This window comes from Diadema antillarum, unplaced genomic scaffold, assembly GCF_040938485.1.
Source record: "Diadema antillarum isolate AM-2024a unplaced genomic scaffold, OU_Dant_1.0 seq00001609_RagTag, whole genome shotgun sequence".
NCBI classification, from domain to species: domain Eukaryota; kingdom Metazoa; phylum Echinodermata; class Echinoidea; order Diadematoida; family Diadematidae; genus Diadema; species Diadema antillarum.
This window is the reverse complement of record NW_027272322.1, coordinates 292241-364329: the sequence shown is the minus strand read 5'-3', so window position 1 is coordinate 364329 and position 72089 is coordinate 292241. Positions and strand designations below refer to the sequence as shown.

General features: G+C 40.1%; 1 protein-coding gene across 1 annotated transcript; it reads left to right on the top strand.

Annotated features, from left to right (window-relative positions):
* Positions 1-17743: 17743 nt before the first annotated feature.
* LOC139711098 (plasma membrane calcium-transporting ATPase 4-like) lies at positions 17744-61140 on the top strand. The gene is made up of 14 exons (XM_071623013.1): positions 17744-17909; positions 29006-29200; positions 29624-29826; positions 30908-31150; positions 34985-35226; positions 36566-36803; positions 37556-37732; positions 38263-38457; positions 38892-39083; positions 40556-40769; positions 41403-41614; positions 43169-43450; positions 51906-52099; positions 56549-61140. The coding sequence occupies exons 1-13, from the start codon at positions 17786-17788 to the stop codon at positions 52095-52097; spliced, it is 2709 nt and encodes a 902-aa protein (XP_071479114.1). The 5' UTR covers positions 17744-17785; the 3' UTR covers positions 52098-52099; positions 56549-61140.
* The last annotated feature ends 10949 nt before the right edge of the window (positions 61141-72089 follow it).

The following is a 72089-nucleotide window of genomic DNA, read 5'->3' as shown; positions in this document are numbered from 1 at the left end:
TTACGAATTACTTTACTCGCGCCGATTGTGGTTTTTTTTTTAATGAAATATTCTTCGAGGCTCTGCCCACACAATTTCGTTAACTGTGGGTATAATCTACGAAATATCGATCATAAAGTGTAATATAAGTACGATACGATCATGTCAGAACATGAGAAAGATAGCTAGCCTACCTTGTCAAAAGCGACACGTCGTTTCCATCGTAACAGCTGCCCACGAAACACAAAAGCGGCTTGAGCTGTTCTAACCGGTCGTCTGCAAGCCGATCGCACTCGTCACATTCAAGTCGCATCATCCGGAAACCCGGGCAATGTGTCGTCAACTCGTGAGCGTACGTCATTTGCCGAATGGATCGTGGAGAATTGTTCCCATCGTAACTTTTTCCACGGACACGAAGAAAATATACAAGCACCTTATTCCTCCGTATTTTCCAAAAGCAGTCAAACGCGATTGTTTCTTTTCACAGTTTTAAAGATCCATTGACAACAAACATATATAAGACATTTCTTGCCATGTTTCTCTCGTATTTCTGCAGTTTTCCACTCGCAAATATTTAATCCTCATTACCATTTCGCGGACACGAAATGTTACGATAGTAACATGATCTCATAAGAGGTAATTTTCCAAGAAAAACCTCTTCATTGGGGAATTGTCTATTAGTGCCGACTATGAGAGTTAATAATGTGAATAAATACACAACTCATTTTTCTTTACTGTAAATTGTATTTATTTAATATTCAAACAACACAAACAATGTTTTGATGTCACAAAAGAAACACAAAAATTACAAAAAAATAACATTTTTAATCATCAAAAAACGGGATTTTCATAAAGTCTCAACTATGCCCTTTTGATAATATATTCTATCACTCCTCATTAATCAGACAATGTGGATATTAGATTAAAATAACTTTTGTTGGGACCTCTGAAAACAGATACATAACATGATGAACAGTACTGCCCATTGTGTACCCAACTTCATGGAATGACCCATATCTAACCCATCCAGTAACGTAATGCCTCTGACTGCATTCTATGGCCCATCGTCTGTTCAGGCACTCTCTCCCAGCGTCCACTCGCTGTTCTTTGTAACATGTGGTCGAGGCATCTGTTGTGGACTCATTGAGCATGGCGTCTCATAGTCATTAAGCCTCTCCCCCCCCCCCCCCCCCCTTAGCAGACACTTGCCTGAACTACTTTGTCTCTTTGCTTTTGAACACAATATTTCTAGCAGGTGTACTTGATCATTAAGAAGGTTTTTCTTTTTCTTTTTCTCTCTCTCCCTTTTTTTTTTGGGGGGGGGGGGGGTAAAGAAGCCAAATGGTATCAAGAATGGCGCCCCATCCTCCCCCAACTCAAGCATGCCTTGTATGTCATGTTGAAAATGTCAGGTGGTCACTCTAGTCTGGGGCATCATCATCTTTCCCTCGAAGCGCATCCCACTACAATGTTTCCCCCCGTTGCAGCGTCTACTGATCACATGGTCGAGACAGATACTTCCTGCGATGGATCACACAATGGTTGGATGCTGTGCATCACCCTCCATGGTTTGAGGCATTTCTGAAATTATACCTTCTTCTTTTTTTTTATTCCCTACTCATTTGTAATTTCTCTCCTTTAGATAGTGATGCATTTGACATTTGAAGTTCATGTCCTATTACCATTTCTCTTTTCTCTCCCCTCTCTTCCTCTCTGTTGTTGTTTTTTTCTGCTTCAAATTGGAGTTTTTGATGCTCCTCATTTTTTTTCCCATTGTCTTGATCGCTGATGTCATTTTTAAATCCATCAGCTTTGCAAACAAAAAATTTCATACTTCATAAACTTTATCTCTTCTATTTCTTTAATATCTCGTCATATTTGCTGCCATGAGTATCACTTTGCATCATGCAACTTAATATATGTGCTCCTTTTCTAAGACCCCATCCCCCTCTCTCACAGATTGCCACCTTCCCATTTTACTCCCCCATCGTTTTTACATTGTGTACCTGTCTTCCATAATTCCAAACGCCTCGACGTTGACACCCTCTGATGCTGGGGTGTGTACTCGTATCACTGTCAGTATCTATTCTCCTGGGCCATCCATCATTAATTGTCGTGGAACCAGGATGCGATCCCGTCAGGAGCGATGCCCAGTGCATCCATTAGGCATCCAGTTGGGATCTCGGCGCCACACCTGGTGCCCGACCCTCTGGCGGGCGCAAAAATCGAATCATGTATCTTTCCACCATCTGCATGTCTTGCCTGTCCAAGCCATTGTGAATTGTGTGTCGTGTGCATACGTGTACATACACACACACACACACACACACACACACACACACACACACACACACACACACACACTCACACATACACATACACACTCACACTCACACAAAACAAACAAACACATAATGCAAACTCACGTACAAAATGAAGCCCATCTCTGGATCATGTGTATTTTTCATTCTGCCAAACTGAGAAGAAGCAGCCTAGTAAAGGAGTATTAGGGGAATAAGAACCTTAAAAGAGCACAAAATGGAGTGGAAAGAGGAAGAAAGGGGTACAATACCAGAGGACAGGCACCAAAAGAGAGATAAAGAGCTCTGGATAACAAGGGAAAACATGATATCAAAATGAAGCAGTAAAAGTTGCAGGGTAGTGTGGAGGCTAAACAGCAAAAAGAGAAACAAAAAATGGGTAGGCTTCAGAGAGAGAGAGAGAGAAATTTGGAGTCATAGTTGAATGGCCACACAAAATATGCATTGGTAATGAGTGAACAAGAAACAGTGAAGAGATTGCAATATCAACAGATACAATGTAGAAATGAAGTGATATGATGAAATATATGCGTTGATGCACTAAAGGGAACGATTTGTACATTGATAAGAGTAAGAGATGAGAGATAATGTGTAGATTGACACTGTAGATGAAAATGATGATATAGATGGCCAGAGAGAGGGAGAGAGAGAGATATGGGGGCCAAGGAGGAATATAGGCAGGGAGAGGAAGGAAGCAAGGCAGTTATCTTTTCTCTTTGTGTCGCTGAGGAATATATTCATGTGCATGTCTCGGGCCGATTGTACCCGGCAAGCCACTGCGTCATGCATATTCAATGTGGTCTGGTTTGGCGCGGGGCGGCGCGTTTAGATTGGGGTGAAATTGACGAGTGGGATATTGTCGTGCATATTTAGGCTGGACAGGCCCAGTTTGGTTTTCAAACCCGAGGAGCACTCCCCCTCAGTGTAGATACAACTGTCAGATTGTATAGCCTTTTCAGTGTGTGTGTGTGGGGGGGGGGGGGGGGGGAGGGGGGGAGGGGGAGAGGGAGAGTGTGTGTATGTGAATAGAGTACAGGGCTATATGAGGGGCAGTCGTACATACCCACTGACATGGTGGGGGAATGGGTATGTGTGGTTTCTTTTGTACTGTACATAACACTTTCCCATTCTGTTTTGCTGTATAATTGTTTTTTAAATGTTTTCAATTTGATATTAATTGGACGAGTGAGATGCTATTTGTTTCTATTGTCAAGTTACAATTTCTGCTTCTGTATAAAAAAAAAAAGAATGTGTGTATACAGGAAGGATATAATTCTCTTACTATTTGTATCCAAATTATTATTTTTTTTTTATACAGCAGCATAAGCTTATAATATTATACTTAAATTAGTTGTATGGAAACAAATAAATATGACAAAAATGTTGGTGATTGTTTTTACACTTTTCTATGGAACATTTTATCTTTCTCAACATCCCATGCCTACCAAATATCCAAATGACTCTCTGATATGTGCTTCTGCCAGCAAGTAAAAGTTTTACAAGTAGTACAGCAGCTGAAGATGACTGTTGACTCCATACGGTGTATGTGTAAATTCCCTTTGTGCCACATTATTCCGAGACTGCACTGCATAAAATGGAAAACATTGTTTTTCAGAGCCATGTAACTATTCATAGAAGCATTTATGCTAGACATGCAGTGAGCAATAAGCTTTACTGTGATGTAAGTTTTATAACAAAGCTATATTTATTTTTAATTTCATAGCCAAGTGGCGTACGTTATTTCTTGTCTGGGTCTAGGAGGCATTTTTTTTTTTTTTTTTTGCAGACACAACAGTGACAGAAAATTGGAATTTACTATTTTAAAAAAAATCAATGGAACACTATTATACAATCAATAGGCAATGCCAGCTGCATGTGTAAGGTATGGAATCACGAGTGAAGCTTACACTGTAATGTGTCATTTTGCAATTTATCAATTGGTCTGGACAGATTGCGCATTTGAGCAAAATATGCAAACGTGGCAAGCCATCGACTGAGTCTGGTGTGCGAACATGGCACGTAAAAAGTAAAGTAGATTGAAAAGTAGTTCACCTTATTAGTTTTGTTCTGTCAGTTTTGTGGAATAGAGAGAGAGAGGCTTCTGGCGAGGCTTTGCTTGCCACAGTTAATTGTCACATATTGCCTTCGCTATTCTTTGGGGGAACTTGCCAAAACATGCAATATGTCGCACCGGTATCCGGGAACTACATCATAGTCAAACATTATGAAGGTCAGCATTATTGACATTTAAACCGAGTGGTGCGTGGTTAGCATGGTATCTCTATTTATGGGTGACATATGGTGTCTTGTCATGTTCTGGAACAAATGGTTGAATAACATGAATGTCTTTGTTAGTTATTGCTTCAGTGATAGACCTTGACCAAAATCCATTGCTGTTTTGTTTTGTTTTGTTCTTTTTTATTTTTTATTTCTACCCAATCTGTGGAAGGATTAAAAGTTTTCCCAGTGGCTTATGCCAATAATCTGCAGCATCTGACAAATGTGATCTACTTATATGACAAGGAATAAAGAAATATAGAGCATTTCATTGAAGCTGTGGCTGTTGCCCAATATTCTCAAGGCATCTTCAGATCCCGTTACTTAGGCTAGGGAACCATTGCCATTCCAATAGATAGTAGCCACAATTCAGGAAGTCGACAAACTGAAATCCATTTTCAAAAATCGTCCTGTAGCCACCATGAAGCTCCAAGGAATGTTTTCCCCCCTTTCCCCTCCCTCTACTGACCATAAATATTATGGAAGTTGAAATGTCAACCGCTGACTTTGATGCGTCAAAACTGCCTGACAAGGGTAAAAGGCATATGACACGCCCCATTTCTCACGGCGTAAGATAAGTGTCCTTAAAAGTTATATCAAAAGTTTTCTTACAGTTTGCTGTCCTGTGAATAGATAATCACAATCTTGTAAAATTGCCATTGGTATCTCTACATTAGTTTTCTTTCACTGCTCATCTCATGTTTTCTAGTCATTATCCATGTTGAATCACTCTTTTCTGCTTAGTTTCTAACAACGCTTTATGCTCACTTGTTTCTATTCATTCACATTCCATTTGTGCATTGTATGTTTTAATTCAAAATTCTTGAGTGTTATTTTCTTTTCGTTTCGCTGTTCCAGCTGCGTAACAAACTTGTAGACTTTGTTCATTCATTTTTCTTCTATTATTTTTTGACAGCTTCCCGTTTTTGTTCTATCCGATTTGACAAGCATGTCTTGTCTCGTTACAGTTTCCTAATCCTAAAGCACTATGACCAGCAAGGGTTTGATTGCAGAATCTGCTTGCAACTAGTATTACCGGGCTTTCAAGATAACAATTAATTGAGTGGCTGTCTCTTTTCATTGAAACATTTTTTTTTCTTATCTACATATGATTTTAAGCCTGGTTGCCACATGTGTTGACTGCTCGTTGATGAATGTTCCAAATATTTACTATCACATGTCATTTGTGAAAATCCCTGTGTATCTATATATCTCATACATGTAAGTAATGTTGCTTCTCCCAACTTTTTATGCAGTCGTCATCTTTTCTTGGCCTTTCTCCGTCGTTTTTGAAATGCGATATTGACTGGCAAAATGTTGGCGTCGGATCTATATACGCGCACCCCGAGAATATATATGCATGAAAAAAACTCCTGGAGATGTACCAGCATCAGATTTCAGTTGTCCTGTATAATCTGTTTGGCTAGGGTATACTCGCTTACTACGAATAACATCCCAATGGGTAAAAGAGGGCTTGGTATTTCGGTTTAGCTGGAACTCTTTTCACCTTTGCTTCTTCACTTGACAAAAACCTTGTGGGTTGCTCAACATGTGTAATAAGGAGGGCTTGTGTTCTTGTGGCTGAGCGGCGTTGGGTTGTAAGCCATTATGCATGCATTGCGCTGAATTTGAATGTCGCGCAGTCTTACTGTATTACAGCATGCACGTTGAACCTTCTGGGGTTTCTTTTTTCGGGGGGGGGGGGGAAGGGGGGAGGAGGGAGATATGGGCCCACACGAGGTAATTCAAGCTTTCCTAACATGAATACCATTCATCCATGAAAGGTCATGGCTTGAAATAGGAACAGCAGGAATCTGCCTTTATGTTTATGGAGAACTCGCAAAAATAAGTGCTGGAGATGAATGGCCATGCTTGTAGCGTTTTAACACACTACATGAAGAACCTAAAAATCTGTTGTTATACATCATTTTATGTGACCTCTTCCTGAAGTAAATTACTCTGTGTATTTCTTCATTTTCTTGGAATTAAAGTTTGCATTCCCCTTTCCTTCTGAATTGTGAGTCAGATTTAGAGTTTGGATTGCGAATTGAGTTCTATCTTTTGGGCAGTTCCATTGAGATGGTTTGATGTGAGAAGCTAAGTTTGTAATCAATCTTCATTTTTAAAGTTCCCCTGCCCGCACACACACACCATGAACTGGCTTTATAATCATGAAGGCAGTTCATAGTGTGTGTGTGTGTGGGGGGGGGGGGGGAGATGAGGGGGGCATGAATAATTTGTAAGAGAGTATTTGTACTTTTTGATTCCCGTCTTACATTTTGCAGTTAGCAGATCAAATGTATTAAGGCTGTCATGGTTCTTGTCAGAAGCACATTAGGAAATAGTTTGTGCATGCCAAAAGCATTCATAAGCAAACATTCCAACCCTCAATCTTTCAACACAATGTCCTCATTCACCGGCTCGCTGTGCAGTTTTCCCTCAATGGAATTCCATCTCGTTCGTCCGACACTCCAGAAGTCGCCTGACACGTGGCCGCGGTCCAAGGGGGGTCCGCTGCCACTGCCAGTCGATTTCTGTATAAATACACGCCGAGATTTGTCTTGGCATGCCTCGGACCGAGATAACTCCCCCGATGTATCACGTTACCACGGCGATGATGCATGAGTATAGCACAGGCCATTAGCTCTTCCCAAACAGCAAGCCCATCCTCCAACCAGATTGCGGATTGCACTCCCGCCTTTTGCTATTTGTTTTCACATGACAAATGACCACTGCGGAAGCCGGAGTCCATCTTGCGGGGAGAAAATGTTTGGCCGCTTTGATCTTTGGAGGAGGAAGAGATTACATGACATCACTTTGACATTTCATTAGCTAATTAACCAACTCTTGGGTCTTAAGATAAAGGACTGGACAGAGAGGAATACAGCATACAGAATTAAACGATTTGCATTCATTGCCTTCGTGATTCATATTTGTGTGTGTGGCTGTGTAATGATTATCTGTGTGTTTGTTCATGTTTGTCATGTTTTGTAACGAAATTGTGATGTGCGCATCATAAGGAAGGCACTTTTATCTTTGTGTTTGCGAGAAGGTAGAAACTCATAGCTTCCATTTGTGTGTATGTGTGTGTGTGTGTGTGTGTATGTGTGTGTTGGGAGATGGGTTTGGGCGATTAACTCGTACAGGGAAGTCTGTCACCTTTGTAGACTTTCTGAAATGGAACGAAAGCCATCAATAACCCAGCCATTTAATCAGGGAGGACATTGCATTCCTGGTTGAGAAGTTTGTTAGTTTGTAGGAGGTGCGAGATGTTTGGAAAGGTGTGTGACGCATCTTGTCTCGCTCACTCCCACCAAGAGATTGCATGATCTCCTGAAGATATCAACATACTTTTGACGTGTGTGACGGATGTTTCACCTCAACGACCAGACGTCAACCTTTTTCTTCCCCCACTCCTTCCTCCGCCTTCCATCCATCTTCCATTTCCCCACCCCCTCCTCATCACACACCCCACCCACTCACTGATGCCTTCTCACCTAACCCTGTCACCACTGTCATCTCTCCCCACTCCATCCTGCTCCTCCTCCTCCTTCTCCTCCTCCTTGTCATCGCACCCCATGCAATTTTCTCCTTCATCAGAGATGTTTCTTCTTTGCTCCGTCCGAGGGCTCTCCAGATTAAGAGAGAGGGGTTTTGAATAACTTAGCATCACTCTCGCCTCCCAATCTGGCCACTGTGGATTTGTTTCCTCTGAAAACAGAGCCATTGCTCATCCCTTATCTCTTCATCATTTTATTCTTTCTCCACTCTTCCCTGTTCATTGCTTTTTGTCATTTTGATACTAATTTCCATGTCAACTTACAAAAAACAACTAGGCAAATTTATATCCCACATTGCCAACCATATTATTATTTTTGTTTTTGTTGAGACATCCAATTTGTCATTGTATTGCTTTTAATAGAATGTCTTAGAATTGTTTGAAACGCCTTTTAAACAAACCAGTGACCTCCTTGTAATCCTGGAAATAGACTGACTCACGCAGAAAAATTACAGACTCACTAAATGATATCTGGCCTTACAAGAATAAGACACACGGGTAAAAGAAGTAGATTGATAGATAGATAAATGGATAGATAGATAGGTGTATAACTAAGTAGACAGATAGATAGATAGATAGACAAACAGAAAGATAGATAGATAGATAGATAGATAGATAGATAGACAGACAGAAATATAGATAGATAGATAGATAGATAGATAGATAGATAGATAGATATGAAGGTAGATAGGAAGGTTTATAGGAAGGTTTATAGATAGATAGATAGACAGATGGGGGAGAGAAGGGTGATGGGAGGCATTGATGGTAACAAGTGGGAAGAGATAGAGAGGTACATAAACATGATAAGACATGAGTATGGGAATATACAAAGAGAGAGAGAGAGAGAGATTGATAGTGATGGGGGGAGTGGTAAGAGAGACACATAAAAGAGAGAGACAAAAATAGAGGGATAGACAGAAAGTGAAAGTCTGGGAGAAATAAGAGAGAGATGGGGAGAGAGGGTGAGTGTAGGTATATAGGAAGAAGGATAGAGGGAGAGAGAGTGGCATCGATTAACAGGGGGTGATCATGTTCACGCACGAGTATGAATGATGTTGATCTGACCCGAGGGATTTCAATCAGTGCCATGTTCATTGATATAGAGACCAATGTTTGCTGGCCGTGAAACGATATCCTTTCGGTGGCATTCAAAGGGAATGGAAGAGTTCCTCCATTAGAAACCACTGTTAGTCATCTTTTTTTTTCTTCTTTTATATTAAAACGAAATAGAATAGGGTATCATGGGAAAAGAGCTGCGGATAGTGTGCCAGGGAATCTGAAATATAAATATTGTTGGAAGACTTTGTGTGCCGACATTAAACAATACCAAATTAGTTCTCAAATGATATGTGGCCCGCCACCAGCTGGGGCTGCTGAAGTTGCAAACAAAAATAAATGAAACATGAAATATCCATTCTCTGCATTTGACATCCTTAAAATTCTGTAGACTATATCCCTCCAATGAGATATGTATGGTCACACTTTATTTTTCTTAAACTTACCTCAGAAAAAACAAGAAAGCTAGCCACAGGACAAACTTGGGTTTTTAACAAAAACTGGCTAATTAAAAATTGAAAAAATTGGCTAATGTAGGTTTTATATGATGAAGCGAGTGAGAGATTTGGCATTTAGCGCAATAAAGTCAATGCAAAACACTATCGAGTCATACGCTTAGCTTTCTTGAAGATGAAAGTGTTTGAAATTTGGAAACAGTCATGGGCTTTTAGATCCTGACAGAGAGTAGTACAGATGTAAAGCTTGCAATTTCTAATCAAACATGTCAGCCAAATCAACTAGTGTGCAGTTTTCCAGGATTTACTGTGTGAGACAAAAAGGGGGTATATAGCAGTGAGAGGTTAGGTGCATTGAGTGATATATCTTTCTACATATTCAAGACAGCTCCTCAGTCTGATACCAGTCAAAGGAGATGGGAAAAGTTGGATGCCCTCCCTGGTAACCGTGGAGATGCCATTGAGGATGATGTAACCAGGAAGTGTTTGTTTGCGGGAATTTCCATCATGATCCTTCTGCATTGACACTGCCTGATAAATGCTGGCGAGTTTGCACGCTTCCAATTTGGATGGTGAAATAGAATGGCAGCGGTCAAGGATGCAATATTGTCTTGACCGTCAAGATATTGCCGTTTGTTTCCACCGTTACATATCATTCCCATTCTTTATCTCTGAATGATATTATCAGTATTTCTCCAACCACTTGTACTACACAACTCCTCTCCAGCTTAATATGTCACACATAACACTTCTGATCCTTGACTTAATCACCTTGTGGGAGGGCAGTGCTTTCTCACTCTTCAGGTGTAAGAGTGTTGATCAAAAGCTCACAGTATTATATAGTCGATTCCCTTGCCAAGTATGAGGCTCCTAAGGTTGAAAGAATAGTTGTTGTAGCGTAGACTGGATGAAAAGGTATTACTTGCTATGTCTTCTTTTGGGGTTAGTTGTATGTTTTGAATATGACTCCATTTCCTCTTAAAAATACAAAGTCTGCCTGCTCTAAACAAGATAATTTGGCTTAGAATGAGAACAGCGAATTTGTACCTGGTGCCAGTGTAATGAGATATTTCATGTGCTGTAAACCGAGGAATGTTCGCGTGCATTTTAATTTCGCGAATTTTGCGAGAGCCACGATCCGCGAAATTAAAATGCATGCATAGTCCTTGTCATCACTTTTGTATATATGCATTGAATAACAGTGGCATTCGGCCAAAATTTTGTGCCGCAGAAAAGGCCATTGGCTCCCATTCGCGGAAATTTCATGCCGCGGTTATATCATATTTTTACATTATTAATAAATGCTGCAGAATGGGAAAGAATCGTCACTTGTTCAGCATTCGCGGCATCATTCGGGCGGACCGGGCGGTGCTGTGTGCCAATCAACCCTCGCGCTTCTCAAATCAGTGGACTCACTTCCAACGAACTCAATCAGTCGGACACAAAGTCGGGAGTTAATCATCTCGCCAAATTTACTCCCTCTCGCAGTGCTATCCTACCGTAGTAGGGTGGAATAAAAGCTGCAGTTACAGACCGGTACCACCATTCCCCACCCCCCCCCCCCCCCACCACCCAACCAAATGACCTGAGCGTCCCCCTTTATGCTGCCCTTTCTCTTTAGATCTCTCTTTTGTTGTTGTTGTTGATGTTGTCAAAAAGTGCGGCGACACCATTCCGGTGATTTTGGACACGACAATTTATCATCACGGTGGAGGAGATTCATTCATCATCGCACGACCTTTGTTCCAAAGCCATGCTGCCGACATTGTCTTTATGCAATTTTTTTTTTTTTTTTTTGAGGGGGGAGGGGAGTTGGGGGTGGGGGCCTTTTTTGTATAAAGTCAAAAGTAGTTTTATGTCATGCCCTCTCGGTCACAATATTCTTTTGAGATGATTACTGATCAGGAGAAGAAAGATACTAGGGTGATGATGGTGTTGTTTCATTTTTGTGTGTGTGTGTGTGTGTGTGTGTCATTTTTTTTTCCTTTTTGTATAGGTGGTCAAGATTATACCCATGATGCTCATATCATAATTGTTACTTTGAATAATGCTATAAAAAACTGTTGAATCAGCGTATGCTCTTATTTCTAATCTCAAGAATATCCTTGGAGGAGGTGGACCTTATATGCGAGTAGAGTGGTCTAAAGCAGCACACTCCATTTGACAATCCTACAGACACCAAAACCTTAGTTCACCAGTTGTATCTCTAATCCCTGGTTGTTTGTAGATTGTAGATATTATAGCCATTGGTCACACATCTTTTTTTTTCCACGTAGAAGACACTACTGCCATCATCACTTTGATGAAAGCACAGTACAGGAAATGTGACACACATGTCAGCGTCCATTTTACTTGAGAGTATGCTTTGTGAAGGACACTCTCTTCAAAAGAAGTGCCTAGACGTTGTGTCACACCACAATCTGATATGGCTTCAATTGCTTGTTTTTGAATGAGATGTGCTGGTCGGCTAGTCAGAGTCTGCCTTTATACTATGAAAGTGGAAATGTTCATGTGAGTAATTTTTTTCCACTTGGCTGGGTGAGATGAATTTTGTGTGTTTTTAATTCCACAGAATCAAAATACAAAATAGTATTACAGTGTACATACAATAACAGGCAAAAAAAATGTGCGCTTTTATTTTTGCACTATTTACACATGTACATGTCATGCAAATGTGATAAAATTTCCACACTGCAAAAATGTCCACTTTTACAGTCTTGAGCATATTGTGTATTTATACTTGTACAATTTGTATGTGCGTGGGTGTATGTGTGCATGTGTTTGTGTGTGTATGTGTTTGTGTGTGTGTGTGTGTATGTGTGTGTATGTGTCTTATTTGTCTGAGTGTGTGCCAAGTGTCCCTTAAGTGGCCGACAAAGCTATAACGATAATTTGCCCCGATCGAGGTGTCTTGCAAAGGTCAGAGGTCAGGAAGACTGGAGTGTCTTTTCCTTGGCGACGCCCACTACCCGACTCCTTTAAAAAAAAATATGACTCCGCCTACTCGCCGGGAAATGCCAACATGAGGAGTGGGAGTCAGTAGCAGAAATTGCTCGAGATAATTCACAATTTGTACATGGTTGAGAATCGAAGCAATCAGAGACATTAACCTGATTTTTGTCTTTTTCCCCCCCTTCCCACTCGATATTCTCCTCATCCCTCAAAGAATCTGAATAAGTGCATCAATTCCGCCTTCACTAATTTTTTGCCCTCCTCAACGTTGATCAAATAAAAACTTGTTTGCAACGTTCATATTTTGAGTTTAATAGGGGAGTCAGTCCACTCCAGATTAGCCCCAAATTGATTAGATTAGACCAATTTTGCTGGGAAGGCATCACGGAGAGGCAGGTTTAATGTGCAGTGATAAAGGTGTAATGCTTTAGTGAGGACCGCATCACAAATTTCAACTCATTTACTGGGGTCAAAATTTTCCATTGATGTCATGGACCAAGTTCTTATTGGCTAGATTTCATTTGTTTATTTCAATGTCTCATAGAGGTATGTGAGACAAATGCTAATTTCTTGCTTTCATCTTCTGATGTGTGCATTTCCAAATTGCACAAAGAATCTCATCGCTGACCAAAAAGGAAATTGCTTCTTGATTAATTCTTCTCTTTCTTTGTGGGTGAGACCGCCTCCTTCGATTTCGACGATAATTGCAGATATCGGCCGGTTTTTGTGTGTTTTGACCGCTTCACAGGGATTTCACCCTGCTCTTTATGAGAGAAGTGAAGTGGGTTCCTTTACGTGCATGGGGTAAAGCATTCTCCTACACATGGGGCCAATGACTTTGAGTCTCCTCGGAAAGACTTGGCAACAAAGATGAAGTTTTGATGCTTTCTTGATTCCATTAAAATGCTGCTGGTAAAACATGGAGGTGATATTGATGACAAGCATTGCCTGTTGATTACATTGATATGAAGATATCAAGTAGTGGAATTGCTACAAATTCTGAAATTAATTTCATTGTTCTTCATTTTATCTTTTAGTTCAACCAGGCAATATTCTCATTTTACAATCTTTAGAAAGCCTCACACATGGTCTGTCCTTGTCTCTGTGTAATTCCACCCCCCTTGACTCTCCCACAGTGACTTAAATTCATCTGAAGATGCCATCTTTTTGATACATTTCAGGTACAGGCCCTGTCTACATTGTACCTAGTGGAGTTTTCTTCTGAAAAAACGGCAAGCTTTATCAAAGTTTTTTTTTGAATCCTCTGATATTATGATGCACTGTGTGTCTCCCATAGCAGACAGAGGTCTGATGTCTCACACAAGTTTTCAAAGAATGTCAGTGTCACATTTACATGTACAAGAGGGCTGATTCAAAGTGAGGCTATTTCTGTTTGAAAATTCCACTGTGATCGCTTACAAATGGACTTCTGCTTTTGATTTTTTCTCAATGGCAATTTATACAGTTTATTTGTTTTTCAAGAAAGCGGTACACAGTGTAGATATGAAGATATTAATGGTCGATCAGTATACAATTGGCAAATTGGCAATCTCCTTTTAACAAGACCACACCCTATAAGAGACAGATGACCTTTAACCCATGGCTGCCCATCTCTGCCTTCAGGAAGTAGGGGGAGCACCATGTTTGTATGGTCCTCCATTGGGATGCTGTCCCTATCTTTGCACTCCCACCTCCAAGGCAGCATCACTTCAAAAATTACCCTTATACCTTCCGACCATTCTTCCGCCCCCCTCTTTCACCAGCGGGGGTGCCTCCCATCCGCATCTCATCTGTGTTATCTCAGGTGCGGAGGGACGGAGGGTCGACCCGGGCCAGCGCTCTTGGGGAGATTTGATGATGATAAGACCCTAGCTGCCATACCCAGTGCGCTCCGTTCACACAAAGGCTCCTCCATTGCCCTCAACACATCTTTAAGACATCCAAGAATTGCTCGCTTGGATGCATTCGTCCTCTCCTCTTGTCCCTGTTTTTAGCAGCATGTGTCTATTTTTTTTTTATAGTCCCAGTCTCAATACTTTCTGCCTAAATTGCCCTTTTGCTAGGAGTTTTCCTAATTAGTATGCAGTATTTGTATCTGTTGCTGCAATTTTCTTTAATATGCCTCCCAGCGGTATGCATGCCAAGTTTAATGAGAGGGGTGTCTATTCTCACTCGTACTGTGGAGAAAAGAAGAAGAAAGTAATGAAAATACAACAAAGTATGGTGCTGACCAATATCTTACTGTGTTATGCTGTTTACTTCTTCCTATCAATACACCCTTCTATATATTTGCACATCCATTTATCCATCTACTTATCATTCCATACAGCAGTCCAATTTATTGCACATGCATAGATCTACATTCATCTGCATAGCTGTCATATCAGTCTATTTACCTTGTTAAGACCTTCTTTCTTTCTCTCTCTCTCTCTCTCTCTCTCTCTCTCTCTCTCTCCTCTTGTGTCTCTTGTTCTTAGCCTAACATTCCATTTTGTAAAATGCTTTTTTGCTTCTTAACTCATTAAAGACTAGTCCCGAGTATCAGCTACTCAGGCAAGTGCCTACAGGGAAATGCTTGTTATAACAAAATCAGCTTGTCTTAAACTGGAATAGGGATTTTATTTCTAATATTCTTTTTTTTCTGCTTCCTTTGCCTTTACCACTGTAATAACATATTTCATTTAGTTTTCTATCTGTATATTCAGTCATTTACTCCTTCAGATAGGCGTTTCACTCATTGGATTACAATACATATCTACGTGTATATGTATCAATGCATCATTATTTTGTTTCTGTTGTAGATTATGCGATTGGACTCTTTGTTTTCCTTGTTATGATTTCCTTCTCTTTATAAGCTGCACTGCTGTAGCCTGGGTCAACACTACACGATATGCGCATTCCAAATGTGCCCTTGTATCTTCTCCGAGTTATGTACAGCTGTATGCAAACATATTGATTATGTCCCCCATGCCCCTGTCACTATCAATGTGAGATTTTTTTTTTCTCTCTCTCTCTACCTTCTCTCTCTCTCTCTTTCTCTTTCATACTCTTTCCTCACACACAAAAAAAATTGTATCACCAGATATATCTTGTGTCTTTTTCTATTATTGCAAATGATAGCCATGTTGCAAAAGAGATGGGAGTAGCAAGGATGGTGCCGTTCATTACTACTTGTAAACCCTGCAAAAATATTACTCTTACTACGAAATTAGTCTTGGCACTTTGTTTTTGTTTTGTTTTTTTTTCTCCTTCTGCCAAATCCAGGGTAAACTATCTTCGGGTAATGCGTTTGTAATTTACAGAATGCTGTCTCCCCATCTGGCGCTTGTAGCATTTATTGGCGTCCCTGTTGAACCAGTCATTTATGATATCCTTCCCCCGCGATGGCATTAATTATGGGGAAGGTGATCTCGTCTGGCAGACGCAAAAAGACGCGACTCGTGTTTTTGTTTCTGCAGAGGAGATCGCCGCCCCCTTCCCCCCTCGTCAAGAGAACCAATAAACATCGCGTGATGATTTATAAATATCCCGATGGCTCGTGAATTCAGACCGACTGCCGATTATTCGAGCTCTTCGCAACAATGTGTTTCCTCCGTGGAGTTTACCCTGTCACCGTGTGCTCACATCAAATTGCAAAATCCATCTCATCCAAACTGAATAATGCTATTTTATTTTTTTCCCTGCTAACACTTGAAAGCATTTCCCCTTAAATCTCATCCATTAGTTAATCCATGAAAGCCTACACACCTATTGTATACAGGGCATCTTGTGAGCCTTTATTAATCACCACATTGCTGTATTACACAATTGTCTTTACAAGGTTACAACAATCTTGGTAATCATGGTAGACGTCTTACTGAATTTTGACAGTCTAGACTTTGTTCCGTTTCCCATTTTGATCAATCTGTGGCTGATCTGTTTCCAGGATTTTGTTACTGTCACTAAAAACAATGGTTTCTTGTGGCTACGTCCCCTCTAAAGTAAAAATGCTTTCTCTGAAGGGTGCATGTGCCTTCCAGATCCGATGAGCAAACTCGTCAATCTTCATGGAAGTGAGTAGGTCAGCCCACGTTGGATGCCAAACGAATCAGACGCCGTGCCTCTGAATCGACCCATTCGTTTTCATCCAGATCGATAATTGATAGATCCAGAATGCATCGACATCTGTGTGTATTATGTTTATGTGTGTGCCAGCCAAGTGTACCCGAGGTTGCATATCCTCAAAGGAAGAGCTCTGTACTGCATGCTGCAATGGGAAAATGCACAGGGGAGGAATAGCATATTATGAGTGTGCTACTCAGAAGTTGCAAAATGTGTCTTGATATTCTTACTGAAAGTACAATTTTTGTCCTTAATCGTCAATGATTGTTAAACAACCACATCATGTAGAATTGTGTCAGTGACAGCATTATGGCGTCATTAAGAATGCTCGTTACGATTGTTAAAATGTTGCGTTTCTGAGCTTCAGTCCAACCCAGTGCATATATTCTTAGACAAGATGTTTATCCCTAATGCGTCCATCTTGGCCAGATATAGAATGGGTTCCTGGCAGTGCCGGGAGATGAAGAAGGGTGTGCCCTTATGGAAGAGCAGCAAAAGCACTGATGGGGTTACCCTGGATGGATAAGACTCGATGATGATGATGGTGATGATGGTGATGATGGTGATGATGATGATGATGATGATGATGATGATGATGATGATGATGGTAATGATGATGATGATGGTGATGATGGTGATGATGGTGATGATGATGATGATGATGGTGATGATGGTGATGATGGTGATGATGATGATGATGATGATGATGATGATGGTGATGATGATGATTATGGTGATGATGGTGATGATGGTGATCATGATGATGATAATGATGATGATGGTAATGATGATGATGATGGTGATGATGATGATGATGATAGAGTGATGGTGATGACGATGATAAGGTGAAAGAGAATGAGAGTGACAGTAATGATTCTGATAGTGATGATGATGATTAGGAGGAGGATATTAGGAGAGTGTGTGATCATATCATCATCTTCATTATCTTGAAATATGAGCAAAAGTTGCTAACATTATTTCTTCCCTATCCTTTGTCAAACTCTTCATGGTTCTCAATGCTTTCTACACTTTCATTGCCCCTTCTTTGCTCTGCAGGTACCCACGTGCTGGAGGGAAGTGGGAAGATGGTTGTGACGGCCGTGGGCCTCAACTCCCAGACGGGACAGATCTTCTCCATCTTGCTCGACGTCAAGGGGGAGCGGGGCCAGAAGATCGAGATGGAGGAGGTTGCCATTGGCAACAATGACAGTAAGAGTCCTTTCGCTGATCTTCTCAATTTTTAGAAAGTGGCAGATGTTCTATTTCCCTAAAAACTATGTTAAAGTTGAGGGATGTGATGCCATCCAAAGGTGACTGTTATGTGGTGGTGTAGGAAGTGTCTTCAGATAGCGTTTGCAAAGATGCAGCACCAGTGAGTACCCGTTTCTAGCCAATGTAGGCCCAAAACCCAGGTGTGGCTATTTGGGGACAGTGTTGGCTCGGTTCTGGAATCCAACCAGCCAATCGGTCACCCCTGATCCTTTGATCCAGCCTCCCCATCGTTTCCCCTGTCTGGAATTTCCTCCCTGTATTGTAATTCCACATCTGAACTTGTGCAATTGGAATCCATATTTGCACTCCTTTCATGGAGGGACCAGTGTGTTCTAACCCCAAGTGTGCCCATGAAGACTTTAACCACTGCCTGCATAGGTGACAATCCATAACTGCAAGATTTAGTTTAATAGTCTTTAAAATTTACAGTAGTTTTTGGGCCAATCAAAAGGCTTTTTTTTTTAAAACAGGAAAACAAATTTGCTGGAAAACTTGGAAATTACCTTACCAATAAGAGAAATCATGTGTACCATAACAATCAGCCAGAGTTAGTGAGCAAAGACAGTGACTGTATGCTTGTTGTGAGAAACCGTGAATTTGACACTCCATATGATGTGAGCAACCAAATCAAAACAGGTCAAGGATCAAGCTGCTAGATTTTTGACCAGACAAAGACAAGTCAAGGAACATTGTTATAAGGTTCTAAAAAATGTTTTATTCCCTGCGCAACACACTAGGCAAGTGGATTTAAAAAAAAAGATTAAGAAAAAAATAGAGTGCCACCAGTATTGTTAAAAAAAACCAACCAATCCTCCCCCCCCCCCCCCCCCCACCCTGACTAAAATGAAGGTGTGATGATTATTAACAGACAACAATTGTAAAACTCTGGGCAGGATGTTTTAGAGATTAAGAGCTTACATGTATTTGCTCTGATGACTTCCTTTTTGGCTTATAAACGAGAGGGTTTGGCTGTTGAATTTACAAGAAACCAATGGCTGGTTGGAACCCATGCGTACTCAACCTCTCATTCTGTTAATCTCATATCAGTGACAACATTATAGTATGCAAAGGTAGATTACAGATCCAAGATATCTACCCTGGCAGGTGGGGGGTGGGGGGAGGGGGAGCATTTTTCCTCTTGTTGTTAATCTTGTACTTCCGAATTGGATAGGTGATCGTACGGTCTACTCTGCACTTATTAATAGTGTGCGTAACTCAATACCTGTACTGTCATGCTCGGAACCGTAGCGTGTGCGGGGAATGTATTGAAATTTGATCGTGTACTGCGGCGTACTACGGGATATATCAGGCATGTTGCCAGCAGACACGCAAAGAGATCATTCCACCCCTTTTCTTTATGTCCACATGATTTATCCTGGGGCATTTTCTTGCATTTTTCTTAATGCTTGAGATTAGAAATTTTGTCCGTGGCCGGTGGTCATTTGTGTGTAATTTGTAATGGCAAAGAGCGCGTGTTTTCTAAACATGTATTCTGTGCGCTGTACGTGTAGCGTGGAGATAGAGGAAGAATGTACATATGAGAGAGGTAAGATCACTTGGATTTTTCTTTCTTTTTTTCATTTGGATATTTTCTGTCTTTCTTCTTTTTTTATTTGCCCCCTCCCCCACTCACCCATGAGATACTAATACAATGTGTCAGATCCTTGCCTGCATAGAATTCAAACTTTATGAAAATTATGCATTAGTGAATAAATCTAAATGATATTTGCGTTTTGTCATTTTAAAGTCTGAAAAATGATACGATCATTCTCTTTTCTGCTGTTGTTCCCATTCATCTTACTGCATAACTTAAGTGATGACCAAGTCAGTTGAAACCCCCCCCCCCTCCAAAAAAAAAAAAAATAGGCCAGACTGAGTCTCTCTCTATATGGGATATCCAGCATGTTCTGCAAAATGGTGCACATTATTGGAGTCAGCAGGAGGTGTGTTCCAGTTTGAGATCAGCGTGTGGAAAAGTGTGGATAATTGAAAGGTTAGGGTTCTTTATGGCAAGTGTCAAGGGCAATAATGCTCCCCCACACAGAGTTCATCTTCATGGTTGGTGTGAGGGAGTCAGTGGGCAAAAAAAAAAAAAAAAGATTAATTAAATTAAATTTAAAAGATATATATATATAAGCTGTTTTAAAATGAGATCAAGCTTGTTGGCATTAAAGGTCCTGTTTACCTTTGGGTGCAGTAATCTAAAATTTTTTCAAGATATCACATTTGATGCATATGTGTAGGTCTGTTGTATCACAAAACATCCTTCCATATAAAATTTTTGCAATAAAGCCTAAAATATAAGGAGATATCAGTATTTTTCTCATCAAACCATAACTGTACATGGTTTAGTCTAGAAACATTTTTATAATGACTATTGTTCACATTTTGTGTATTTAACAATACTTAACATCGATTATACGGATTAAAATTTTTACAGTGGTTTCTATCCCTAACTCACTTTTTAGAACTATTTTAAACCACTAATGTTGGGTTTTTGTTTCATCTGCAAATGGTAAATAATGCCTTCAAGGTGAGTGTAGTGATACAATGAGCATTTCTGTTCCCTCCAGTTATGTGCATTTTTCCTCTCTCATTTTTCCTCAAATTTATGTCTGAGTCTATCATCCCTCCATATTCCTATCTTTCTATTCTTTGTCATATCTGATTTTTTCATCTCTTGTTCCATCACTAATCAGGTTTAGGGCCATTCTCTTTATGGTATACTTCTCCAGTTTGCATACACATTATGAGTATTCATGGTACAAGAAAACAGCATTATACCAAATTTGACTGAGCTGTTTAGCGGGAAATGAGTGGATACAAAACCTGCACCATATGGGAGCAGAAAACAAAGCAACAAATGGTATCAGCAGTGAAACGTCATTCAAACCACGAGCACACACACAGAATTACAGAATTCTATTCCGCTTATCAATTTAGTGAGTCATGGTGTCCAGTGAAATGTGATTAAAAGTAAATAGACCGTTCAATGAACGTGTGAAATCTTCACAGCTCACACATTTGATAATACAACAGGAAAGCCCGTGAGAGCAATGTTATTGTCAAAGACGTGCATTTCGAATGTGGAAGACATTCCCCGCGAGGTGCCTAGCAGCTCCTACGAATCTTCACAGATGAATGATGGTGACCTTCAAGGCGGTGCAATAAGCAGTACACATATGTAATCATGTGGGCCACTGTATCACCCCGCTTGGTACATTCACGAAGATTTCCCCATTTCCCCAGAAATGTTCCCCCAACTAAAGGTTACAAAAAAAGTGCCTACCAGTGGATGCTATCTCGCTCATTTTCTCCATCTCTTTCTCAATCTCTCAAACTCTCTCCCCTCCCCTCCCCCTCCCCTCTCTTCCTTCGATATTTGTGCCCTAAATCAAGTGCAATTGCTCTGAATCTGTCTTGTAAGCTTTCAGAGTTCATCTGTCAACTCTTATTTATTTGTTTCATGTGGTGGACTGGCCTACAGAGGCCAAAAGAAACAAAAATTATTGAACTGCCAGCCTGATTTTGTTTTTCAGACTGTTATGGAAAGTGACAAGTTCTCTTTTCTTTATCATACAAATCAAACAAAATAGATATACATCTGTACACCACACACATAGGTGTGCTATAAAAAGGGAAAAAAGGTGCAAAATTGCCAAATTTCATTGTAGGCATCAAAATGTGGATTACTTTGTTATATTTCTTGACACTAATATAGGAATTACTTTTCCAATTATCAGAAACTGTTAATCTCATCACTAAGAAGCAGAAAGCTATTACATTTCATCCATTTTGTCCTGAAAACCCTTTTAGGTTAAGTTATGGAGCTTGACGTTATAATACAGTATCCATTCTGAATATGTCATGCGCCAGGCAGTCAAAATGACTTTTGTCACAATAGAGGTATTAATATAATGTTTTTGTTTAGGCTTGGCTAAGCTTGGATTGTTAATGCTAGATAGTGCGCTGTACAGTCCCAACAAGGCACTCAGTGCACTCTCATTATAACACACATGTATAACGAAACTCTCGTTATAACAAAGTAAAGATTAGACTACCAAAATCATTGCCCATATCTTTGTACACATTATTCCTTGGCTGTAATAAAGTTTCTGTAAAACAAAAGAAAATTGCCGGTCCTGAGGACTTCGTCATAACAGGAGTCGGTATCACGAAATGCAGGGCTGTGAGACCCAGCCAGGCAATGTGGTAAACATGTCTCTATCAAACATTGCCACTTTCTTTATGACACAATTCTTTTCACTCACCATCTCCCCCCCCCCCCTTTGCTATGGGAATGCTTTGCCTAGAAGGCCTGTCTTCTGATTGGTCGGCAGTGTCTCGTTCGGGCAGGAAGAAGTCGGTCAAATCGAAAGTAAATCATATGTCGTATGTCGTACCTTTTTAACAAGCAGCGACATCACACGTCCTTTCCGCGACACATGCCCATAAGTGCCCCATTAATTTGGAGATGAAATCAATAGAAATATAGTTGCGGTTATACCTGGTGTCGATACTCCCAAGACCTGTAGGACCTGTGACTCACATGAAGAAAGGTATGGGGAAAAATGCCCCCCCCCCATTGATTGGATACTTGCACACCTTGCTATGAAGTCTTGTCAAAGTATGAAAGGATCTGTCTCTCAGATTTGTCTCAAAAATGTGAAGGGAGTTAAGAGTTTGATATGGTATTCATCCCCTTTAAGTCTCTGATTAATTGCCATCAATTTCTTGACATCAGTACAAAAGAAAAAAGTCCAACTCCAGTTGTGATAAGCATGTCTTATCAGTACTAACATTTTGTCACACCTGTTCCTGTGTTCAAAAAGATTTTGATATAACATGATGAGTTGGTCTTGGTAAATTCATAAAGACATGGATTTGTCTTCTTTTTTTTTTGTCATGTAGATTTGGAAGAAAAAAATTAGTCACATCTTGATGCAGAAAATCAATGACTAGTGCATTTTTTTTTTAAATAATCAAATTTAGGAGGTAACTTGACAAGAAGGTACAGACAGATTTGATATCAAAAGTCTGCATGACAGATTTAACTTCTTTCGCATTTTTTTTTTTTTTTTGGATGTGTGGGTGTTTTATTCAGTTGCTGACCTTTCCGCAAGCAATCGAGTTGTTTTGCATTAGATGTTACAAAATCATGCCAGACAATAAAAAAAGAATAGAATTGTATCCTAATCAGTTGTAAAGAGAGAAATAATGTTACATTAGAAAGAATCAATTTTTTAGCATTGTCTCTACCAATGTAGTTATGTTTTTGATGTTTAGAGTTTATTTGCAGTGGCACAAGTCTCTCATTTGTAGGGAAATTCGTGACCTTCCCTGTTCAAAAGAGAGACAGCAGACTATAATCTCTCCTTGCTCTGCCATTCTGTTAATGTTCTGTTTTATGATGTCAAGTTACCAAAAAAAAAAGTTTGTTCATTTCTTTTATAATGCAAGGAATATGCGTCACAATCCTCTGCATGTAGGGACAAAAATTATTCAATAATTAGCTCTTTGTGCCAGGTGAGTAAAAGATTTATGTAAATTTGAGAGGCTTTTTTTTTTCCATTGTATTGTATTTAACAATCTATTGTCATTTTTTTCCCTTAGATTTTAATCACCTTTACCAATACAGCTTATTGATTGACAATAAACCCTGCACTAAATGTATGAATGATATGTATTTATGCAAACAATGAACAAAAATAGTTTGGATAGTTTGAAGGAAGTGAGCGGGGTAAGGTGTCAGAATAGTATTCAGCTGTCTGTCAGAATGATCAGGTTTGAGCTTACATATTATCATTCACCTTAAGTGTGGAAAGGATCCGAGGCAGTACACTACCCCCCCCCCCCCCCCCCCCCGGAAAAAAAAAACCTGTCTTCAACGATTCTGTGTATTTGGTTGTGTAAAATACTGACACTCCGACCAAAAAATAAGAAGAAATGACGAAAATGATGAACTGAATGAGGTTAAGAAAATGAGATTGTTGGCACAGAACTCACCGCTAGGGATTACTGTGTGTGGTGTTCATTGACTGCTAGAGTATCTCATTGGATAAGATACCCACCCAAGATCCACACTCAATTTGAAATTTAAGTCTTAGTGCCTAGAGCTGTGCTGAGGAATGAGTGTAAACACCGAGTCTGATGTTACTCAAGGGTTATTAAAGGCTCGGATTCTAAAATTCATTTCCACTCTTGAACTAAGGTAGGAAAAACATAAAGATGTAAAACCTTCAATATGCATGAAATGTAATAATGCATGTTGAGATGACTGCTCTAGCTATCAATTTGTACAAAACGGTATTATCAGTGACATATTGGTAACTATTCCTGAACTACAACGTATTTGCAAAGAAATCATCCTTTGTGCTCTACCAGGTTGAACACTTGCACTTCAGTAGGAAAAAAAGTCACCTTTTCTCAAAACATATACAGTAACACTAAGTCCCCATTCTCTCCCCCCCCCCCCAAAAAAAAATGAAGTTGTACTTTGAGATGAAGCTCATCTTACACAATCCTTGCCATGACTGTCGCTGTAAGGCTCGCGTTGGTCGTATGCCGACGACGGCCGTGTACTTTTGGAAACCATAGCTTGCACGGAGGGATTAGGTGCTCATAATCTCGGCGTGAGCACTTGTCAATGGGGCAAATCTGCCCTCAAATTTTGGGCTTGACTTTTTTTTCTTTTAAGTAGATCCCCTTTATGAAAGCGGATACGCCGATATTATGATCACGATTCAGGATTACAGAGGGTGCTGGCAGATACATGTAACGCCTGTATGTAGAATCTTCATGAAATCTGATAGTAGTGGGAAGTGCCCCCCCCCCTCTTGTATTTGTTTTTTTTTTTCTAGGCCATCCTCTTTCTCTCTCTCTCTCTCTCTCCCTCCTTTTTTGATGTTCTGTTTTCCTTCATTTATTTTAAAGAGCGTAGTAGACTTCTTACCAAAAAATTCTCTCTCTGCCTGTAACTGCTACAACATCCTTGTACAGTGTATATGCCAATGCAGTACTCTTGTTATTTCCTCATCTCATTCTGCTTAAGCACGCCATGTACCTCTCTCCCCTTCCAATTTTCATATATATATATCTCCTGCGCTCCTGTCTGCTGCAGTCGCCCGAACTGTCGGGCAACCCCCTGGCATTTTAGCAAGTGTAAACACTTCACATTTAATAAAGGGTGCTATACTCTCCTGGGAGCAGAGTGGAGCATGGCAAATGGGTGGAATTTTCTCTCCTCAACCCACCCCTCCTGCCCCCTCCCCCCCCCCCCCCACCACAACCTTGCAACCTCGCTATTCCACTGACTGCTGCGCCAGTATGGGTAAAGCTCTTAATGCCTCTTTATGGCAGATCTTGCTTCGGCATCAGAAGCGCAGCGGTGTGTCACGTCAGACTGCCAGGTGCTTTTTCAACACCCATTTCTGGGGCCCGGAATGCCCCGCACAAAATTTCTTGACCGACCTGGATTCGATTTCCAGCATTTTTGTCCGCTGTCAATCACACGCCCGTGGTTGACATGACCAACTTATTGTACTGCAGAGAGATGCAGCCTACGATTTGGAGAGAGTAAGAAGAGGATGTTTTGGTTTTTTTTTGTAACCAACAAAAGACAAAAACCAGAGCCAAAGGATAGATTGGCAGGTTGGCACAATTGCATTTTCAAGTTGATAACCCGATTCAGTCGTACGCCTGCTCATTGTTGATACACCTTTTTTTTTCTCCTTTTTTTTTTTTTTTTTTTTTGCTTCTCGGAAATTAGTGGAGTGTTTCACAACAAGGGATAAGACTTGGAAATGTACAATAATGGTTGTTGTTACCATGGCATCAGGCTGTCAACAACCAATCAATTTTGAGCATTATGGTTGTTTTTTTTTTCTCTTTCAGCTACAGGTACTCTGAATTGTAAAGAAAAAAAAGAGGAAAAGAGAAGCTGCATTTACCATTACACAATAGGGCTAAGGCATCTTAAGTCATGAATTATCAAGGGATCCATCTTTTGGCAGCATATTATCCAATCTTACAGATGAGCAGTTTAATAATTAATTAGAATTATTTATCGACCAAGAGCACATGAGTTCTCAATTACAGACAGAGTTTCTCAAAATAGCAAGGGAGCCCTCTGTGGGCAGCACATCATCTAATCTTATTATCCCCATGTTCAAGGCTGCTGCAAAGTACTTCATGTTTCCAACGATTGTCATGGAATCGTTCTGATCTCAATTTGTCTTGTAGCGTCGTCCGATGCCGATGACGATGCCTTCTTTCCGCCAACTCCAGAGCGTAAGATGTCATGGTGTGGATTTCTAAAAAAAATTAAATAAAATAAAAACAAAAGCATGTTTGCTCCCAACAACATTGCTGTGTTAGAGACAATATTTGAGATGCGGTTGGTAGTGTGCATACAGAAGACTTGCGATGGGATGTTAGCAAGTTAAGAGAAACTTTGCCGATTTTCATAGAATGCGTATTCCAGTCATAAGATTTGCTGTGAACTTTTTTTCTCCTAACCTGCATCATGAAAGTGAGCTGAGACTTTGGATGTATTACAGGGTTTTCCACTGATCATTAATTTCCAGTTTATGCCTTCTCTGTGGAGGTTACTGGAAACAAAATTCTATTCCTCCTGGTCCCCAGACTCCTCCCCCCCCCCCCCCCCACACACACACACCCTTTGCAGTGAGTGGAAAAAGACAAGGATGATTTTGTCTTTGTCTTCCACATAGTTCAAAAGAAACTGCATGTGCATGACGAGAAAACCAGAGATATTAATACATATTCCAATATTCTAACCCCCCCAAAAAAGAGGAAGGAATGAATGAAATTGCAAAAATAACACATATCAACTGAAGCCTGGCATCTGATTCAATATGTGGCTGTGAGAGAAACGATACAGCAGTTTTAGCTTGGTGTTGTTTTGCCACAAAGCTTGTGTCCCATTTGTGGCGCAGTTTTGTGGAATTTTAAGGCTGAATTGTGGGCTGACGGCTTGTGCATGAGTCAGACTCTAACACTGCCCTCTGGAGACTATTGTGCATTATTGATGTCATTGAGGCTGTAGTTTCAGTTCCAAATTTTGTATGGGTTCACTAATACAATTTTTACCAGGTACTGCATAATGTTACCTCAGATTTGATGAAAATTCTTAGATAGATAAATGTAGATAAATGGATGCAATCTTTACACCCAGTTGTTCTCTCCACAACCCCAGGTGCATGATTCTATGGCGCTTCTGTTCACAGATACAGTAAAACCTGTCTCTAGTGGCCACCTGTCATATGCGACCACCAAACACAATTCCCCCCCCCCCCCTCCGAGAAAAGCCATGTTACTCATAGCGGCCACCTGTCTACAACAGCCAATTTTTTTGTCTCCCTTGGGTGGCTGCAGTAGACAGGTTTGATTGTACATTGAACATGAAGACTTTGTATATATGAGGGCATTCCTCCCAATGAGGTTCCAATGTCAAGGAACATTGTGAGTGTGTGTGTGCATAGTACAGGTGGTTCAAATATCATCATGGTTGAAAGCCATGTTAAGATATATTTGATATCATTGTACAGTTGTATTCCATTTATAAATGAATGGATGAAACTGTCAGAGTTCCCATGTGTATCAAAGCAGTGAGCACCTCACCACGCTGATTAGGACAAAAAAGAAAAAAAAAATCACATAACATTGTTGGTCCAGTATAGGAGTGTCAGATTGCAGACCCTGTACTGTATCATAATCACACTCAGAATCAGCCATCTACAATGTACTTTTATCCCTACTGTAATATTACTTGACATTCGGATCACTTGAATACAAATATACCATGCATTGTTTTGATTAAAGAGTTGGTCTTATTTTATAGCCAAGTTGCTGTGAAGATGAACTTCAACTTTGGGTTTTGTATTAGGAAAAAAAAAAGTGTGTTTGATGAAAGCACAGCATGAAATCATAGCATGCTCCAGTTGATTTCAGGAATTTGGCTCTTGACTGTTGATGGTAAGACCAGAAAACTTTGTAGATGCCAGAGTTCACTGCTATAGCAACCACAATAGGAGATGCACAAAAGTTGGTCTGGTGGTAGGTGTAGTATTGAGGTAGCCTTCCTTAGCACTCCAGACAGCATGCAGTCCACTGAGCAAGCTCACATGCATGTAATGCAGGGAGTCTCGTACATGTATGCTGCCTTGCCTGCCAACTGCCATTTTGATCATTCAGGAGTGATGATGGACTTTGTTTATTTGATCTCACTTACTACATGGTAATGCATATCAAGAACTCCCCTGCTTGTACACAAACATAACAGAACAGAAAATTGGGGGTCATTACCCAGTAAATTTTAGTGTAAGGTGCAATCGAAGGCACTGTTGATATGCAGGATTAGTGTCTTTATTTACCAAGATAAAATTGAGTCATGCCCTTGCATTTAATGATGAAATATATCACATTTTCATGATGTAATTTACTCTCAAGGACCTCCGAACAGGTCTCCCTACAAACTGTCATCCATCCTTTCACTCAAAACATATTTGATGACATGCTTCTGTGAAAAGGAGGCCATCTGTGAAAAAGAGGTCACAGTAATTGAAGCAGCCGCACACAGATGACTTAATTTTCCAAGATCGCATCATGATTGATTGTATGACTGGAGTTGTGCTGTGTTCCGCTTGTATGATTAATCAGTGCTCGTAATACACTCGTGAATTTTCCCATCGATTATTTGGTATAGTTCCATGCATAATGAATTTTGATGTTCAAATGATAAACATTTGTGATGTGTAAATTTTGCCTGCTCGCCAGTTTTGAGGTACAAGGTGCGTGCGCAGATTTTTAAAGCCATTGGTAGCAAAATTGGCTCCAGGTTGATGAATAGACATTAAGTATATTAATTATGTGTTACAACTTACAACTGATACCACATTGATAATTAATGACAAGTCAGTGTAGGGAACTATCTGAGATTGACCGCAGTCTTTATGAACACACAGTACACATCCAAATATTGTGACCGGTCACTGCCCTTGTCCTCCCTGCAGCCAACAATGTTCCAGTGGACGGCAAGGCCGACGGCAACCTGGACACTGAGACGCCGGACACAATGCCAGGCGAGGCGCCCCACCAGGGCAACAAGAAGAAGATGGTCATCCCGGAGAGGGACGAGGGCATCTCGGAGGGCAAGTCGGTCCTTCAGGGCAAGCTGACCAAGCTGGCCATCCAGATTGGCTATGCAGGTGGGTCTTAGGATGGCCAATGTCCTCTGAAAGTAACACCACTTTGAACCGACCATAGGCTAGGGGGGCGTTTCATCAACGAGTTCGTCGGAGTTTTCACCGACAAATTTGCTATCAGCCAATCAGACCAAGGATTTCATTAGCTTTTGACAGTTGTCAGTATAAATCCTTGCGTCTGATTGGCTGATAGCAAATTCGTCGGTGAAAACTCCGACGAACTCGTTGATGAAACGCCCCCCAGATGTTCATGTCAGACTGTTGGGCTATCAATGCTGTAGGCTTTAGAGTGCTTTTCTAAACGAAGCACAAATTTGAGGTGGATTCGTCATTGTTTCAGCATACTACAAACTTGGACCCATTTCTTCGGGGCAATTTGGGGGGATGGCATGAACATTCTGACAAAGTTTTTGTTGTCGCCGGCAGGTTGCACCGTCGCCGTGGTGACGACCCTGGTGCTCATCATCCGCTTCTGCATCATGACGTACGGCATCCACAAGGAGCACTGGACCAACAGCCACCTGCAGGAGTTTGTGGACTTCTTCATCATCGGCGTCACCGTGCTGGTGGTGGCCGTACCGGAGGGTCTGCCTCTTGCCGTCACCATCTCACTGGCCTACTCCGTCAAGGTAGGTGTGGCATGTGGGATGCAGCAACCGTGATTGGGAGCTGTTCGTTAAGATGGGTTTGTTGATACACAAGATTAAAGGACAAGTCCACCTTCACATGTGGATTGAGTGAATGCAGCAATATTAATAGAACACATCAGCAAGAGTTTGAGGAAAACCGGACAATCCGTTTAAAAGTTGTAAATTTTAGAAGTTTCTGCTCAGTCACTGCTGGATGAGAAGATTACTACAGCTTGTGATGTCACATGTGTACAACGGTATAAAGAAAATATAAAGAAAATTCAAAATATTTTCAATTTTCTCGCATAATAAAAGAACACTTGACTTCCCTCTTTCAGAAGGCAAGGGGAAATAATATTACCTTTAACATACATCAGTGACGAGTCGAGGAAATGAGCACTTTTTTTCAAAGAGTAAAATTTTGTGAAGTCCTCTTTATATTTTCCTTATATCGTTGTACGCATGTGACATCATACATTGTAATAGTCTTCTCATCCAGCAGTGACTGTGCAATTACTTTTAAAATTCGTAACTTTTAAACGGATTGTCCGTTTTTTCCCAAACTTTCACTGATGTGTTCTACTAATATTGCTGCATTCACTCAATCCACATGTATATGAAGGTGGGCTTGTCCTTTAATGAATACCCCAGCGCCAGCCAACATTTTCTGTAATCATCCTATCCCATATGTACAGTGTATATATGCAGCTGTTTGATGGGGTGAAGAGGAGTTCTTTTAAACAATTGACTAACATTTGATGTTATTTGGATGCTGGCACATCCTTGACAAAGTTCTTGGATGTCACTCTGCTGATAATGACCCAGATCCCAGTGTAAGAAGAAGTCCACAATTATTGTAAGTTTTGACACATTTATCAACCATAGTAGCAACCATATTGCCCTCTGATTAGGCGTTGTCCAGCTGCTGCCTCAGTGATTGCAGTTTCTTATGTGTCACAGTGGACGTGTTGTCCTTTCTAGAACAAGACTGCTCGTCTTAGTTTCAGGCAGGTCATTTGCATTGTATGTGACTAGAGCACGGTGATGGTACTTACTTTCTACATTTCTTCCATCCCAACAGAAAATGTTGAAGGACAACAACTTAGTCAGGCATCTCGACGCCTGCGAGACCATGGGCAACGCCACGGCCATCTGCTCGGACAAGACGGGCACGCTGACCACCAACCGCATGACCGTCGTCCGCAGCTTTATCGGCCGCAAGATGTTCCTGGAGACGCCTGGCAACAACGACATCGACAGCGAGACCCGCCATCTCCTAGTGGAGGGCATCTCGGTCAACAGCAGCTACTCCTCCCGCATCCTGGTGAGTGCTAGACAAGGTCAAAGGTCATGTGGTAGAATTCAAGAAAGCGGTGAAGCAGAATCCATCCTACAATTAGCCACTTCTAAGAATGGCCTCGTGAGGAAATGGTAAAACTCTGCCCTTCCCGAACACATGAAACCCTTTGCAGCTCTATCCCGTCGGGTCTAATATATCAGGTGGTACGTACATCACACACATTCCATGAACAGTAATCGTTCTCCAGCTTTCAGATTCACTAGTTTAGGTTTGCAAAGATCCATACATTGTTTCCTTACATTCCACATTTTTCTATTTGTGGGAATGCAACTAATGTCTGATGTTGAATGATCCATCACCGACATATGCTAATATTTTGTGTTTGGAACGAAGAGACATCAAAATTCATTTGAAGAGATATGAAAAGCAAAGTTGCATGAACATTTGAAATATACATATATATTGTCTCTCACTGGGAAAAAAGTAAAATAAGTAAAATACACAAAGGTGTTTTTGTGAGTGATTAGTGAACGTATCTCAGAGAAGAACATTGCCCACATGTTCATGTAGTTATAGACTACACATACTTGAAGAGTATCGCAGATTGCACATGTTTGATGCTGGAACTCGAGTGGTAGGCTTTCATGCAGGGCCAAACTCTTTGTTTTGATATCTCCAAGCTCAAAACTGTTCACATTTCACCTGCCTGCATCTGACGCTATTGCCCCCATTTTTATGGGGTTTTTTTTGTTGGTCGTCCTCCTCCATCTTCAAGCACTAAATTGCACTTTTGCAAGATGTTGAAAAGCCACAAATCACTTTGTTGTGATGGATGACTGTGTCTAACTAAGCTACAGAGAATTCCCGTGCATGACTACATCAGTCTAAAAGCACAGGCAGGCTCCAGCGTTCTGCTGCTGCTAATCTGGTCGTGTGGAGGGAAGAAATGTCAGAGGCATTTTTTGGAAGCAGTCTGGGATTAAGACTTTAATTCCAAGGAGGAGGATTCAAATTTCTTCAGATTAGCTGCCCTCATAAATCATAAACCACTATTGAGGATTCCTCCTCGCTCCCTCCCCCCCCCCCCCCCTCTGCCCGCCTATTTTCCCCGTTTAGGAGAGCTTTTTCTTTCCTCTTCATCTTTTCTGTGAGTGCAGAGGAGCCCATGTCTCTAATTCAAATGAGTCGTCATGCAAGCTATTTAGAGTAGTGTCAAGCAGGCTAGCAAAATCTGCCTTCTGTGTGATCATGACTGCGTGAAGAATCAATTAGAATCCATTCTTCAAATTTGTTTGACATTACACACCCTGTCCTTAAATTGAATTTCTGTAGTTGCTTGTTCTCATAAATTTTGTACATTGTTCCAGTCTGAAGTGAATGTAGATTTATACATGTAAGCCATGCACTCCGGTGGTTGGTTGTGGCATCTGTGTACGTCTGTTTCTCTTGCTGTTTTCTCTGTAGCACTCCGCATAACCTTGACTTTTCCAGCTCCTTCCATTTGCGCATACAGCGTGAGTGTCGTCTGCACGTCTCAGAGTGTTATTTGTGACTAATTTTCTGAAATATGAGAAGGTCAGAGCAAATGGGGTCATACCAAATGGGGGGGGGGGTATGATGCTTAGCACTGGACAGAGTCTGTCTTCTGTATTGGTCATCCCTGGTTTAATAGGTTGAAATGTGCTCGGGCAGCTCAGATGTAACGTGGGTATACTGTTTCTCAGCGCAACAGTGGTCACGTTGCTTTTAACTTATTGCAGCTGTGCCGTGCAGCGGGGGCAGAGCTTTTTAGCAGATGACGTCAAGTGGTACCATGAGATATTGGGGGGGGGGGGGGGGTCAGAAGCAAAGGTCACAGCATTTCTCAGTTTGCTGATGCCGGTGCTGTTGTCATGACTATGAGATGGGTGATTTTCACCTGATGGTCAGCCTCTACTTGTTCCTGAGCTGTCTTAAATTACTTTTTTATGTGATGATATATGAAGAATTACTTTCTTTTTTCTTTCAAATTCTGAACATTGCAATTTTGTCCTGAAGATTGTTATACTTTTGTTCTCACTCTACCAGAAATGAAGAGAATGGAAAAAAAAAGAAAGACTGTAAAAAATTTGATGATGATAACGTGATATAAAAGCCGATGAGTATTATGTAAGTTCCCTGGTAACCATATGTGGACGAAGAAATTAATTTAATTGTTATCATCATCGTTCATAGACACTTAAAAAGATACTGAATCTTTCAGTCTCTATCCCTTTATCTCTATGTTTTTCCATCCATTTGCTTCACAATCTATATTTGTATCTATTTACCTACAATCTCTGTATTCTCTATCTTTCTCTATTATGTCTATATCTATCTATCTATCTATTTATCTACCTACAAGTATCTATCCATCTCTTTTCTCTCGTGCCTGTACTCTATGATACTGAAAATCATCCATATGTGTGGCATTAGTTCTAGGGTATATATCAGTCAGTAGGGAGGACATTCATGCCTTGGGTTGACACAGCATGTTCTCTAGGCATGCAAATGTCACCTTATCTGACGTGCGCCATGTTTGTTCACCTTAGTTTCTCTCCTGCCTGCTAAGAGGAAGATGTGTTGGTGTTGGTGGTGGTGGTGGTGGTGATGGCAGTTGGGGGGGGGGGGGGGGGGGGGAGAGGAGGGAGGGAGGATGGGGGTGAAAACTTCCCAAACTAGAATGCAGCCACTGCCCTAGGGGGGCATCGTACAACACCTTGCGCTGTCCGCTCATCCTCTGGGAGGGAGAATAATGGGCAGAGAATCATATGGAACGAGGAAAGAGGAGAAGCGGGAGTGAGAGGAAAGAGAGAAAAAAGGCTTGATCTATCCCCCGGGCTTTGATTCTGCCTCTCATATGTCGCGTCGTGAATTTTCCGCAAGTGGAAAATATTGCACGATCTCGATGTCATCCTTGTGGTCATACCGTTCGCGAGCTGTTTGCCATCCCTCATCGCGTTTCATCGTTCGGAGTGGGACGCCGCGAAAGGTGATATGGTCATTCGCCTCACTTGGATGGGAATTCCTCTCGATATGCCCGGGTATCCATGTTCGTCGAGTCACGCCTGCTGTTTGTTCCGCCTCTTTCCCGCGTAACGCTCCACGGGCTTCCTTCTAAAAATAGCCAGTGTGACATTTGTTTCCTTAAAAGCAGTTGTTAATCACATGAAATATGTCTCCAAGTCTCATGCTAGCACATATTCCTTTCACTTCTTTCCCCCTTTTTGAATGACAAGGTACCAGAATGTTCGGGATGCAAAGTGGCTTTAGTCTGTTCACAGGGCATGGTAATCCGAAGTATTCTATGTCTTTGTGGAGGTTTTCCTTTAAAGAACTCATGGAACCGTTATGGATGGTTTCGTGTTTAAAGGAGATGCACACTTTGATTGATCAAGAATGGTAGGAGGTGATTTGGCTTCGCATTGGAAAATGTAAACAATACTCTCACTCAAACGACAAACATGTGTTTCATTTGCAGCTGTGTGATTGCCATGTTGGCCCAGTTTACAATGTGATATTATCCAGATTTGGGAGGGGTTTTTTATGACTAGCAAGATTCTTTTGTAATTTTAGATTTCTTCCACCTGTGAAGAACACACATGGCTTCTCAGTTCTTTTCAAGTTCTCTCTTCTCTGCTTTGTGTCAGTAGTTTTTTAAATCCCTGTGTTCCTACATTTTGCTGTCATATGCGCAATGAAAGAGCATTTTCATTTATTGAACAGTGTATAATTATGTGTTAATGACATTGGTGTATGACCTCATTCCAGTGTAGTCTACATATTTTGTTCTCTGTAATGTCACCAATATTTATGTCTTCTCATCCTTTTATCATTCAGCCCGCCGAACATCAGGGTGAGCTCCCACGCCAAGTGGGCAACAAGACGGAGTGCGCCCTCTTGGGCTTTGTGCTCGACATCAACGAGGAGTACCAGCTATCGCGGGATCGCTGGCCGGTCGAGAAGTACGCCTGCGTCTACACCTTCAACTCCTCCCGCAAGTCGATGAGCACGGCCATCCCGCTGCCAGAGGGCGGTTTCCGCCTCTACTCCAAGGGGGCCTCAGAGATCATGCTCTCAAAGTGAGTAGCCCGTTAACCTCATATGTGCCTTGAGTGCCAATTGGCACGGACAACCCCATAGCATTGTACACTCTCTTCAAAGCCCCTAGCAAGAAAATGTTAAGTTAAACACAACCACAGGATTTTGTTTTTGTTTTGTTTTGTTTTGTTTTTTGTCTGTGTGATATCACCAATTATGTATAGTAGCAAATTGTCATTCTCACGTCATAATTTAAAATGAAAGCATATACATTTTATACACTCTCTTTCTCACCAACACACACGTACACACACACACAAGACAGTATTACAGGATTATAATTCTTTGATGGTGTACTGATAAATGACAAGCACATGAGTAAAAAACTTGATCATTACTCTGTACAAACTCTATGATCTTGAGTGATCTTGAATAACTTGTCGCTCTCGAAGCTAGAGCTGACTTTTCTGTCAAAAAGAAACACCACCAAAGAGTCTAGGAATCCACAGCATAGTTTGAACATTACAAATTATCGGTGAATACATTTTGGTGTGCAATTTCCTTTCTTCACTGAATTTCTTTTTTTCTTGCCTTTATTAGATGAAGTCACACCCAACGTAAGAGATATGAAATGACCAACGTTTTGATTTTAAAATAGATATATTTTGATATTCTGTGCCTGTCTTCATCCTTCCAACTAATTGACTATTCTATTCATGCTGCCCTGTCTTGTCTTGCTTTCTTGTCCCCCCCCCCATATCTCTATCCCTTCTATATATCCTCTCCTCCCTTCCTTTTTGTCATCCCCATCCACTCCTCCATATACCTTGCTCTCCTTTGTCACTATTCCTTTCCTCAAACTCCATCCATGCCTCCAACCCCATCAATACCACCTGCCCCATCCCTACCTCCATCTTCGTTACCTCGAACCCTCTTCTTTCCTCGAACACCATCCTTACTTCCAACCCTCTTCTTACTTCAACCTCATCCTTACCTCCAATTTCATCGTTATGTGCAACCCTCTCCTAACATCAAACCCCATCCAAAACTCCAACTCCATCCTTACCTCTTACCGCCTCCTTACCTTCGACCCTCCCCTTACCTCCAACCTAATCCTAACTCAAACTTCATCCATACCTCCAACTTCATCCTTACCTCCAACTTCATCCTTACCTCTCACCTTCTCCTTACCTCCAACCTAATCCTAACTCAAACTTCATCCATACCTCCAACTTCATCCTTACCTCCAACCCTCTTTTTACCTCCTACCCTCTTCTTACCTCCAATCCTCTTCTTACCTCCAACCCCATCCTAAAATCCAACTTCATCCGTATGTGACACTCTATCCATTTTGCAACCCTCTTTCCCCCTCTACCCCAGGTGTGAATACATCCTGGACGAGTCCGGCGAGGCCCAGCCATTCAGCATGGCCGACAAGGAGAAGGTTGTGAAGGACGTGATTGAGAAGTGGGCAATGGAAGGTCTCCGCACACTGTGCCTGGCTTACAAGGACATCACCAGGGACAAGCCAACGCCCAAGTGGGACATGGAGAATACAGTGGTCAAGGAACTGACCTGTGTTGCCCTCGTCGGCATTGAAGATCCCGTCCGAGCAGAGGTCAGTCAGAAAATTGTTAGGTGGTCCCAATTCATGAAAAATTAGACTCCCTAAAGATATGGTGCATACAGTACGGTATGTCCCAACAAAAAATTACCATCAGATTTTCGTATTGATAACACCCAATATGATTAAACTGTCTATATGCTACTTCAGGGTCTTTAAATATAACATCTTAGCTCTATTTTACAGAAAATCCCATTCAGTTTGGTTAAGCGGTCACAGAGAAATGTGGATTGTTGTAAAGCATGTCATGAGTCTGATTCTTCCAAGTTTAGCACTTGGATGCTCTTGTGTGTGAACACAATAGACAGAACTTGGAGGGAAGAGATTCCTGACCTGCTCTACAAAACTCCTCATTTCTCTTTGACCACTGAAGCAAATCGAATGGGGTTTTTGGCAAGATGTGGGCAATGAGTTATAGTTTGGTATCCTAAAATTTGATTTGGATTGATTCACTATTTTTAAAGTTATCATTGCGGAGGGTCCTGTTGCAATTTTTTTTTTGGAGATACGGTACTTCATACTTATATATGAAAATTACTCAATGTAACCCCAGTTGAGCCCAATCTGGACAAGTAAAATGTAGTGCATAAAAATTGAATTTGGTTGTTACAATTAAATCAGAAAGAAGTAACTAATGCTGCTCATATTGAAGCAGCATGAACATGTAGAGCATCCCAAAAGAAAAATTTACTGATTGTGTGGAAAACAACATTTCCTGAGTTTGCGAAGTTCCAACTCTGCATCAGGTACCACCGGCCATCGCTGACTGCCAGAGCGCGGGAATCACCGTGCGCATGGTGACGGGAGACAACGTGAACACGGCGCGATCCATCGCCATCAAATGCGGCATCTTGAAGCCGGGCGATGACTTCCTCGTGCTGGAAGGACGCGACTTCAACAAACGCATCACCGAAAATGGTGTGGTGAGTGAGATGAGGCCAATCATGTCTTCTTAACGAATTCACAAAAGCAGGAGTTCATACCATCACTTTGCAGTTGCATGGAAATTTATCAGTTGTTAGCCCTTCAATTACCCATGCAGCTAGAATTAAATGGCTGGGCTATTTTGTGTATTTCCAACATTTTTGCAGCAAAGTTAGACAAACCCCATTCAGGATTGGCAATATGATGGTGGAACACCTCAGCAGTGTGATACCATGGCAACCAAGACTGTGTAATGACTACTCATGCACTGCAATAGGATATCTGTGCCAATATACAAATAAAGCATAAGCGAGGGTCAAAATTCAAGATTTATCTCATAAAAAAATCCCCCTACTCCTCAGAAACAACCACTAATTGGAGAGTAGGATTAAGAATGATTTCATGGTGGGTGTGTCAGCTACGAGAAATTGGGACATGGACCAATCTACTGTGTACTTGGAAGTTGTGTTATATCATAGTGATACAAACGAATTTAACTTCTTGAATGGCTGTCCTTCTGCTGGTGTAGATCAAGCAACATCTACTGGACAAAATCTGGCCCAAGCTGCGCGTGCTGGCCCGATCATCGCCCACCGACAAACACACACTGGTCAAAGGCATCATCGACAGCAAGTTGACGGCCAATAGAGAAGTCGTTGCCGTAACGGGAGACGGAACGAACGACGCCCCTGCCCTGAAGAAGGCTGATGTGGGATTCGCCATGGTGAGTGAGGGGCTTACCAGAAATGATCACGATTCGATTTTGGTCATCATGATGATTATGATAATAATGATAGGAGGAAGACAAATGCCAATAAAAGAGAAATATGATATTACCCTATTTACACAAGGCCCACTTGATTCGCATGCAGTGTGCAATAAAGTTAATCAAGATATGTAATCCAGTAGAAATGTGATATGCATTCTACATATTGAAGCAAATCTAATTCTTGCTTGACTTGAGCACATTTTGTCAAAATGAGACACATACTGTATCTTAGTATGACTTCATTCAACAATGCATTGGAATATAATGCATGTACAGTGATATGATATTTTATAGGAGGATGCTAATCTAGGTAAATTATATATTGTCGGAACTACTTGTGCTGTATTTGAAATTGTGAGCTGTAACATCATTTTTTTTTTCCACTTCAGGGTCTTGCCGGAACAGATGTTGCCAAGGAGGCGTCGGACATCATTCTGACGGACGACAACTTCACCAGCATCGTCAAGGCCGTCATGTGGGGGCGCAATGTCTACGACTCCATTGCCAAGTTCCTGCAGTTCCAGCTCACTGTCAACCTGGTCGCCGTCACCGTGGCGTTCGTCGGAGCTTGCTCCATCAATGTAAGCCAGCAAGCAATTCATAGAATCCAACACCCACATTTTTTTTAGCCTGGAGAGATGTCAGTTTAAGTCTTCCTGTGAACTGATGAAACTAAGGCCGCGTTTATAAGATTTTGCGTGCCTAGAATCACTGTTTTGAAACACTGTTGTGAAACACAGTTTCAAATCACAGTTTCGTCAGGAGAGCGTTTATAAGATTTTTTTTCTCCGAGCATGTTGGGGCTCTCACTCAGACTGTGCCATTGCGCAACTCACTCTGCGCAGTTTTTCCTCGGCAAAAGGTCAAACAAGGTGCGCGCAAGGCATTGTGACGTCATTTAAACAGTATTTGAGATGGCGGTTGCGTTTATAAGATTTTTGAAACACTGTTTCTACAGAAACACTGTTTTGAATCACACTATTTTGTGCGATTTGAAACAGTGTTTCAAAACACTGTTTCAAATCACGGTTAGCGTTTATAAGATTTTTTTTTCGAGCTAGAAACACTGTTTGGCCAGAAACACTGTTTCAAAACACTGTTTCTGGCCAGAAGAAAAATCTTATAAATGCACCCTTAAATGCCATGGACAGTCAAAAGAGCTTTTACTTTCTGAGAAGCTTATCCCAAACAGGCATAAAACTCCATTTTGCATGTGGATTGTGTGATTTCAGCTGTATATTTAGAAACCTGTCTGTCGGTTCTTGATGAGAGTACAAAAACTTCAGTACTCATTAGTTGTGGACCAGTAATAATGCCAAATTATCCATTCATCCACTGATCCATTAAAGGACAAGTTCACCTTCATAGACATGTGGATTGAGTGAATGCAGCAATATTAATAGAACACATCAGCAAGAGTGTGAGGGAAAAAAAAAATACAATCCGTTTAAAAGTTATGAATATTTTAAGTTTCTGCTTAGTCACTGCTGGATGAGAAGACTACTACGGCTTGTGATGTCACATGTGTACAACGATATAAAGAAAGTATAAGAAAAATTCAAAATATTTTCACTTTTCTCGCATAATAAAAGAACAGTTTACTTCCCTCTTTCAGAAGCCAAGGGGGAATAATATTACCCTTAACATACATCAGTGACGAGTCGAGGAAATGTGCACCTTTTTCAAAAAGTTAAATTTTGTGAAACTCTTTTTATATTTTCCAAATATCATTGTATGCTTGTGACATCATACACTTTTGTAGTCTTCTCATCCAGCAGTGACTGTGCAGATACTTTTAAAAAATTCATAACTTTTGAACGGATTGTCCGATTTTCCCCAAACTTTCACTGATGTGTTCTACAAATATTGCTGCATTCACTCAATCCACATGTACACCATGTATATGAAGGTGGACTTGTCCTTTAAGTCATCTATCCATCCATCTATTCATCCATTTATCTGTCCATCATTCTATCCATGCTTCTGTCCTATGAATCCTATGAATTTCAGCATATCGCCATCTCTCTCTCTCCTTCTTCCCTACCTCCAACAGGACAGTCCTCTGCGTGCCATCCAGATGCTGTGGGTGAACCTCATCATGGACTCCTTTGCATCCCTGGCTCTGGCCACCGAGATGCCGACGGCATCGCTGCTGAAGCGCAAGCCCTACGGCCGCACCAAGCCGCTTATATCCAGAATTATGATGAAGAATATTCTAGGTCACTCGGTCTACCAGCTGGTTGTCATTTTTACAATTCTTTATGCAGGTGAGTTAAGCCCTCTCGTTACTTTCTCCTGCAATGCCCACGAATGCTATGATATGCGATTTTAATGCACAGATAAGAGTGCGTTAGAGGGGATACAGAGCACTCAAGGGTATTTTCAATGGTGCAATATGCATGATTTTGTGAATACCCAAGAGTGTGCTGCATCTCAAATAACATAACATCACAAACTTATACCTGTGCATTATTTGTTTTATAAATTTGGCTTGGAAATTGTGGAATTTGCTTGCAATACCACAACAAGCTGGTCTGGCTGATGGCAATTTGCCAGGATAATGGGTTGTTTTGGAGTATTTTGAGATCATAAGTGTGAAATACTAAAATGGTAATTTTAATAACCACTCCCATGGGAACTGCTCTTTCCTACTTTTGAGCCAAATCATCCCTATTTTTTCAGTCAGAAAGGTTGGGAGGTCTGTAGTAATGTGGGTCTGTCTCCCTGCTGTGTTGTACATGTCTGTCTCCACCTTTCTTACCCATTGTTCATCTGGTTTATCCTTCTTGCCTTTCCTCTGTTCTCCCACCTTCTCTCCATCTCCTGCCCATCCCATCTCCTACTCTCGTCCTCCTCCTCCTCCTATACCCCTCGTTTCCTCACCCACCCACCCCAACCAGGTCCCCAGATATTCGATATAGATGATGGATCTCACGAGGGGCCGTCAGGGGCGCCCACTTCCCATTTTACCATCATCTTCAACACCTTTGTACTCATGCAAATTTTCAACGAAATCAACTCGCGCAAGGTGCACGGCGAGCGAAACGTCTTCTCTGGCATACATACCAACCCTATTTTCCTCATAGTGATCATCGGGACTCTCATTACACAAGTAAGTTTAGAGAGTGGGTCCACATGTACCAGTCTCTCTCTTTCCTCCTATCACATTACACGAGATTTGTTATCTGGACTTGCACCCATTGTCGATAACATGCGCCGTTCCTCCAACTTGTAGATCCTTGTTATGCTTAGAGCCCACCGCACACTATACGACTCACAACTATATGACCATAAGACCAGGGGCCCGTTTTGTAAAACTTGTTATCAGTGACAACTGCCACATTTCTATGACAAATTTTCTCTCAGCCAATCAGATGCGAGGATTTCAGTAGCTTGTCACATCTATGACAACTTGTCACTGATGACAAGTTTTATGAAACGGGCCCCAGGTCGTACAACCTGGCAACGCACACTATACGACCTGACCTTGCAACTAGTCTTACGACCGTTCTGGCTTCAGTAGGTTACCAACGAGTATAGAAGCGCACACAGTGTGCATTGCGTGCACTTCTATACTCTTTGCATAATTCTGTATCGTGATTGGCTAAAAATTCAAGATGTCATCTCTCTACAACTGGCACTAAGACCCTGTCGTAAGACTGGAAATTGGCAAGACTGGTGACGTCACATTTCCGGTCTTAAGGTCTTACAACTGGTCGGAGCGTATAGTGTGCGGCGGGCTTAAGTTGGTCTGTAACATATAAGTATCCGCTTCAAGATTTCTTGAAAAGCGGGGTCGGGAATTTGATGTATGCAGCAACAGAAACAAGAGCTCAAACACTTTCAGACACTACAGCATGAATGGCTATACCTGATGCTGAGAATATACTACTGCACATACAACATTGCATCCAACACGAGTAATAGATTACCCCGTACATTATTCCACACCCCTCCCCCGACCTCCAGATCAAAACTAGTACTCCACTCTGCATAACTCTTCAACTATCAACCGTATGAGAACTTTAGTCTACATCAATATTACCCCTGCCAATTTGGAAAAGCATTAGATGATTATTCTCTATTTGAGCTTGGTCAATGGTATGATTCCTCTGCGATTATGTCATATTTTCATTGTTAATTGTGATATGCTGTAATAATATCATGTGCAGTGAAATCTTGCAAGGACTCGTTTCTCCAAGGATTGAGATATTGCTACACTTCACTGTGTCACATCGCAGTGTAATGAATTTTCATTACACGGCGAGCCCAGGAAGCAACTCCAAATGGAGTTGCTCGCTGTCAACACTAGATGCTGTAACGCCGCTTACTATGTACCTAATGTCCATGTTTACCCATAAGACAGTTGCTCTGTCTGAGGGAGAAATTCAGTTGAGCTTTGAATTTTTGCCATTGTTGCAATGTTTAGTACTGCTTTAGATTATTCAGTATTGACCAATCCATGAAATTATCTCATGTGTTTTGTTTTGTTTTGTTTTTTTGCCCCCATCACTTTCATCCTTTTTTTCCCCATCAACTTTTCCTCCCCTCCACAACATCATGTTTACTCTTCTCGCACTTTACTGGGTTTGAAACACTCACCTCCTTTCTTCCATCTCTCTCCCCTCCCCTCCCCCGCTATCTCAACTGTCCTTCGGGCCGCCAGGTAATTTTAATTCAGTTTGGTAGTTTAGTATTCAGCTCCACGGGGCTCTCCTTGGACGAGTGGCTGTGGTGCGTCTTCCTCGGGCTCGGCTCGCTGGTCTGGCAGCAGCTGGTGACCACCATCCCCACCCGTCAGCTGCCGCACATCTGCGCCGTCGGCCGCAGCAGCGAGCCCGAGCAGCTGCCCACCATCACGCCCATGGACGAGGACCACCCAGACCGGGTGGACCACCGGCGGGCCCAGATCCTCTGGATGCGCGGCCTGACCCGGCTCCAGCAACAGGTGAGTGAAAGTTTCTTCCTCTTTTATCTCTCTCTCCTTATATCTCTCTCTCTTCTTATATCTCTCTCTCCTTATATCTCTCTCTCCTTATATCTCTCTCTTCTTATATCTCTCTCTCCTTATATCTCTCCTTATATCTCTCTCTCCCTATATCTCTCTCTCCTTATATCTCTTCTTCTCTTCTACTCTCACATATCTCTCCTTTTTTTTTTCTTTCTCTCACTTTCTCTATACTCCTCCTCAATCTCCATTTCTGTAGTTCTGTATATTTTTCTCTCTTCCAGTGCTTTCATGTCGACTGATTATGGAAACTTGCAGAGAGGCGAAGACCACATTTTGTTTCACAGCATCTTATTTAAGGTTGCATTATTAGGAAGACAGCTCAGTTTAGTTCAATTTTTTCTACCAATAGAAATCAGACAACTATGCCTGTGATTCTTTTTTTTGCGGGGGGAGGAGGGAAAGGGTTTTTTTATCACACTGAAATCAGCAGAAGTGGTTCTATTGAAGCTGTAGGTAGGCTTACAGGGTTAGTTTGGGTTTTGTTTTGTTTTTTTCTTGGATTATGACCGCTAAGGCTTACAGAATATAGGGTGTAGTTCCTTATTTTTTCCCTTTGAATTCCCAATTTTTCTGCGCTGTTTATTTGCTTGAGAGAAACCAAGCTTTGAGTTTGACCTGCTTGAGCCTTTCGAGCCAGCCAAGGATTAGCGCTTGAAACACTTTTGATTCTACTCCACCCCCTCTTTCCCCCTGTATATATGTATATCAGTGCTTCATCTGACCCTTATCACAAGGCCATACACAAATACCTGTAACATCATTGAGATTATCCTACAAACAGTATGTTGAAGATATCTGAGTGTGATTGAATAAGGTGTCCATGAATTTATCGAGCCTTCCAAAACATCCCACCTGAATGATATCCCTGACGTCCTGCAATTTATTTCTTTATTATCTGAAAGAAATTGACAATCAAATTAGATCCCGTTCTTAGACCAGAAAATGTTCATGTCCAAGAACGTTCTCAGAATAAGAGATGAATAATGATAGAAGATTAATTTGCATGTGCGCAAATTCAATTTCAAATATTTTCATATTCGTACCATGAGTTTTCCGTCTGTGTGAGTGAAGTGCCGTTTTCATACGGGGACTTGTATGTATGTGTGTGGGAGTGAGTGTTTATGTTTTCGAGATTATCTTCTCGCCTGTTACCCCTCCTCCTCCTACCTACCCCCTCCCCTCTCGGTCCCCCGATGGTCCCCAATGGTACCCTGCCAGAGATGGCCAGTGGGTCTCTTTCTCCTTGGCAGTGTTCTCTTTGTGGTGGCCTTAAAACTTGGTCCCAAGCCCTTATCTTTCTCTCATTTGCACGATATGTCCAGGCTCTTCCACTCGTCGGCCTCCCTCCCTTTTGGCTCACAGTCCGTTGACGTCCACCCATGTTGTCACATTGTGTTGTCAGTTCCCAAGAGTTTTATATTCTTCTTTCTTTTTCTTTTTTTAAAGTTTGTTGTGGTATTCTTTTTAAGTTATGAATGTTTATATGATCTTCCAATTCAAATATTTTCAGTTATCCTCAGTAAAGTTTCCCTTCACCTGGAGTTTATTTATTTTTTGTTCTTTCTTTTGTTTGTTTGTTCCTGAACACCACCCAAATAACAAATTAATGGCAGGTCCTTTTTATCGTGGACAACTCACAGCTGTATGGTTAGAAAGATACAATTTTCTGAACTGAGTGTTTCATTTTATGTACCTTAAGAGCGACCGATACTGGTATTATTTTTAGGTACCACTTTCTTGTACGTTAGTCTGTGAACAGGTTGCTATGCCAGACAAGGCAGTGATTACCCCCTTTCAACACAGATGAAAATATGCATCATCATATGATATGTGTTTTGTTCAATTCTTATTTCCCTTAACATTGATGTGAGACGCATACACTGTTTGATTTACCAGTGAAGAAACGCAAAAGCGATAATCTGCTTGCAGATTGCTTTAGTTATTGTCTGTGTTCAGAAATGTGGTGTAATTTCAAATGATTTTGACTTACCCGTAATAAATGTCAGAGCATATACTAGTAATGCGGTTGTAGGACAAATTGACAGTTATGTGTACTTACCAGGTGTGTCTTAGGTCTTTCCGTCCCTCCTATACTTTTTTAATTTGTATTTTTCTAACAAATGTCAACTTTATTTTGTTTCTCTGAAAGTCACACTGCTAATTCTTTAATATTTTTTTCCCTTAGGATAAAACACGCGCTCCCAAATATCAGTGCTTAAGCGTTTTTGGGTTACATCCTATATTATGAAATCTGGTTGTTCTTTTTTTTTCAGCATTTGGTTTTGAATGCTTATCTCTTCTTTTCTGTTTGCTTGCGGTTTTCTTTTTTTCCACACTAGTTTCCTCAACTATTTCCCAGTCATTTGATATGGCATTTGCAATACATGGTCAAACATAGTCAGAGAGTCAATAAACTATCTAATCTGCCAATCTTATCTTATTTGTGTGGATTCTGCATTTAACCAAGAGGTCATGGATTTAATCACATTTACTTGTTTCTTTGAACTTTTGAGACTGCAATGTTTTGGAGAATTTATTGCTATTTTTCATCCATAGAAACATGTAAAAGAAAGGAGAAAGCACTGTCAAAGTGTCCTGTGTTTGTCATCATGCACATTATCACAAAATTCTTTGCAGTAGCTGACCCAAACTCTCTATGTTATCTTGATTTTCATGTTCGATTCAATTTAAATCTTAAAAGAGTGTACACTGTAGTTACACTTTAGCCCCCCTCCCCCCTTTTTTTTATCCTTCTTTTCCCAACTGTTTTAATCAAGCACTTTGCTTAAGTCAATCACTTCCATTGGCAAATTCCTTGTCATTGATGTCTGTTTCATATCAACAGAGTGGTATGGAGTAGGCTTATTATTCAGTATTCCCTCTATTGAAGTGGTCTCAAACTCTTGCGCAAGTGGGGAATTCTCCGTATTACAATTTGCTTACTACTGATTGTCAGCTGTATGTGAAGTTCAAGTCAACAGCAGGAGAAGATACACAGAATAATGACATTTGCGACAATCAAGGCAAACCAGGCAGTCTTACCAGGATTTGAATGGAATTAGATGATTTGCAATGTGGAGACTGTGTATGTACATGTACATACTCACCCATACTGCAATTAGGGTACACAAATTTGTATATCTAGATTCGGGAAATACAGTCAGCGGGCATGTAACTTAACATTCTTGTAGAGAAAGATAGGTGTTATAGCCTCTGCTTTGAGCATGATCGTCCTGTTTTAGTCATCTCATAAACTATCTTTCTTTCAGGCGGATAATTTTGAGCTTTTGTCTTTTTGTGATATTCAAAAATGGTTAAAATGTCTGACTTTGAGCATTTAATTTTTGTGCATAATTTATATAATATCCAATGGAGAGTAGCAATCTTCCCTGGCATTTATTTTTACAAAGTGTTAATCCTAGACGTTGGTTTCTGTAAGCAATCAGTCTTGATTCTTCCCTTGTATTCAATTTTCAACTAATGCATAATCAGAATGACCATTTCTTTTTAAACACACTTGCTACTAATGTGTTCTAATTCAGTTAATTGATACGTAAGATAACAAACATTTCAGAGTTACAACATTGAGTTTAATTATTTTCCAGGACATGATGTTTGATAATTTATAAATGTGTGTTCTTTGATTTTTTTTTTTTTTTTTTTTTTTGGCTGCATTGCAATTTGTGCCATATATTTCATAATGTTGCTACAGGAACAATCTTACTTTTTTCCAGATATTCTTTCATATTCCAGTGCACCAACTTAATATGCAGTATTTGCATTGTATCCACCTCTTCTACATCTTGTCTTTTGTTCTCACTTTCCCCTTTTTTTCCCTTCTTACTCTTCAGTACTAACATTCACTCTTCTATCTATCTACCTTTCTGACACAGTTTCCTTCAAATAATGTATATACTTGCATATGCACCCTGTCGTTATACATGACCATGGTGGCCATTGAGAAAATCAATGCAGTAAAGGAGATGGCCAATACGGTCTCACATTTAATCTCTTCTTGTCTGTCTGTTCAGAATTCTCTGTCATATCTTTTCTGTCCTGTTTTTTTTTTCTTAATCTTCTTTGGTTATCACCGATTCATATTTATCCTAAGCAATTGCTTTTCATCTTTATTTCTCTCTCTCTTTTCACCGTTTTCTCTCATTCTCATTCTCTTCACTTCATCACTGTTATATTTTCTTCATGCTTTCTATTTTTTTTCCCCAACTTTTTTTTTTTTTAAATAACGTGAAATGACTATCCACGCCTCACACGCTGCCTCCCCGGTTCCCAATCTTTTAACATCGGCCAGAGTCGTGCTGTGAGTAGTTTGATCACCGATCTCTTCAAATTTGAATCGTGCCTCTCTGTCGTGAACCGAGTTTTTGTCAGGGCGACTATGGGAGGGTGATGTTACTGCCTTACCCAATTTCTTTGCCTGCCTGTTTACCCCCTCTTACATCCCCTCCCCCTCCTGTTCGAACGTCAAAACACCTGTGCCCTTTTATACAGCTGTTTAATATACATCCACAGTTAACGCAACTGCTCCTTTCTTGTAACACAAGAGTAACTATTGAGAATGGCATTGCAGTCGTGTGTAATCCACATCAGGCTATCATATTTTGAGTTCTTCCATCCACGCTATTATTTTCACCATGTCGACCATTTTCATGCCGCATTCACGCATCTCTCTCTCTATGTGCGTTTACATATCATCCCACCGTCGATGACAACCCCCACTTGACAAGTCCTTCCCGAGCAGCGATCAGCGCTTGTCTTTTACTCAGCACGTTAGAGGGTTGATTTTTGTGCATTCATGTCTTGTCCATGTTTCCTCGTAAATGTATTACATGTTTCCACACGTGTGTATCCAGTCCCCCATCCTCCCTAAGTCTGTGTGTCCGGTGGAAGGCCTCCCTTAGCCCCTTCCTCATTACAGTTTTCTTTTGTGTGTGTCGTTCAGCCCAGTGCCCTATTCTGATGTGATGTGTGATAAGCACTCATCATTCTTTGTACCATGAAGAAAGAAAGAAAAAAAAAATTGCACCCTCACTATATACACAGAAGCACTTTTCCACTATGTTTCTTCTTCTTTTTTTCTGTTTTTTTTTTTTTTGGTCACCTGTGCACAATTACTGCACCGTTCCAGTTTCCTGTCCCCCCCCCCCCCTTCCCAGACTATTTTCTTTATAAATTCATTCCTCCCAGTAACTCTGCATACGCATATCTTACTATTGCCTGACTTTTTTCTCTTTTTTTTTATTTCAATAATGTGCTCTCTTTTCATGGCCAGTAATCAGCATTGGTTGTTCCAGATTGTCGTGAGGTCTTTCACAGAGGGCATAAGAATGAAAGCAATAGAGTCAGTTACGTGAGGCTGTCACCACCATTAGATGTATGGAAATGTTAGTTATAAGAACCTATGGGGAGGAGTGCATATTTGCACTAATTTGCAGGGAGATCCTTTATTGGCATGTTCCAGTTCGTGAAAAGGAATGTAATGTAAGACTAACAAACGGTAGCTGTGATTGTCCACTATTACCATGGACTATATTCTTTCAGGTATATAATTCCAGACCTTTAGAATAGAACTAAAAACAGTCATGTGAATCTTCATTTCATTGTATGTTCAGTCTGTTACCCATTTGTAATATTTGGGGGGCGTTCATATTTTTTCGTTTGCACAACCATATCATCCGCTCTTAAGTGAGTTTCCTGCACGAGATAAAATGATGCACATTAATACAAAAAAAAAAAGAGAATGTGAAATTGAATGCTGATCAGCTGAAGTGAGAGTGTGTTGTGATTTGACTTTCCGAGTCAGTTGTATTTCTCTTTAAACTTAGTTTCAGGTTAATCCACAGATTTTGGATGTGAAAAGCATGCCGTGGTTAATTCATGCGCTGTTTTTGATTGGCCAATGAGTTGTCACACAAGTTCTGCATGAATAGGCCATGTTCTTAAAGGGAGATTTTGATTAAGTGGAATAAGTGGCGAATGCTAGGTGAGCTAGTTCAGTTTTGATATAACTTCTCTGTTAAGCATCGCTTCTTGCCATTTCATGCTTTGACTGAAAGTGAAAGGGGTGTTTGTTTTTGGTGTTTGTTTGTTTGGATATTTTTTTGGATGGGGTCTTTTACCCTCTCACTAAATATTTTGGAGAAAGTCTTGTCTTTTTGCTTTGTCCAGTCATTAGCCTTTTTTGAAGTCTTTAAGGAGTAACAATTAGTGAACCTTCTGTTCTAACACTAGAATAGATGCCTTATAGAGAACCAAGATATTACCCGGTTTGTCTAACTCTTTAATCCTGATGGGCATATTTTTTCACTGATTAATTTTTGAGCAATTTACTGCCTATCAAAAACCATTTCATACCCCTAAGATCACTTCTCTCTAGAATTTTAAACTGTTGCAAGTGACTGGAAGCCCAAATAATTTTCTGTTGTTTGATATGCTTTTTTTCTTTCATTCACTTTCTTGCCATTAAAACAATATGTAATATCGTAATTTGTTTTTCCATTCTAGGTTCAGCTCAAGCATATCAATATGAATCAGTTTCATATGAATGTTCTGCAAATGGAACTTGTATACCCTACTTGTAAACAAACAAAAAGTTTCCTTTATGTATTCATCCCAGGTGTATGCTGTGTTTATGGTAATGAGCATTAGTTCATGAATAGGACAGTTTAGCATCTGTAGTGCTAACTGCATGGCGTTGGAAGAATAAGCAACTTTCCGGGAGAAAACAGAACCTTGTGAAGCCTTTGATGAATTAGTGGTTGTATGGCTTGGAACCCCTGAACCCCACTCTTTCCAAGACTGTCTGCAAGTCATGTTGCTTACTCTGATACTGAGCCTTGCGTTGTCGTGGTATTGTGCTCAAACTTGTCGTTCTGTTTTTGTCTAGTTTTCTTTTATGATAATGGAACGCCCCACCCTTCATGATACATAATTATATATGTCCTTGTTAGTGGTGTTTGAATAATTATGCTGATTACTTACGGACATATCATTCAAAGCCAGATGTTAGATTTTGAGGCATTTTTTTCCCCATTGTAATCTATGTGTGTCTAGTCCAATCATGTTTATTATACTCTATGTACCTGTGTAGGGGAATTATGGTAGTACAGTCTGTTTTCAACAAATTTACCCAACTCCAGAAATTTGTGATGGTACAAAATGATTTTGTAATTCATGATGAGATGTAATTTTGTACCTAAATCAAAACTCCAAATTTTATTGAAGTATGTTTGTAATGCAAAACAAAATTCATGAATTCTGAGATGACTTTCAAAGGGGTTAGTAATATGTGTTTACTCACCACTTGCTATGTTTGATTCCTTACATTTTGAGAACTGCAGTGCAGTACTTCTTCAGCAAAATGCTGGGGCAAAGGGAAAAATTTTGACTATTTGCATGTGAGGCTGTGGGAAATTTTGTTAAGCACAGATGAAAGTATATAAAAGGTCAGTGAAAGAAAGTGCAATAAAGATTGCAGTTTCATAATTGATTTAAATTGAATTTTGAGAACCATCCATATGATACCCTGACTGACTTTTTGTCATTTTCTCTCATATCAGTTATTATATTTTATAAATTGGTTAACCAAATAGTGTCTACACTTTGTGGAAGTCCCATTGCTTTTTGCATGAAAAACAAAACAATCTGAAAAATGGTAGGAAAAAATGACTCAGCCACCAAGCAGTGAGTTCACATATATGTGAAAAAAAAATATGCAAAGTCATATTTGATCTTGTCTCTTATTCATAATCTTTTCATGGTCAATAGCAGATATTAAAGGGAAATTTTTAGGACCTATTGCTTGTTTTTTTCTGCCATGCATTAAATGCAGCTAACAGTCAAGCTATGTATTCTGTTGATGTGTGTGTATGTCTGCATAGCTATGTTCTGCATGATAGCTATCTGTCATTTCCCCAAGAAATGATATTTCTTGTTTTGTCTGAAGTTAGCCAAGTTCAGCATTGAATGATTTCCTCATGCAGTGTACTTTTCTGTGGAGGTCTAAACACCTGCATTGTATTTAGTATATCTTTGTTTGTGTTTTAATATATTTTTCATTGATGTTTTACGTAATTTAACTTCGTTGAGTTTCCAATATGCCTCTGTGTTTTTATAACTACTACTGGTCATGTCCTTTCCACTGTCATATATTTTATGATTAAAATTAGGATTTTTATCAAGGAAAAATATCTGTCTAAATCAATCACATTTTAACCATTCAACAGAGTGTCTGAAGTAGAGAAAAAGTGTTTGTAGACAGTTTGCATCCCTTTACTGTATTCAGACCATATTGCTCTAAGAGTTTCTTATAATGAGTTGTGCCAAGAGGTGTGACTATGACTCTCTACCCTCCTCCTCCCCTCCCTGCCACCAGATCCGCGTGGTGCACGCATTCCAGGCCGGACTTCAGCATCGCATCGAGCGCAAGAGCCTGAGCAACTCCGTGCATGAGTTCATGGCTCCCGAGAACAGCTACGACATTGAGACGACAAAGCAGAATGAGGACTCAGCACCCATGGTCTCCTTCAGCACAGGGACTGGGACCAGCTTTGAGACCCAGTTATAAAGGTACACAGACTCCAAAGGTCTCAACGATATTGAAAACTCAATATGAGTTCTCAGGCATGTGGAGGACTTGTTGCTTGGTTACAGTAGTACATGATTCCCTTCACAACGGTATTTAAGACTTGGGTATGGGCATTCAGAACTATGAAGGACTTGTGGTTCAGTTGTACAGTGGTACTTGAGACCCAGTCTCAAAGGTATTTGAGACCTGGATTATTTAATCTTTGTGACTCCATTGCAATGGGACTCGGACAAAAACATGTGTACTCAGACCCATTGAAGACATATGACTCCATTAAAATGGAACTCAAGACCAAAATATGCACAACCAAACCCAGGAACAACACATGACTTCATTGCAGTCGAACTCAAGACAAAGACATGTATACTCAGGCCTATAAAAGACATGACTTGATTACAATGGAACTCAAACTGAGATAAAAGCACTAAAACCCATGAACTACACACATTGTATGACTTCATTGCAATGGAACTCAAGGCCAAGACATGTGTACTCAGACTTATGACGGACACACAACTCCATCTCAGTGGGACTCAAGACCAAGAGAGGTACATTCACACCCATAAACGACACTTGACTACATTGCAAATGGACTCAAGCCGAAACATGTGAACTCAGGCCCATGAAAGACATGTAACTCTATTACAATGGAACCCAAGACCTAGATATTTGCACCCAAACCGATAACATGACAATGGGACTTGGACCTACAAAGACATGTGTACTGAGACCCATGAAGGAAATATGACTCCATTAAAGTTGTACTCAAGACCAAGACATGTGTGCTCAGACCAATAAAAGGCCTGACTCGATTACAATGGAACTTGAACTGAGATAAGAGCACTAAAACCCATGAACTACATACATTGTATGACGTCATTGCAATGGAACTCAAGGCCAAGACATGTGTACTTAGACTTATGACAGACACACAACTCCTCTCTCATTGGGACTCAAGACCAAGAGAGGTACATTCACACCCATAAACGACACTTGACTCCATTGCAAGTGGACTCAGGCCCATGAAAGACATGTAACTCTATTACAATTGGACTCAAGGCCAAGATATTAGCACCCAAACCAATTAACCCATTGAGGACGAGTCCCGAGTATACTCGGGCAGGTGTCTATGGGAAATGTGTGTTGTAGCAAAATCAGTCCATCCTCAACGGGTTAACAATATATGACTCCATTGCTATGGGACTCAAGACCAAGATGTCTGTACTCAAACCCATGAAAGACATATGAGCGCATGACAATGGGACTTGGACCTACAAAGACATGTGTACTCAGACCAATGAAGGAAATATGACTCCATTAAAGTTGTACTCCAGACCAAGACATGAGTGCTCAGACCCATGAAAGGCATGACTCGATTACAATTGAACTCAAACTGAGAAGCAAGTATGTGCACTCAAACCCATGAACTACATATGACTCCATTGCAATGGGACTCAAGGCCAAGACTTGTGTACTCATGACTGCATTACAATGGAACTCAAACTTAGATATAAGACCCAAACCAGTTAATGATATTTGACTCCATTGCAATGGGATTCCGACCAAGACATGTGTACTCAGAGCCATGACAGACATATCATTGCATTTCATGTGGACTCAAGAATAAGATATGTGCACTCAAACCAATGAACAGCATATGACCCCATTGCTATGGGACTCAAAACCGGTATATATGTGTACTCAGACCCATGAAAGACTTATAACTGCATTACAATGGGACTCAAGAACAAAATGCATGTACCCAAACCTATGACTGACATAATTATAACTCCATTACGATGGAGATCAAGACCTAGATATGTGTAAGTTCTCAGACCCATGAAAAACACACGACTCCATAAAAATGACACTTGAGATGCTGATACAAACACTGTGACCCATATAAGACTGGTTATTGTCGAGCCCACCGAAGGTGTGGGGAGACTAAGGGATCGCCTGCGGCGTCTGTCCGTCCGTCATCCGTCCGTCCGTCCGTCATCTCTCCGTAACGCTACAAAAACTTGAATAACTCTCTACTGAGTATTTCAATTTCAATCAAACTTGGAGGGAAGAGTGGTTATACAAAGTTACACATTTTACCAAACATGAAGGGCACCTCAAGGTCAACGGTCACAGGCGGAGGTCAATGAACTTTAGGGCCCAATGTTAAGTTTTTAGGGCACGTTTCGTTTATGGCTCGTAACTTTTGATGTATCTGTCTGTTTGTGATCAAACTTAGATGGTAGATGTCTGTTAGGAAGTTGAAGGTTACCACAAGGTCAAAGGTCACAGACAGGGGTCAACGAACTTTTAGGGCCCAATGTTAAGTGTTTATGGCGCATTTTGATTATGGCTCATAACTTTTGATCCCTGTGTCTGTTTGTGACCAAACTTGGATGGTAGATGTCCTTTGGGGAGGTGAAGGTCATCACAAGGTCAAAGGTCACATACAGGGGTCAACAAACTTTTAGGGCCCAATGTTAAGTTGTTATGGTGCATTTTGATTATGGCTCATAACTTTTGATCCGTCCGTTGTGACCAAACTTTGATGGTAGATGTTCCTTGGGGAGGTGAAGGTCATCACAAGGTCAAAGGTCACAGACAGGGGTCAACAAACTGTTAGGGCCTAATGTTAAGTTTTTAGGGCGTGTTTCGATTGTGACTCAAACCTTTGATCCCTATGTCTGTTTGTGACCAAACTTGGACGGTAGATGTCCCTTGGGGAATTAAAGGTCATCACAAGGTCAAAGGTCACAGAAAGGGGTCAACAAATTTTTAGGGCCCATTGTTAAATTTTTATGGCGCATTTCGATTATGGCTCATAACTTTTGATCCCTTTGTCCGTTTGTGACCAAACTTGGATGGTAAATGTCCCTTGGGGAGTTGAAGGTCACCACAAGGTCAAAGGTCATATGCGGGTCAATGAACTTCTGGGAGTAAGAAATATATTAATGTCTTGCACGCGAATGGGCAAGACACAATTTGGCACTTGCCTTGTTACCTTGATAGTCAGAAAAGCACCTAAGACTCTTTGACACTAGGACAGAGACCTGTTTGTGGACACTCAGACCCAATTTAGACTTCAACTCGGATGTGGTGGATCATGAGACCCCTTTTAGGCACTTGAGTCCCAGTTATTAATGTACTTTAAATTCTGTTTAAAGAGATAGTTTAGTGCCAGTACAAAGAAGCAGATGTGAGTAATAATTTTCACAATTCCCCAATTCAAAATTCCCAAATAATCAAGACAATAATTTACTTCTTGTGAACAACATGAGAGCAGGAAAGATTTGATCTTGACACATCGTTTCCTCATCCGTTCGTTAGACTGTATGGTCAAAGCAATCACATCTAAATTTTCCTCTATTGACGCTGATGACAAGTGACGGAGATAAGTGCCACATGCACTTAACTAATACTATCAACCTCGCCCAGTTCACATCCAAAGGGACCAGAGAAAATCCTTCGACTTAGCATGAATTTCATTTTACACTGTATAATAAACACATGCTTATGGCCAACTGGGGTTGAACTTTTCTTGGACTTAGCCATTTGTCACCATTTGTAAGATCGACTTTGGCAAGGTTTACTGTGTATATCGTCCATGAAGATACTTTACCACCATGCAGAATCTTTTTATTCACTTAGAGCATAACGTTGATGCTCAGATAGCATGTACAGTACTCTCCGCGTAATCGGGTATCGCTTAAACAGGTACTCCGTTTAATTGGGTAGTAATGTCAAAATCAGTTCCAATGCACATTAAATTTACCTGATAATCGGGTTGCCTCTCCGCATAAATGGGTAAATGATTTTATTCTAATATAATTTCTACCCACATTTTATCGCAGATAAAACACTTTAAGAATCATGAATAATCGTATTCTCTTTAATTTGCAAAGAAGACCAATCATTTGGGGAGTGATTAAACATGAGTTTTCTGAATACATATTTGTCCGCAAAAAAGAGTGTAAATTATTGCTCGTGACTCAGCAAGTGTAAGGTATGTATAATGTGCCGTGCAAGCATGTGTGTTCAAGCATACAGTGTAGGCGTTTGGTGCAGTGTGCAATGCATGTACAATGTACATACACACATTGTATGTGCCAACTGTGAATGAGATGTGTTCTTCTGTTAATCGGGTACTCCGCTTAATCGGGTAAGAAACCCTCTGCCCGAGCCTACCCGATTATGCGGAGAATACTGTATTGCTATACAGCTGTACTGTCCCAAAAGTGATTCAATTTGAGTTCGCATTTTGTATGTAGTATAGATTCCAGTCAGAAATTCATAGCAGAGGTTTTTACAAACTTGCAAATAGTTTCCTACGAGAGTGGTTCTTGATTTTGTATTATACCGTCACAAACTCTTTGTAGATTGATGTGTAGCCTAACGTTTACCTTTGTGTGTGCTTTCATTTCTTTCTGTAGATGGATGGTTTTGATAGCGGCTGCTGTCACACTGGGAATGACAGTAATGGATGTGAGTCGGGTTGGCCTGCAGCGTGGACGCAGCTTCCAACATTTCATAGCGTGCACCAATGTCCCACCCTCGGTTGTGGCCAACAATCCAGGAATGATGGGTGCACAGGAAGTGGGCAAAAGTGTGTGGAAACCAGAATGAATGCTGGAGTAACAATTGGAGAGACATTGAGAAAACGGAAGGAAAAATAGACTCCAATGGAGACAAGGAAGAATAGACTGATGCAATACATCTTGTCATGCACAAAGCAGTGTAGCATCGCATATACGACTACCAGTCCTAATGTAGCCAAGAGATTTTGATTTCGTTCCTTCTTTGGTAATGGTGGTGGGAATTCTTTTCTTCTTTTTTTTTTTTTCATTTCAAGGAAATTGTGCAAAGTAAGAGGTGGAACATTGTATTTGATTAGGGTGTGTGAGCTAGCGTCAACGATGATATTAGCGACGCGGTTGTGTCGGGATGACAGTATCACTGCAGTTGAATCAAAGCCATAGCCATTATCTCCACCCAGAATCAGTACCGTAGTCTGTGAGAACCCTTTGATAAGAGTGTGAACTTTTCATGACATACTGACATATCAGGTTGGCATAAGTGTATCTAGCCCTCACATTTAAATGTGGTCCATATGGGAGATTGTGTGTAATCAAAAGTAGGTTTGTATTTTGCCAGATCTAGCAGAGATGGTTCTCTCGGTCTCTCACTCTATCTATCTATCTATCAATCTAACTATCTATCTATCTGTCTGTCTAGCTAAATAGGTTGGTAATGTTGTTTGATTAAGACATAGAATTAACTGCCAAGCATGTGCAGAGGGTTATTAATAATACATTACGTGTGAATACAAAGTATGTATATACTAGCCAAATCAGTTTTTGTGCCCTCTTTCCAGTTCGTAAGAAGTGAAAGTTGTAATTTGAGCCACATTTAAAGAAAAAATTATGATAATAATCAGTAGCATACTCTGCTTCGTAACCCTGTAATGCTGTAGATTTTCAGCCAGTTATTCATAAGTCTGTGTGTATGTAATCATCTAACGGTGGTGAGAAAAAAAAAATAATCTGATATGTTGTCTTTCATTATCTTTTAAGTGATAGTTGTTTTATGTAATCATTCCCTTATTTCTTGTAGGATGTGGTCTGCAAGTTTTCCTGTGTTTTTTTCTGTTCATTATCATTTCAGAAATTGTTACAGTAAATCCCAGCGTGGGATTTCATGGACTTCACTTTATGGTGTGCAGACATAACAAAAATTGCTGTTAATAGAAGCATTCAAAGGGCTTGCAGAGTGGTACAAGATTGACTGGCGCTTGAACATACCGTACAAAAATCTCATGTCTGTGAATATATATATATCTGCAACTTTTGAAGATTCAAATGTTTCAAAGTGAAGAGTTTGATAACGTTTGTTTTTCGTACTTACACCATGTACAGAATCAGACTCTGCAATTGAAACTTTGTTGTTTTCCATGCGACATAGGTCTCGTGTTTTTTATACATGTGGGTGTTTCTGTTTCTATTTTTTTTTTCTGATTTCTCTGTAACAATAATAACCGTGTGTAAGTCAGAAAGGTTGGTTTGTCTGTATGTGTGGAGTAATTTGATAGTGAATTTATTCATTGGAATAACCATTTACCTCTTATAGATGGTCTGTAGGCCCCCAGAGAGTTCCATGGTATTATAGTCTGGACTGTTGATTACTACACTAACAAAAAAAGTACAGATCATATCAGACTGGCATGTAGATTTTAGAAGAGGATAAACTAATTGATATCTTTACTTTGCTCAAGGATTAACATTTATGCTATAACTGTACTCTTGCACAGACATGTATGGGGAACGAGATATCCTTTTTCTTTATACATACATATATATATAGCTCATTGATAGCGTTATGTCGACAGTTTCAATGTGAATTTGATATGTAATGATGAACGATGCAAAGGGAACGAATGGCGTGTAAATATATTTATATGTATTCCAAGAAAGCGCATGTAAATGTACACAAAGTAAGCATCCATCCTGCTGTTAATTTGGGATTTTGTAGGATAGCGTTGAGATGCACAGTCTCTAAACAATCATTGACATTAGCTGGATTTTTTATTTCGATGTAATTTTTCTTTTTGGTTGGATTTTTAAAAACATTGTTTGCCATATGGGTCATACGTTCATTCAGAAAGAGGAACAGCTCATGCCAGAGCCAGATTGTAAGGATGTACTGTATTTCCTACCAGCATTTTTTGTCTGAGCAAGAAACCAACTACAGAGACAGTCTTGTTTTCATTTCATTTTTGATGTCTTAGAGAAAAAAGGTGTAGATGATACTGAAAAGATGAAACCTCCCATTGCTGCCTCCCAATTTGTTTTTAAACCATCCATTCCCCTCACCCCCCCCCCCTCTTTTGTTGAGATCATCAGTGTTTATGTAACTTTTAGGTTGGCTTGTTGAAGACCAGAACCAAGCACTGTCACATCGCAAAGGATGTGTAAAACAGAAAGGACAGTACAACCCTTTTTTTTTCATTTCTTTTTTTTTTTTTTTTTTTTTTAGGCCCAGTTCAAGGTTTTCTGCTGAAAATGATGTAGAAGACAAAATTATACCAATATTATGTGATAGATGTTCAGAATGGTCTCTTGGATGAGTCTGTTAATAGTCTGTGGCTGAACTTGCGCAAAGAAGGACAGGTCTTGAAAAACCCAACCAACATTCCACTGTGAATTACCTTGTACGGTACACACTCAGATTTCAATGTGGACACATGGCAACTATTGTCTGAGCTGCACTTTTCCTCAAAGACGCGAGACTCTGGTTTTCGACCACGGTCCAAAAAAAAAGGAAATCTCGCATCAGGATCGGTAACGTCAAACTCGTACTCGTTGCCCTTCTGCTAATAGCAAATAAACTATGTTGTAGCACCAGAATACAACACAACAAATTTGTGGAAGAGAGTTCTGTATTTTTTCCCCCGATGAAATTTGAAAAGATTCTTGTTAGCTTTCAATGCCTAAATAGCTCTCGAAAACTGCATATTCCCCAAACTGATTTTTATTCAGCAGTTTTGTGAGTGCGTGTGTGCTTTCTTGGAAGTGTACCGTATTCAGGAACGTTCTTTGAAGTGTCACTGAGAAGAGTTTAAAGCAAGGCCTGTGAATGCTGTTTGTTGAATAACAAATGAGTGAGGTTACCAGATTCACTGCATGTCAGTGCGCTGGCCAGTATCCGATGACATCAAGGTCCTTCCGACAGTGTTGCAGCATTGGTTGAAACAGTCATTGTACTGTGCTACATCGGTGAATGTTCTACTCAGTGTGTGCTTGATGTTAGTGCATGCCGTTCATGCATTCCAGTGCTTTGCAGCAAGTCATAGTGGCTGAAGGCAGGTTAGAAGAGTCTTTTTCTTCTTACTGTTGTACTTCTTTCTGTTTCCCCCTCCATGCTCTGTTGGTGTAGGATAGAATGAGCTCCATCACATTTTGTGAAGCTCTACAAGATGCAACATTTTCTACTCTTATGTAGAACACAAGTTACAGTTTGACGTCAGCAGTTTCTGAGGTTCACAAAGCTTGAATCATCGACTCTGGTCACCGAAACTGCACTCGCGTTGTCGCTGTTGAGTCCTTCAGTGGCTGTCGAGTGCAGATGAGAAAAGCAGAAGTGTCATGTTCACCACGATGCGTGGCACCACGCACAGTAGTTGTCGGTCAGAGAAGCTTTATCCATCACTTAGTGACCGGTAGCAAGTGTTTTTCCTGCCTTGTGACTACAACAGCCCTTATTTCCTTTATTCAGAATGAGTGGATACCACAAAAAGAAAAATGCAACATATTTATACGTTTTTGGTGTTGGGTCTAGAAACGGGCAACCCATTTGAATGCTGCAGTGTGAAGGTCCTTGTTTTGGGGGGTCCCCTCATGGGGGGTGGGGTGGTGGGGAGGGGGCAACGGCGGTCACTTCGATGGATGTTTGTGCTAAATGCATCACAAGAGTTCAAGATGATGTCGTTGTGAAGTCGTCGTTCAGGTCCCCAGTGGGGCTGGCAAATTTGGAGAGTGTAGGCAGTTGGATGGTCAATGAGCCACCCTGGGTGAGAGGTGGGAGTCGTTTGGAAGCATTAAAGAAAAAAAAAAGAGATAAACAAAAACATTTCTTTTTCATTGATAACATGAGCTCAGGAACTTCATCTGAATGAAAACTCTTGTAGCAAATGTCATGTTCTATGGCATTTATTTGCAATAATACTAGTATCAAAACTTATTCAAAATGCTGTCCACATCTTTGGTTTCTGACAATGTAAGAGGAGACTGCAAAAGCCGTCTGAGGTGTCTGTGGATTCCTCCTCGTTTATTTTCATTTCTTTAATTTCCAATGTGTTTGATTACGAATCTAGCTCCTCTTCCAGTTTTTTGAATGTCCAGATCTTGCACCGTTTCTCTTTCTTTCTTTTAGCGGTGTATTTGTGAATATGCTCCTCCTTGTCAGGAGGACAGGAAAACCCTGCCATTGCTATGACGCAGAATCTGTCATGTGACTCGACCATAAAACATCAGGTGATCACAGCCAAGCGCCCCCAATTAGTTCTTGCTGTACTGTCCAAGTACACGTATCTCCCTGGCTAGTGGGTTGTGCGATTTTTACTTTTTGCGTGCTGATTTTGTGTTCACGTTTTTCTCCTTGTGACTGCTTGTATTCTGTGCATGATTTCACCGAAGTGCTCACCATTTTATATATATGACAATGAAAGAGACAAGAGTTATGTTTTTGTAAAAGCATTTCATTATGTTTTCAATGTGCAAAAAAACAACAACAAACAAAATGCGGTACGCTTTGCCGATGATTTCAGATATCGCGAGGAAGGGAACGGCGAGGAGGGGGGAGAAGAAATTGTTGGAAGAGACTAAATAAAAAGGGAATGAGGATTTTACAGTTATGCTTTTGCCCAGCCGCTCCCTTATGAAAGAAATATGCTGATGTAACTGCTGTGAGAAAACCTGTTCAAGAGGGGCAAAAGCACTCGAGTTTAGTTAGATTGGATGATATTTTCAGCTGATCGCATTTTTACCATGCTTTTGTTTGTGTGAGCAGCATGGAATTATATTTCATCACTGTATTTGCTCTAGATGTAGTGTGCTTCTCCTGTCTGAAGACTTTTATTGTTTCAGCATCTAGATATGATCTGAGTAAGTGAGATTGTGCAAGGAAAAACATGCTGACAAATATGCTCATTTTATTGAATTCTCAGATATAGAAGCCATAAGATATTTTATGTTGCAGTTTGTTACAGTCACTAAATATTAGTGAGAACAAGGACAGATGCTTACTTCCATACTTTTAGTTTTTACCGTATATAATAAAGAATACTATTTGATTCTAAAAATTTTATTCAGTGGATTACGTATGTCATGTTTGTTTTTTTAATTTTATTTTATTCGTTGAAGTGAAGAGTGGACAATGATGTTTTGGTTTCTCAAAGTGTACATAAATTGATAAATAATCAAAACAACCTTATAAGTATGATTACTGATCTTCATATGCAAGTATGTAGGGGTATTTACATCAATGGCTACTAGGTTGACTAGCTGAAGTTGTCATTATCTGTTACCAGATAACAATGTGTAATTGCATATTTTATCATGGATATGTTTCCCAATAGGGAATCCGTGCTTTGTTTCTATATTTCGAAAAATTACCCGACTATTGATAAAAAAACTTGAACAGGTAGTCGTTATTCCTTTTTTGTCATATACTATTATGCACTGTAAATATTGCAAGAAGAGGGTGAATCCTAGTGTCTCATGGCAAGGCAAACCGTTAAGATGTGTTCACCAGTGTTTGGAAGACATGCCCTGTTGCTAATTGGTACTTACCTAGCCAACGCCATTTACTCAGCGTGGGACCAAAGGCACTTTCGGTCATCACAGCTTAGTTTTATGAGCAGATGACCAAGGTTGCAGACTTGTGCAGCAGGACGAAAGATGTTGCAAAGGTCCACACACTTTTATCACCAGGTGGACTCCCCAATAGTAAAAAGCGTTGCTATGTGTGGAATGCAAACGTACTATTAATGTATAAACTCGACTGTTACGCATTCCTATGCATTTTCAAGTGATAGAGACTAGGCATTTAACATTTATAATCGCATAACCAGTTTGTTGATCTTTAATTGACAATAAATTATGATTCGATGTATGACGCTTTGCAGGAGACATTATGTTTTTCCATACGAAAAAAAAAGAATAATAAACAGGTGTATGTATTTAAAGTATATATGTATTTCCTTCATTTGAAGTTGAATGAACTTTTTCTGTTTACTGCTGCTGGCGAAGTGATTGTACAATGAGTAAGTTGCTAGGATGTGCAGTCTTGATTTGACACGGAACACTCAACTGTGAGCAGTCATGTTCTGTTTTCAATCTGTTTTTATTTTTTACTACTCAAAACAAAATGAAAAAAAATCTGGAAAAAAAAGCAATGGGTCTCTGTATATGTAGTGTCAGTGTGTAGTGTTTTGAGGTAGAACCGTTTTTTCATTGGAAATGTGTGCGGACTGTTTACCGCTCCACGTGACTAATGATACGAAGTCCATTTTACGATATGGAATGTTGACGATATTAACCACAGAGGTTACCCCCAGTTTTTGTAGCTACTTGCAGTGATGTACAGTTCATGACTGGAATAACAATAAACGGTTCATTCAAAGAATGTTTTTGTTGTTATATGCTTGTTTTGTATCTCTGGTGTGGCTGTGATCCAAGGTAGCCCGTCCAATGTATACACATTAGGAACCTTCAGATTGACAAAGAAATCTTGCAATTATTTTTTTTTTCTTTCACATTGTGTCCAACACTCCCTGTCGACATGCTTAATGGGTGCATGTCACGAGTTTGGCACCTTTGACTCATACAGCACAAGAGCTCAATACTACAACACTAGGTATAAAATAAGGCCCATGAGTCCAATGCTAGGCAAACAAAGGCCGCAAGTCCGACACATGGCAAAAAAGGCTCACGATGGGACACAAGGTAAACAAGACCCACAAGTTTGACACTCATTACATCATGGGGCATAATCCGTTGAGGACAAGTCTCGAGTATCCTCGAGCAAGTGTCTATGGGAAATGCGTGTTGTAGCAAAATCAGTCTGTCCTCAACGGGTTAATATACGCCAATGTTGGTCTCGTGGACCCTTTTGGCCTTGTGTCTGACTCGTGGAATAGTGAGCAGGAAGGATCTGATGCATATCGGGATTTGAGCCAAAATGCAAGAAGTACTGTACGGATCATGTGTGTGTAAGGTATAGGAGGTACAGTAGGAGTGTAGATGTGTGGGGATATGTGGTGGGGAGTGTTTAGTGTGTGTGTGTGAGTGTTTTGGTTTTTTTTTTTTTTTTTTGGTTTTGTTTACCAGGAATATAAGGGGAGAGTGACGGTCAAGTAATTGCTGGTTCCTTGTTTATTTCTTCTTCTTTTTTGTAAATCCCAAGTGAGCTATGATATATATATATATATATATATATATATATATATATATACATACATACATATATATAATCAAGTATATATATATATATAGTTTCGGAAAAAAACAAACAAAATGTAGGGCACACGTACAAGACACTTAGTTTCTTAGTGTTAAAAAAAAAAATTAGAGCATTTAGGTAGAATACCAATGGCAGATCCAGGCGGGGGTGCACCGGGCAAACCCCCCCCCCCCTTTTATTTTTCTGTTAAAACAAAGAGAATAATAAGAAAATGGGGTTGGGGCGTACACCCCTTCCCCCTTTAATTTTGTAAAGGCGACCCCTACCCCCTTTACAAATTTCCTGGATCCGCCCCTTAATAAAGTCGTTCACTCAATTCCTGTCCTTTGCTCTGGTGAGTTATTTATCAGAGCATTGTCCAATAATTGGACACCTTAGGGTATGATTTAGATGAGTGGGCCAGTTTCCCTGTCCAGTTTGCCTTACAGTCAATGCTATCGTCAATGCTTGTGGCATCGTACCCGTCGCGTCTGACGTGATCACGGGTATTTTGACATACTGTTTGTTCATCACCACACAAACCAGTGACCTCTGTAGGAAATTGAGATCAGTCATTGACACAAACCAGTAAGGCTGCGTTCACATAGAAGTATTCGGTATTCGGTATTCGGTATTCGGGCACCGAGTACACTATCACTCGCACCGTTAACTCACCATCCCATGCAGTGAGGATTTCTTCCTCCTACATCCCAGCAAATCTTATTAACAATTTCTAAACTGCATCAGAATGTCAGTCTACATGCTTATTTTTGCTAAAGGGCAAATCAAGACCAAAAGCGTCATTATTTCATAAACGAGAGACGGTATACACTGCAAGAAAATCGAACAAGCTCGATTCCCACTTTGCTATACTTTTCGCAGCTATTCGGTACTTTCGAATAGTGCCCTCCTATGTGAACCGGTGTGAGGAAATCCTATCGTTGGATTCAAGCTATTCGCGTGCCCTCGAAAAATGAGCCCGAATACCCGAATAGTATACTTCTATGTGAACGCAGCCTAATGGGTACTTGCGGGAGTACATGTACATTATATCCCGTTTACCGCGCGCGGCGGTTTTCCGCCGACTGTGCAACCTCTGTCCACCTCCCACATCATTGGGTACAGAGATCCTCTTTCTATCTAGCTACCCTTTCTTCGGGGGTCATGGCCATTCTTCGAAGACAATGCGATTGAACTGCGATCGAACTGCCACAAACTGCGATTGAAAATTGAAAAATATTGAAAAAATGAAATTGATATTGGAAATTGAAACAATTGAAATTGAAAATTGAAAATGAAAAAAAGGGGGTAATTGCCCTGATGCGGGTGTTTGAACTGTTGACCGTTAATTCCGTCGTCTGGAGACACTAGTCTGGTGAACAGTCCAGTGTCACCGTCGCCCAAACATAGTACAATCTTCAATCTTTGCTTCCGATTCTATACATAGATATAAAATACATGTTAAAATGAGCATATTGTACAAAAGTGTGGATATAAAACAATGAAAAATTTGACAAAACAAGGCCAGATTTTGAAAGAGAGAGAGAAAAAAGAACGAATTGGGGAAAAACAGATAGCATAGGTACATAATGAACACAAGCTCATTATCATTTTGTGTAGTTGCTCGGAAAATGGTATGTGCCTAGAAGGCCAGAATAGGCTCGTTATATTGCACATACTCCGCGATATGATCATTATTAAAAATACTTCAAAAAATACACACTATGTACCAAATTAATCATGACCAATATATGTGTATACACACACACAAACACACACACACACACACACACACACACACACACACACACATATATATATATATATATATATATATATAATTATTACACTTAAAACACCATAATACAAATGGAAAGAAGATCTGTATCCATATCAATAAGTGTCAATACTTACTAATGAACATTTTCTTATACAATGTACTGTCTTTTGAAAATATTATTAAATTGTATATTAAGTTTGCTCAAATCTGAAGTATTCCAAATAAATGGAAGCATTGTATATGACTCAATGAATTTTTAGATATGTCAGTCGAAAAATGCCATCAAGGAAAATGATTTTACGATCTTGTATAATGATTATGTACACCATGCAGAGTTTACAGAAAACCAATTTTGTAAAAAAGTTGAGAGTTTTAGCATGATGACGTTGCATAAAAGAATGTGTTTGCATTTTATTCATATCATGCAATTTAAGGGTGTGTATAATGATTTAAAAAGTTAAGATAATGATACTCTATAATCTGATTTTGTACAAATTCGAATTGCTTTCTTTTGAATTAAGAAATCTCTTTAACTTTGGCAAGAATATGTATTTCCCCAGACAGTAAGATAAAACATATGAAATATAAGCATTACAAAGACCTAACAAAATGTAATTTGGCAAATCATATTTCAGTCGATTTAAAATTCCAATAAAACTAGAAACTCTTGTACAAACAAAATCAATGTGATCCTATTTAACACAACACGTAAAAAAATCACAGATTCATAAAATTTAAAACTAGTTTCACCCCTTTTCAAAAACATGTCTTCAGTATTATATTGCACACCTCCGCAATTTAAAACTAGTTTCACCACTTTTCAAAATCATGTCATCAGTATTATATTGCACACCTCCGCAATTTAAAACTAGTTTCACCACTTTTCAATATCATGTGATCAGTATTATATTGCACACCTCCGCGTTCTAAAAATACACATTGCGTTTTGCTTATATTCAAAGTGAGCATATCGCACTCGAACCAATTATAAATTATACTTGAAGTCTCTGGATTTAGGCCGACGTATAGGAAAGGTACTACAGCAAGCATTTCACTTGTTATAATACTGACTTGCAAAACAAACTTTTGAAACAATCAAACAAGACATAGATCCAAACAAACAATAACAACATAGAAATAACACAAAACAAGCCAACGCGGAAAATGCCTGTCAGTAAAAAGATATTGTTCAGAATCAGTTACGCTATCTGTACCTTCACCAACTTCATCTCCAATTTATGATCGGTTTATATAAGTCCTCAGTTAAAAACAATAACAACAACTGAGTTTTTAAAGCATTCACCCTATAGCTACGTTTCGCGACAATATGATTACAGGCCTAATAGGCTCATCGGCGATGAGAAGCTCCTGAATGTTAACTTTTTATACTCTAGCTTTTATCAATGGTTCTTGCGCTGTTGTTAGTACTGCACTGGACAAAGAACTGGATACTTAAACTATTATGTAACATCGAGAAGATAAAATGATACCTCCAAGCTCATAAAAAGTACCATCGAGCATACGAGATGATTTCTCGCCCTCTGGACCTTCATGGGACCGTGAGGGTTAACTGCAGGCGGGATCTGGAGATCCGAGATCTCCTCTTCTCGAGCCATTGCGGTCCTACAAAGATCTATAGACATCGAAACATACGACGACGACAACAACTATCATCAACAACGACAACAACAACACAAGAGTCTCTGCAAGAATGAGTTTACACGTTCAAACGAGCTCGTCCAACGTAAGCACTTATACAAGTCCAGAGGGATCCAGAGTGGGGCGCACCGGGCGCGTGCCCCCTCTTTATTTTTTGTTTTTAAAAAAATGGGGGGGGGGGGAGGACCACAGAACTCTCAGAGTTCTGTGGGACGGACGAGTGCGCCCCTCTTTAGTTTTATAAAGGCGCCTCCCCTTAACGGAATTTCTGGATCCGCCCCTGCAAGTACACTCATGGCAATAACCAATGACAAGTTAGCATCGTCATCCGCTTTTGTCGATCACGCAGTCACTCTCGACCAATCGGAGATAAGCACGTACCTTGTTTACGAAGAGCAGAGCATAGGTTCGAAAACTTGAGATGGACACTCTTATTTCTCGTCGGTGATAACAATATCACGCCCACTCTACGCCTTCAGCATCGAACCACCAATGACAATGATATCGTCAACGACTTACCACTCAGTCACTCTCGACTAATCGTCCAATCATGTCTTTCCCTTTTTCCAACGATGACCAATCGCGAATAGATTGGATATCTCAAGTCTATCCCCTCCCTCTTCTTCTCCTCCCCCCCCCCCCTCCCTCTCTTGCACTTGTTTTAATATTGACCGATCACAGTCGAGACAACCTTCCGTGTCACATCGAAAATATAAGGTTGCCGAAAATCCCACTCACAGTTGCTCTTATCCTCAAACATAATGTACATACTGGAGTTCATCCCTTTTGCTATAAATCACACATGTACAATATCACACATTGTACTGAGCGGATATCGTCTGTTGAACACTATGGGTTTTGTGGCAACTTAACGCCCTTATCATTCTCAATCGACGATATGTCCTGTAATAATATTATGTAGCTGCGTTTCCACCATGTTCCCCGGAATCCCGGCAATCACGCTTCAGGCCACGATGGACAAACTGGGATGAACGTGAGACAACGCGGTGAGACGGGATAGACAAACGTGACAGGCCGTGATTGCCATGGATGCCGTGTCAGATTTTCAAGCTGCCCCCAAGAAATGCCACGGCAGTCCCGGTGCTAATAAGAAAACGTGCATGCCGTAATAAAACGGGGTGAACGCGAAAAAAACACGACGATACGTTATAGGACTGTGCAGGAACAAGACTAGAATACCACATACGAAGAGGGGAAAGCAAGAGAATCTCTCATCTACCCACGGTCCAAGGTACTACGTTTCGGGCAAACGGGCTGCCGTGGCCACTGGGAACATGGTGTAAACACAGCATTAACATACTTGAGCAAAGAACAAAAGGATAAAATAGATAGATCTAAACAATCAATATTACATGTGAAGTGGAAACAATGAAAAAGACTTTGAACTTACTCGCAATGATTAAAATCTTGACAATGAATAAAATGTGTGTATTCAAGATTAAATCGTTGTTTATATTATATTTATAATGTGCGATGATACGTAAGTTATTACCGGTACGAAGGTTCTTTCATCCGAAGCTTCGTTATTCCGAAACACACAAAGCCCCCATACCTATTCTCCGTGTAATTGACAAACTGGATCACTTCAAAGCCTCACTCAAAACTCACATTTTTCACCAGGAATTCAATTGCTAACTCTCTTGGAGGAGTCTGCGCCGTTGAATGTTTCTATAACTGATATATGGGACTATAAATACTATGGATCATCATCATCATCATCATCATCATTATCATCATCATATAGCTAGAGGTTTGTTCATGCGAAAGTTAAAAAAGGGGGTCTTATATAGATCCGAACATTTGCAGCATTATTCGGAAGATTCGCTATATATTCCGAAGGTTCGTAATTCCGAAATGAAATAAAGATTCGTTATTCCGATGGCTCGATAATCTGAAAATAAAACAAGGTTCGTTAATCCGGAAATTTAAGACGGTAAATACTAACAAACCTTCACAACAACGTAATTCTTTTTCGGATTAATGAACCTTCGGAATGATGACCCTTTACAAGATCGAACTGCAGCCCTAGATGATTTTATGTGCTGGAAATATATTTTGTAATATTATTTATACTATATTTCTTCAGTCTACTTGGACACGTCCATTTAAAAAACAAAAGCAAATCAAAATAAACCCTTCCAAACCAAGTTTCTGTCGGTGTATGTCATCATCTTTCAATCACCAGCAAAGTATATAGGCCTATATACTGATAATAAACAAAAGATATTGGAATGCACCTTCCCTATTATGATTAACAAAAGACATTGCATCAGGGAAACATGCAAGAAATATATTTGTACGTGTGTGTGTGAGAGAGAGTGTGTGTGAGAGTGTGTGTGCGCGCGTGCAGCATAGACAGTAGTCGATATTTGTTGTTTGTTTGTTCGTTGTTGTCTCAATGTTTGTTTATATTGGCGAATTATTACGTCTTTTCAAACGATTCGAGAGGTTGACGTTTTATCTAAAAGCCACAACGATTCTTCTATTTCAACGAATTTTCTCTATGACATAAACTCTCTTTATTCATTGAACATTCTCACCCCATCCTCTTCTATACCATAAAAGAGTGAAGAGAAGAAGAGTTTCAAGGGAAATTCTTCACTAGCAAAAAGGCTGGTATGGAAAAAAAAAAGGTTAAATTCTATAAACACATGGAAAACAGTAAAGATTTGATCAAAATTAGATAAAAATTTGGGGAACTACGAAATTGTAAAGTTTCGCCTCTAATTTTTGCAAAAACAATTCTCGAGCAGTTGATTCAAATGAGTGAGCTAATGATGTCATCACCTCACAATTTTCTGTTGATTTTGTACAGAATAAAGAATACGACAAAAATTAAGTGCTCTGCCGTAAAAGTGTATAATAATGTAATTCCTTTCTAAACAACTTCAAAATGATAGCCAGTCAGATAAGAATTTGAGACTGGGGCATAATTTGAATTTAGAAAATATTAAGATTTAAAAATTCTGTGTAAACAAATTTAGCAGCAAGTTGTGAGGTGATGACATCATCAATCACTCGTTTCCATATTCATATTGACTATCCTGAAAAACTGTTTTGTGAAAATTAGCGAATCTTTATGATTTTATAACTTTTTTAATTGTTTATAGTGTGGTTATAAAAATTTACTCTTTCTTATCGGACTGACATTGGTTATCAGCTGGATGTAGGCGTTTATGTGTCCTGCCACCAACAGCCATATATTATGAATATGGTTTACATACAAAACTATTATGTTTTAAATACAAGCCTACTATGTTATCTCAATCCATTACCTGAATCACCTATGATGAGGCCCAGTAAGTCAAAGACTTGTAAAGGGCCATTCAAGAGAGCCTGGAGAGTTCAGGCCCGTGTGTGTGTGTGGGGGGGGGGGGATGGTGCGGACACCCCTCCCGTTTGCTCATGGTGTTGCTCGATATGTGTAAAATAACGGAACTGAACATATAGACTTGAACTAAAAAGGTCCACTTTTTTAATTCTGAACCCCCCCCCCCCCCCCCCCCCCCAATAATAATCTTCGGTTACGGGCCTGCTTGGGAGTTCATTGCGATTTTTCTTAATTTATGCAATCTGGATCAAATTTATTATGCTTCCGTTTCCAGTGATGATTGAGCTTAGACTTGAAGGGGTTAACTAACGTTGCAAAGTTCAAAGTGGTTGAGATGGGAATTCACGTTTTAACTTTTTGCAAGATAATTAGAAACCACTTACATGAAATTTTGAAGATGTATACAATTCTAAGAGGAATTAGAACCGATTTAGAAGTTGATTTGATGAAAATCGGTTTTGAAATGGCTGAGATAACTAAAAAAACAAAGAAGGTCCTAATAAAAGGTGGGATCCACTTTTTAATAGGACCTTTTTTTCTGACCTATCAGAGAGAAAACCCTCAATCAAGCTCAACACGAACTTTTCATGACGTGTAATCGGTCCATAGGATCTCGGATTCTGGCCTGCTATCGTTTGAATTATCTCTTTTACGCTGTTTCCGCTATTTGTGGTAATATTAGCTCTTTTTGTATCTCTTCTATGAGATATACAGATCTTTTATTTTTTGATGATGATGATGCTGATAATTGGAAATGAGTCAATTGATGGTTATCTTATACCTGGTTTTGGTGGTCTATTTTATATTATATCCCTCACAAATTATTTCTCTTCCTCTGATCGGTTGAGGTCATTGAAAGTGATAAAACATATTTCCACCTTATGAAAATCCTAGTCCAACCATTTCCCTATATAGAGAAATAGCAAGTACTTACTTGATATTCATATATGTAATATACATATGAAATAAACTTTCTTGTTCGATCTATACAGATGGCGTATTTGAGACTCATATAATATATACATATATGTAATATATGTTATATATGCATAATTATATATCTTTATACATGTGTTTATCTATATGTAATTTTTTGTTTTGCTTTGTTTTGATACCGTCATTGTCAAGACTCCTGAAGAAGGCGGCGGAGGCCGCTGAAATTTCGAGTCGAATAAACTCATTCTTT

Excerpts from the sequence above, each read along its gene's own strand:
- LOC139711098 (XM_071623013.1), top strand. The coding sequence starts at position 17,786 with ATGGTTGTGACGGCCGTGGGCCTCAACTCCCAGACGGGACAGATCTTC. Across the intron at positions 36,804-37,555 it reads AAGATCCCGTCCGAGCAGAG|GTACCACCGGCCATCGCTGA; the intron begins GTCAGTCAGAAA and ends ACTCTGCATCAG. Across the intron at positions 40,770-41,402 it reads TTTTACAATTCTTTATGCAG|GTCCCCAGATATTCGATATA; the intron begins GTGAGTTAAGCC and ends CACCCCAACCAG.